The 72,089-nt window shown below is 41.0% G+C and overlaps 2 protein-coding genes across 3 annotated transcripts; both read left to right on the forward strand.

Moving 5' to 3' along the window:
- Positions 1 to 10,338: 10,338 nt before the first annotated feature.
- Positions 10,339 to 17,532, forward strand: LOC308125410 (phospholipid scramblase 1). Its single transcript, XM_080489117.1, has 7 exons — positions 10,339 to 10,403; positions 10,989 to 11,075; positions 14,430 to 14,472; positions 14,564 to 14,784; positions 14,971 to 15,132; positions 15,670 to 15,831; positions 16,332 to 17,532. The coding sequence occupies exons 2-7, from the start codon at positions 11,007 to 11,009 to the stop codon at positions 16,359 to 16,361; spliced, it is 687 nt and encodes a 228-aa protein (XP_080345243.1). The 5' UTR covers positions 10,339 to 10,403; positions 10,989 to 11,006; the 3' UTR covers positions 16,362 to 17,532.
- Positions 17,533 to 27,077: 9,545 nt separating this feature from the next.
- plod2 (procollagen-lysine, 2-oxoglutarate 5-dioxygenase 2) lies at positions 27,078 to 60,672 on the forward strand. 2 transcript variants are annotated; one of them, XM_080489488.1, is made up of 20 exons: positions 27,078 to 27,547; positions 38,947 to 39,038; positions 40,054 to 40,190; positions 43,230 to 43,393; positions 47,304 to 47,416; positions 47,498 to 47,561; positions 47,835 to 47,932; positions 48,951 to 49,052; positions 50,891 to 51,016; positions 51,117 to 51,238; positions 51,955 to 52,059; positions 52,991 to 53,116; positions 53,512 to 53,653; positions 54,420 to 54,482; positions 55,608 to 55,721; positions 56,039 to 56,104; positions 56,293 to 56,397; positions 57,983 to 58,129; positions 58,360 to 58,485; positions 59,463 to 60,672. In XM_080489488.1, the coding sequence occupies exons 1-20, from the start codon at positions 27,445 to 27,447 to the stop codon at positions 59,616 to 59,618; spliced, it is 2,271 nt and encodes a 756-aa protein (XP_080345614.1). In that variant the 5' UTR covers positions 27,078 to 27,444; the 3' UTR covers positions 59,619 to 60,672. The 2 variants fall into 2 exon arrangements, with proteins under 2 accessions (XP_080345614.1, XP_080345615.1); XM_080489489.1 differs by lacking the exon at positions 54,420 to 54,482.
- Positions 60,673 to 72,089: the final 11,417 nt, after the last annotated feature.

Raw genomic sequence — 72,089 nt, forward strand, 5'->3', positions numbered from 1 at the left:
ACTTCCATCATCATGCACCAACTACAACAAAAAAACGAGTGAAACAGCAGGATCTCAGCTTTTTGGCTTTGCAATTTTCCAAGAAGATGTCACATAGAAACTGCTTCTTCACCTGACACAAACGTGTTGTAAAAATATAAAGCCTCAAGCACACACACATACAGGATAAACTTTGTTCCAGTGAGCAAAGCTTGAACTCAGAAATGGAAAAGTATCGTGTGTTTCTGAAGAATTTCAGGCAAATCTTCACACACCAATTACCAACCTAACTAGTGTGTTGTTGTGCATTCAGAACATGTCTGGTTGGGGGCCTTTAATTAAGATAGAAGTCTATCAGCCCACACAGTTCTTGCCTCAGGTTATATGAACAAGAAAATCCCATGTCTGTGTCACAAAAAGCTCTGAGCCTCGTTCTCAATTGACAAAGTTGCTCAGAGGATCGTCTCATGTGAAGCAAAAGAAGGCAAAGCTGACACTGCCAATCAAACTGATGAACTAATGAACTGCTGAACCGCGTTTCTCATCTGTTTGTGCATACAAGTTCACCTCTACTGTTTGTCATTTGCCAAAATAGCAATTTCATTACTCTAAATCTGTTTACGGGAAGATTTGCTGATGTGCCTCGATATCAGCTAATTGCTCCCGAGCAGAGTGCGTGCAGTCAGGCAGTGGCCCCTCTGTTAAGATGCTCAAATCAAGATGTAATTGTCACCCAGCACTCATGCCAGACAGTACAACTCCATTTCCAAATCTGTCTTGGTGTAAGTAATACGCCTGCATACTGTCATGAGTGACACGGGCCTCTCCTCTGCAGCGCCGTGACCCGTTTTAAAGATCAACGCCAACCCGTGAGCATGCACCCAGCAGTTGTCCTCCCTCTGAATGTTATTACAGAGGGAAGCAAGGTCAGATTGCAGAGATGATGATACATGGGAAGCACTTTTGAAATAAGAAAGTCTTCTCTCTCTCTTTTTTTTTTTTTTCCCCGCTGCTGTGTCGCATATTGACCTTGGCATTTCTGACAATAGCATCCATCACACACGTGAAACCTTTCCAACAGACAACACTGGTCCGCTGAGCAGCCAAGTGAATCAGATTAAGGAATAACACCAGTAGATGGATGTCTGACGTCAAAGCAGCAGAGGGATCAACCTCCCTCTTCCTCATGCATTCCACTTCCTTTAAGAAGCCCTCCACCACCAGCAGCAAACCGCCTGGCTGGGTTATGTTTCTCCGATTTTGACACAAATGATTAACGGCTGCAGAATTTCTGTGTTTTTGATCAATACTGCAGCATCGCGCACATAATTAATTTAGAGGAGCATTGAGAGGTTGTCGATTGAATCATGCGCCGACTGGGGTCTGATCAGAGTGGAAAAAGTAAAAGTTTTGTGAGAGTAATATCTATCACTCTTATATAATTTAACTGCTCCCCTTCATACTTTTGTTTGTTTTCTGTTAGGCACTGTTTTTTGATTAAAAGATATCACAATTTATGATCGAGTGGAAGGCCTGCCTTGTAATAAAGCAAACTTGAGCACCTTTATGAGCTTTCCAACTCATCACTGCAGGACATCTCTTATTAAACTAATGAAATACCCATTCACCACACAAAGCTTGTTTTCAAATATCTATGTCTGGTTTCAATTTTCTTGCCTAATAGCTGCATTATTGTGAAATAAAAAAATTTAAAAAGCGTGTCAGAAAGAAATTATTCATTTTACAGGGAATTCAGAAGAATATTCCATGCTGAAGGCTGCTTTGCTTCGCACTTAAAAGCAGCCAGATCTAGATCTCTAGTTTTCCTCTTGAAACACTGGACAACCTTCAGCACCTGTTCTATGACAAAATTCTAAAATATAATTCAAATTCCCCAAAAATATTACAGGATCTCTTTCTAATTACAGACATTTTACCATCTTTCTGAGCAAAAAGAGAGAACTCTCAGCTGTAGAAACACTTTTGTGAAACTCTTTCTCCTGATTATATAATGAGAATAACATCCCGTTAATGATGGGAGTTTTGGAGAGAAATATAGGCAACAACACCGCTAAAGCTTTGCACGGCATGCCAGCATGGAAAAAGACATTAACACAGTGCATGTGTGAATGTGTGTGTGAGCGTATGGGCATGTGTGTGTTTCAGAGAAAGGCTGTACTGAAGTACTCTGTTGGGAGCATCCAGTCAGTGACCCCTGTCTCTCCAACTGTGTGGAGGGAACTCTTGAGCGTGCACGCTCCAGAGTGTGTGTGTGGGGGTGTGTGTGTGTGTGCGCGCGCGAGCAGGACAGAGGGAGTGAGACGCAGGGGCAGTGAGATAGAAGTACAGCACAAAGAACAGAGGAGCATTGTGCAGCGCTGAGCCTCCTCAGGTCCACCGCCGAGCACGGAGCCCACAGGCTGCAGCTCACGTCGCACAGCCTGAGGAGGAGTCCCGAACCTTTGCACTTTGCACTGACACCGACTCACACAGGGCGGCGAGGCCACCTCGCTGTATCTGTCTGACCTGGCCAGGTTCAACATGCTTCCTGTGCCGAGCAGAAGCAGCAACCACACTGGAGCTGTTTCTCAATCAGCTCTCAGCAGAAAAAAGTGCATGGAAAGGTTTTATTAGATTAACAAAATCATTTTCAATTATACGGAAACATGAAAAAATGTAAAAGATTTAAATAGTTTTGTTCTATTTTAAATTGAAAGAAACAAAGAAGGAAAGATTTAATTTTAATAGATTAAAATAGAGGTTTATTCTCATAAGCAAGCCTCAGAAGTGTATATACAAAAATGACTTCAATATTAAATAAAGCTTGTTCCCCCAACCAAAAAATAAAAATAAAACAATTTCTTTCCTTCACTGCTTTTATGAACAATATCTGATGATAAAAACATCTTTTATTTCTCTTTATATCACTCTCAGCATGATGGTGTTTTCCACAATCAAGTTTTACGGTGTGCCAGCAGGACACGGCGTCCGCGGGGACTCTGTGGGGAAAGAGGTGAATACCAGGTGCTGCGAACCCTCGCCTGCTATTACCACTACACTATCATGGCTTTCTGCCCCATTTTACCCTCCCCCAGCCCACAAGACAACGGGATGGCACCACAACAGCTGCATGTTCTGTAGCCCTGTCCATTCACAGCATATCTCTCACTCTTCACGGATGCTTTTCCCTTCGTAGTTCTGTGAAACAGAGACCGCTGTGTAGCACAAAACACACGAGGACTCATTTTCTATGCAGGCAACTAGGAAGTATGAAGAAGGCAGAAAACTAAAATGGAGAGGCCGATTTCTTTTTCTTTGGAGGAGGACTGGAAGACGCTAGTGTAGGGTTGCAAGTGCGCTGAACAACATGCCCTTCGAAACATGGACTTGGAGCACCCTCTACCAATCACAAGTCAAAATGCAGCCCCCCCCTTCTGCCCCTGAGTCCTCTCCCTCTCCTGCGCCTGTAATTGTCTGGAAGCCAGGCACCGGCCCAGCTCGCCACAATTTTAACAGAAACCATGAGAAGGGATGCTGCTTTAAAGGCTTCATCAACTGTGACCAACCGCCGTCAGCAGTAACCCATGTTATACAGGCCGCAGTTATGACACCCTCAAAGGGCTGCCCCTGAGGAGGCAGGCGACAGGGAGGGAGGGAGAGGGGGGGATACGAGGGGAACAGGGCCTCAGAAGTTTCCCACCTTCCCTTGAACCGCAGCCGCACACCCACCGCAGGAGGTGGACAGGGCCAGCTTTGAAAAATAACACCTTTGTGATCCCCAGTGTTTGGGGATGGATTGTGGTCTGCAGATGGCTCCGGATACTCTGTGTGCTCGGATGGGAGAGAGAGCAAGAGGGAGAGGGAGAGAGACCAGACTGGACTTTTTCTGTATCATTTTTGACCCTGAGGTTTTTAGGAGAGTCCAAAGATACACATAAAAAACGTCCTCTAAAGACTGACTTGGTGGGTAATTCAGTTAGTGGTTAAGAATTCCACATCTCTGCACCCCGACACTGGAACAATAATGTATGTTACACAGAAAGTTGCACATCACACAATTAATGCTCCATTCTTACGACATGCATATTAGATTCATTTGTACCATTTGCCTCTCCTGATACAGTTACAATGATGAATGTCATCCGCAATTAAGTTATACAAAAAACCTGCACTGTTCTCAAACCTCACACGAGTCCTGCATGCGGCTAACTAATGGATGTGAGTAGAAAACTAAGAAGCAGACGTAGGGAAAAGGGAGCCAGCAGAGTTTTGTACAGGGGGGAATAAATTATTACCGACTAAGCATTGGTGACAGCGTTTTCCCCTCAGTCAAGGGGAGGAAAACAGTGTGCTGAACTTCTAACCCTGGATTTTGAAATCATTTTTAGTCGCAGTTGACAGTCAGTAACCGGCACTTGACAGCAAGCTCACGAAGGCTGGTGACACTTTCCTGCGGCTCAGCGGGGCCCTCGGATGGTCCAGCCCTCTGTAAAGGTGATCGGCTGTTGTGCTGTTTTTCTTTCCCCTCGTCTCGGCCCTCTCTGTGGAATAGAACCGGCTTGATCCCTTTTCCACCTCATTGACATCGTTCCCTCTTTCTGCTCACATCTTAGTGGGATAGAATAATTCCAGGGGAAATGTCACGTTATGAATCTCCACTCTCGAGCACCCAATAAAAAGCAGACAAACTATGAGTCTCACTGAAGCAAAATGGGCGGGTTAATTTTAGGCAAGGTAAACTTTGAGTTTCACATCCACCGACTCTTGGATGGCGTTCCGATTCACAATCACATCCAACGTGACGAGTTTGTTACAGTATTCATATAACAACTCGGCTCACAGAGTCAGCATGAGTGCCAGTCTGGGAGCTCAGTGCCGAAGACAGTGCCTCACGGAGGCTTGTGTTGCCTCCAAACAGCTGTGGTGCCTCTTTTGTGTTATTTGGAGGGCCTGTTGCCCCTGCTCTATTCAGGGCTTTCACACCAGTCTCACTCACTTCTCACTCCCTGGGTTCCTCCTCACAGGTCATAAATTAAGCAGAGGGAGGGAAGGCTTGAGATCAGAGAAAAAAGATCAGTCAAGGCCTGATTTTGGTTCATTTCTAACATGTATTTTGTGATTTAACAGCATGAAGAGTCAAACTTTCATATGCCAAAGTATAGGGGGGGGATAAAAAGGAGTGAGGCAATTCTCCAACGCCAAGACAACGCTGCGGATTCGTGAGTGAAGACGGAGCATTTTGGGTTCATCCACTTGGGGCCTCACTGCTGTTGACACTATATGTTATTTTAATGAGTGTTGCAGCGTCGTGGTTAATGTGGCCACAGCTCGTGGCTCAGAGATGCAGTGAGGCTCGGTGTGTGTGTGTACTGTATGTGTGTGTGTGTGTGTGTGCGTGTGTGTAAAAGACTGATAGGTGGTGCGGGTGGGGGTGGGGGTCACAATATGGTTATAGTGACAAGCACTGGGATAACTTACGCCACCTCTCCTGTCAAAACAAAGACTGCTCGAAGTGAATGAGGCCAGCATCAACACACTTTGTGGTTACTGGACAAGGGTTTGTTGGAATAGACTTTTATTTTAACGTCATGGGCTCAGATGGCGTTAATTCTCATTTTAGCACTTCACTTCTTCTTTTTTTTTTCAAGGACATCTTGATGGACATATTGTATTCAGCAAGGTCGCCACACTCAACCCAGCAGTACATACTGTGACAATGACTTAATGACATGAATAGGGAAAAATATTGCACAGTTCAGTGGCTTGTTTTGCGTGCTATTATCCCTTTGTGATACAAAAAGATCAAAATTATGAAATATCATGCGACACATGTGGGATCTATTCAGCGGTGTCACAAAACTCCTATTGAAAAATGGTTAAATGGCTTTGCATGAGGCTGTGTACGGAACCATATGGACGCCTCCACATCTCCTCATTTCATACATGTTTCTTTTGACATCAATAATGCCTCGGTATCCAGTGGCGTTTGGAACACATCCAAAACAATTATAAAGTTGCCGTGGAAACTGAGGTCCTGTGCCAGGGTGAGGCATACTGTCTCCGCTCAGATAACCACATGGAAAGTCACAGCAAACAAAGCACTTGACAGGGGTGCAGAAATGGGAGAAATAAAGGGAGGGAGGGAGGTGAGGGATGGGCAGAGGTGAAGAGACAGAGACGGAATAACAAAAGCTGTGTTCCTGGATATGAAAACACACACAGGAAATCTGCATTTCTGTGTGTGTGTGTGTGTGTGTGTGTGTGTGTGTGTGTGTGTGTGTGTGTGTGTGTGTGTGTGTGTGTGTGTGTGTGTGTGTGTGTGTGTGTGTGTGTGTGTGTGTGTGAACTGCGGAAAACCATTGTGATGTGATCATTTATTAGAGTTACTTTCTGAATATCATTAGAAAAAGTCAGATGTGGGGACCGAGAATCAATGTTGCACTGAGGCTCTGTTAAGAGTTTAGTTTCGACAGGTAACAAAGTGTTTGGGTGTGACTGAATGAGTATTATCGCCGCAAACTAAAACACAGCCACTTCAGTGACACGTGCAATTTTGTGTGTGGAACATTGGGACCGGAGTAATGTATTGTAACCTTATGCTAACCTAATGAACAAGAGGATGAAAGCGGTATAATGGAGGCATTTTTACATTTATCTTTAGGCTCCTCATTATGCGGCGAATCTGACAACCTCGTTAGGAGTGCACAAAAGATTACCCGCACGGATAAAGAGCACCACCTTTGCACGGCAAACACAAACACATAGAAGAAGTGCAGAACAGGTAGGGATGTCAGGAACAAGCAGAGTACACAAACACACACCGGCGTGTCCCCTGGCGGGAGTAACTGGGCTCGGGGAGTCAAAAACACAATCTGCCTGGCTGCTTTCAAAGACCCTTGACTTTCCAGGTTTTTTTTGTTGTTGTTTTTTTTTTTTTTCAGATGAGAGTGGAGACAGTGATCAATTCAAAGTTAATGCATTATTCTGTTTTGATCACACTGATGAAAAAGACTAATGCTCTATTGGCTGTTGATGCTCCTAATATGTCTTCCTTAATCCACATCTAATGTACAATATTGCAATCTTGATCGAATAGATGACAAAAATGTTGACGCGGTATACTTTCCGGGATGCATGTATTGTGCATTATCTCAGATGTGCCCTTTATTTAAAACATTTCTTTGCAGAAAGCTGGTGGCTACACCTCATGTGATTTCCAGGCTTTACCAGGTCACTACAAGCAACTGTTGTAACATGAATCAATTAAAACCTGTTTTTAGGTGTTTGCGCCTGAAGTGTCAGCAGATCTGTGTGCGAGTCATCATTTGTTCTCATTAGCGTTTCTTGGAGAAATCAGTAGCGCTTGAGGAAATCAGGTAATTTGTATTCGCAAATAGGGATACTCGACCCAACAACGTCACATCATTTGTAATAGGGGTGCGTGTGTGTGTGTATGTGTGTGTGTGTGTGTTTGTGTGTGTTTCTATATTTTGTTTTACAATGAAGAGGCAATTTCTGCATTAGTCATAGTAATGGCAATGAGGCCGAGCATCATTAGCTCAACACTGCTCTCCAGTGGATGCAGACTATAATAGTTCCCACATAAGGTTCAAGTGTACGTTAGTTGAATGTTTTTTTTCTTTCTTTCTATGTTGTTGTGCAACTTTCTTTCTTTTTTCTTTTTTTAAAAAAATCACATATATTGTACAAAAGTGCAGCAGGAAGTTTCACATTTATTACACGCATGCAGTTTTATGAGGGTGGTGTGTTTCTTTAATCAAAGACTGATTAAGCTCACAGCTGAGTTATTGAAACTTTTTCTCTTTTTTAATGAAGGAAACGCTATTCAGGTACAGATGGTATAGATCTGCAGCAGTTAGTTCTGCCCTCTTATCGCAAAAACATCCCAGATACAAGCCCGCCGACCGAACAGGATTTGTGGATTGTGTATGTTCTTCCCGTGCCTGTGTGGATTTACTACTCACAACCTAAGAAAATACTGATTTGATTAAGTGGTGATTTAAAACATTTTGAGATGAGTGAATCTCTGTATTGGTCTCTTTGTCAGCCTCCTATTTGACTAGCGACCTGTCCAGGTTACACTCTTAATTCTTGCCAACAGTCTGCTGGAATGAGCTGCAGCTCACCGCGACCCTCATCCAGATAAAGCAGGTGCCGAAGATAGATGGAGGCTTTGAGAACCATCTGTTTGGGCAGTGGCAAAATAATCTGATATTGATGACAGGATATTAACTTTGTCGCGAATGAAATTAGCCAAGTTAATTACTTAAGGAAACTAACCTCACTTGGTAAGTGTTTTCCAGGCTTGTATTTTTCCAGGTTGAAGTGTGTCTACTGTAAAGTGAAGTCAGTGGAAAGTACTTTGTATCTTAAACTTGATTACTTTAGATTAGGCAACACCACAACATTAAGATCTATGAACTTCTTGTCGCTTGCTAATTGAACTGCTACACTATAAAGAACTGTTCCTGTGTAAAATGTAGACTAAGCAATGACAAGCAGGCATGGGCTAAATTGATCACGTCTACAATTCTCTCTAGCAGGTGGACACATTGTGACTCAGCACTATTAAGATAAGGACATATGTCAATATTAAAACTATAATGAAATAAAGAAACTTACTAGATGCCAACATATTGAGTTTATTAAATCAACGTACATGTATTTAATATGTTTCATTTGCAATGCAGTAAGTTGAAATGTGGTTACTGAGTAAGCTATGACTTGATATAAATGTGGTTAAAATCACATTCCGGCACCGATCACTGATGGATGGATATGATTGATATACAGTATACTATTATTGACATGCAACTGTAGCATATGATTGTTTCACTTTCCTATAGTCTGTCTTCTTTGCCCTCTTTTCATAAACAGTACTTCCCAATAGAATCTCATGCTGGAGGTTTGTGATCGGTGCACGCCACCGTTTCCAGTTCAGCAGCATGTAGATTATCTTTCTGTCTGATGTCAATTTGTTTGTTGCTCTGTGCGATACTTTTCTGTCTAACACCAACTCATGCAAGCAGAAAGTCTCCACCTCTATGTTTGGATCTGCTTCATACTATCGAAATTGAGTTTTTTCTTTCCATTGTCACCTATGGTTGTTGATGTAGTATTGTTTGTTTTCACCCTGGTATCCATCTGAATATAAAATTACTAATTGCTATTACCTGAACACAATGTGACATTCATTCACTAGACGTCATCAGCTGTTACCTTACTCTCCTTCCTCGGACACAGTGACTTGCCACTTCATCATGTACAATGTGATATACAATATGGTAGCTCTGCCATAAGTTCCACTTTTACAGAGTTTGTAGTTTATGAGGCTTTTTAAGGCATTTATTGTATTTTATGTTTACCTGAGAAGTTTGGATGTTTCATCTATTCAGACATGACTGGCAGAAATGTATCTTATGGACTCTTTTTTAACAACAGATAAATGCAGGAAATTTTTTTATTTTTTTTAACCTTGCTGACATGTTTCAGCTGCGTCTGCGGCCTTCCTCAGAGCGTCCTCTGACATGTCGGTCTTTATCAGGGGACCGGCCTGACAGATCTGTCCGATGCTCTAACAAATATGTGTGAACATATCAAACTAAAGAGCAACAGCACCTTCCAATTCAAGTGTGGATGTCCTTGTTCTCCCTGTGGACACATGAGTTTTCTTAAGTACTCCCCCCCACAGTCCAAACACATGCAAGTGAAGCTAACTGGTGACTTTAAATTGACCAATGATGTGTTGTTTTTAAATGTTACATCAGATTCAAATTTTTAGTATGAATAATGATGCGCATGGCCAGTGAGTGTTTTTCAACTCAGGGTCACAGGTTAGATAAAACTGATAGACTAACTCACTAATAACAGTGCAATGCTTTTTAAGTATATCTACACTAATTGATTTAATCAACATAAATCACAAGAATATAAAGCCATGACACAACCATGCCTTTAAATATCACAATATAATAAAGATGCTCAGGGAAGGTCTACGGTCTGTGTGGAGTCCACATGTTGTCCTAACGTCTGCATGAGTTTTCTCCCAGTCCAAAATAAAGGATTTGTAATTTATTAATAAAGGTGTGACTGTGTGTGTGGTTGTGTATCTCTGTGGTTGCCTTGTTATGGATCGGATAGGGTTCCCTACCTTCACCCTTTATTAGAGGGATGGATCAACTTCGCATGTATTATTAATGATCTAGTACACTTTAGTTTAAAATGACGATCTATTATACTTAGATCTATAGTCATTCACTTCCGTTGTGCTCTGTCCAACCGTGGTCTGATTGGCTCACGGAGGTGGTACGTGTAACACCGTCGGCCAATCAGCGCAAAGGTTTATTCCCTGGGTTTGGTTCCGGAGTGGCCTGTTATTATTTTAAGTGTCAGGTTGAAAATCGGTGAGTATTTCTGATTCCGCTGTATCGTCTGTGTGTCGCGCGGCTCGTAGATTAAATGGAGGGAGAAAGATTTCCGCGTCGCTCGTTGCTTTTTGTCTCCCACCCCCCTTTCCTCCCCCCTGGATGTAAAAGTAGGCAGATCAAACCTCGGCGTTCTGAGGAAACATCCACAGGCAGCAAACACACTGAGCGTGATCAGACCCAGATCTGACCTAGTTTCCGTGTCTCCAGTGTGCGGCTCCGGGCCTCGTTGTTTATGTGCAAACAAAGGTAGTAAGAGGATTTCTCCCCTCGTCGGAGGGTCGTCACTTCCAGAGACCACCAAGAGTAGCTCTGTCGCCCACCATGGAGATGTGCAGCTTGGCTGTGGAGTACTAACAACATGACTACTTCACACTTTATCAGCTGATCCAGTCTAACGAAGACACAATGGCGCCCCGGGCTCATCTATCATCTGTACAGCTTGACTAAATACAGCGACCGCTTTCCATCTGCTGCCGTCTGTAGCCATTTGTTTATGACAGTGCCATAAAGAACCAGCAGGTGGAGCCATTTCACCGTTTAACGCCCGTCTGTCATCAACAGGTCTCTGTCCATTCAGACATGAACATGTACGCTGTGCCCAACCCAGAAATACCAGGCTGTCCACCGGGATTAGAATACCTCACACAGGTAAACATCCTACATTGTAATACAGTAACTTTACCCCCTGTATAAAGTATGGATTTGTCAAATGTAAAAAAAAAAAAAGCTTTCTCTCTGATGAGCACAATAATTCAATCACTTATGACTGAAAAGAACATACATTGTGAATCTATTTTATATGTACTGTTATGTATCAAATATATTAATATCATCTACTTATTGCTTATTCCTTAGAAACACAATACATTGATATTTATTTGTAAAATGATTTGTGCATAATATTAATTCAAATACATAAATCACAATTGTAGTTTTTCCACATTAACGTTGCCTCGAATTAGATTTCTTTTTTCTACCCAATAAATATTTCAAATATCGTAACAATACGGGTCCCACAGTGGTGTAGTGGTGTACTGAGAGCCCGTCTGTGCAGACCTTTCCACCCTGTGGGTGCAGGAGGTCTCTCTCACCGTCCAAAACCATCCAGTGTTTGCTCTGTGATGAACTCTCCCACAATGCTCATAATGAGCTGCCAGTAGCTCCAGTCCATTTGATTTTAAGATCAATAAAGCGGTATAGAATATTGATGGATGGATCTGAGCAATCAGATGATGATGTTGGAGGTTTCATTTCATTCAAAATAATGCTGATGCTTTAGGCACATGTTGACACATATGCAATTTGCATCACAAGAATGTAAACTTTTCCAATGAGTTTATTCTCTGTGGGAATGTTTTTACTATGTTTCAGTAGTTTGAGTCATCCATAGATCTGTCTTATATAACTTCTCTATTCAGTGTCGGGTTATAGATAGTTGTGAGTAGATACCAGTTGAGTTTGGGTGAAGAAACATTTGGTACAGGTTTAAAGCTCATCACAGGACTGGAATTGAACTGGGTGTTTTCCCCATTTCCTACTGTGTGGCTATGCTGTGGATAGTTTGAACTCTACAGTTATGGAAATATGTTAGAGATACGTATATATGCCATAGATATTAACTACACAATGGGAAATTTGAGATGTCTGCGAAGTCAGCCGTGGGGCAATAGAGTCAGAGTGAGAGGTTTCTTTCAAGCTGTTTTGTGTCTCTACTGGCCGTGGTGGTCCCAATAGAGGAGAAAATGAGGTGAGATGGTGCCTGTGTGAAGGGGCGGGACTACAAACAGACATCTTGCTTGCTTTGGATGCTCGCTGTGTAAAATCACATACTGAGCAGCTGCAGTGGTAGTGGTAGTTGGTGTGTGTGTGTGTGTGTGTGTGTGTGTGTGTGTGTGTGTGTGTGTGTGTGTGTGTGTGTGTGTGTGTGTGTGTGTGTGTGTGTGTAAAACGCCAGCATAGAGAGGGGAATCTCCTTACAGTGCTGCTGCCGAGTCTCTGTGTGAAAGCTGCTTTGCTGCTTAAGCATTGAAGAGCAAAGGTGAAGTTACTGTTTACTCTGCGTGTATCACTGGGCTACTGAAATAGGCCTTCTTTTGTCTGTATTGTGTGTGTAAAATGTTACTGCTGACCTGCAAATCAAAATGGTCAAGTCCAATACATAACGCCATTCAACATTTGAATGGCGTTATGTATCTGGAAGATGACGGTGATCTTTCAAACCGTTCCAGGATAACCTGTTATGATTAAAAAGCAGCTTATTGATTTGAACGGACTGAATGCCTCGCCTTCTAGACCCTAGATTGGAAAAAGCAACATAGAGGATGGAAAGCTGAATATTCTAGAACAACATTTCCAAAACGTGTATTTACTTACTGGATCCAGGGTAGTTCTGATTATAATAAACATTTTTTTTGTTTATTTGTTTGTTTTGTGAGGGCTGGTCAAAACACTGACAAAACATTTGGTTTTGTCATAATTAACTCAATTTCTGTTTATCATCACCTTTTGCTGGTTCCAATGTCTTAATGGTCTTAATGCCATTAAGCAAGTGACGACAGAACAAGCTGTAAGAAATGTTAGCTCTACCAAGTCATTATGAAAATATACTGAACCAATTATGCCAACACTGCCTCTCAATTCCCAGAAGAAAATCTGCTATACAAATACAACTGCACCTTAATTAAAATTATGCCACAATGTATTTAACATCTCACGGGGCATGCACTGTAGTTCACAAGCAAGTTGGATGTGACAGGAACACATAAATAATGACCAATAAAATATTATCGTTGCTATAATTCAGTCGCTTTATTTTTTTGTTACTTTATGGCTGTGAAACATTCAAAATAGTGGAATGAGTGAGTGCTTCTCCTCCCTTTTTTCTCCCAAGAAAACTGTCAATATCTGGCAATGCCTCAATATTACACTGTGCATGTTACAAATGGTGACACTCTAATGAATCCTGACTGTGATTGACCGCTCACACTGACGAAGTCCTGGATCATTTGTGGGAAAAACTTTATTTTCTTGTAGTTTTAGAAATTTTCTTCAGATCATAAAAGGTCTAGGAACGGAGTGAGTTATTAATTCTTCCGAGAGAGCCACATGGAATCCAAGGAGTACTGTGATGAGCCAAGACAAAGATTTTACTCTCGCCAGTATGAATACACTCCTCATTATGTCACACGGTTTTGATGAGCTACTATTTTCACTCTTCAATAGTCACATTCCTGTATTTCTGTTTTGATTGATGAAGGAAAGTCAAACTATGACCTGCCAGTTCAGCGAAATGAACAATAACAATCATAAACAGAGCTGAATAAAGCTGTCCTTCACCCATTGTGTTGATCAATATATTCCTGGTGTCCGGTTGACACTTCGCAGGCTAATCAGGGACAGGCAAAGGACCTCATGTCTCACACGGACCAAACAATGCCCACGTCTGGTCCAGGAGTTTTAGTTTTTACTCTCAACTAAACACGGTAGATTCTATCTTTATCAGCTTTAATGCACTTTGTCAACTGTTATGTACGTGCTTGCTAAGGTAAAACATCCAATGCACTGATCTTAAAGCACGAGGTACTCTGACATGTCACTGTGGGAAAGGTGTAAAGAAGTGAATGATAGTTTCCTGGATTCCATTTGGTTCGCATTGTCACGGCTCATGCATTCGCTGTGAGAAGTCAAAATGTCTCCTGTGAATAAGACCTAGCGAGAACAAGGAACCCGCTGCTGCTGTCTCACGCTTTCATCACAGCTGCACCGCGCACACATTTAGTCTTTCCGCATGCCTTAATAACTGATACGGCTTAAAAAGTACCTGCAAATGCAAACAATATGTTGCGCTACTCACAAAGAAGTAATACTTCATGCTGAATTTCCCCTTTGGATCACCCCGAAGTGTGGTATTTACAAGCCGAGTGCAAAATGTGTGAATGCTTGCATCAAATATTTGCTGACAAAGCATAAATCTGACGTAAATCTCTTTGTGGTTTTTTCTAGGTGGATCAGCTGCTCATCAAACAGAAAGTAGAGCTGGTTGAAGGTATGCAAACTGGCTTCCTGGTGGTTTGTTCACTGCAAACAGAACAGCAGCATTTCAGTGTGTGCTTTCCCTTTTGTGCGTAATCGTGCAGCTCTTGTTGGATTTGAAAGTAACAACAAGTACGAAGTCCGTAACAGCGTGGGTCAGAACGTGTTCTACGCCGTGGAGGAGAACGACTGTCTAAGTCGACAGTGCTGCGGCCCTCTGCGCCCCTTCACCATCCACGTCCTCGACAATTTCGGACAAGAGGTCATCACAGTCACCAGACCGCTTAAATGCATGTCGTGCTTCTTCCCCTGTTGTTTACAAGAGGTGAGCTGAGGAGCTTTCAGACGCGCCGTCGCTGTGCGTATGAAATTACAGTGTTCTGGGTCCTTTTTTGTTCTGGCTTACACTTTGTGTCCTCCAGCTGTACATGTATTTAAAAAAAAAAAACAAAAAAAAAAAACGAGGTATGTCTCCAAGTCACACTCTGTTCTTCTGCAATGCTTGGCCCAGCTGGAGGTGCAGGCTCCCCCTGGGAACACAGTGGGATACGTGATGCAACAGTGGCACCCATTCTCCCCAAAATTTATTGTTGCAAACGAGCACAACGAGCCTGTGCTGAAGATCCACGGGCCCTTCTGCGGATGGAGCTGCCTTCCAGATGTTGACTTTGAGGTGAGTTTGTTTAAACATGGGAATCCACTAAAATTGTGAAAACACAACATTACACGGTCACATTCTCGCCCTCCGGACATGAAGCTTTCTTCTTCTTCTTTTTTTTTTTTTTCTCTTGCGAGGGGATCCTTCTCGCGCTCTGAAGTGAGAAACATGTTTCCAATCAGAGCGGGCTGCAGTTGGCCGAAGCCGCTGCACAGGCCACGCTCTTGTGTGGTACAGTGTGCCCATTGTTCCATGGCTCAGCTAGTTTTATTAGATTGAGCTGTGAAGGGGATTTGGGTCAGTGGTGCAGACCTTTCACCAGACACGTAGGAGGGGGAAGTGAAGCATGATATTACCATCCCTTGCTGCTTTGAACGGGATACAGAACTCAGATTACTGTCGCAACGGAGGAGAAAAAAAAAAACACCAACCCTGAAATCTTGAACTGTTCCATGAACTCCCTTCAGTAAATCCAGACACGTCTGGGAACTGATCTCTATTCCCATGCAGCATATGTCAGCAATTTGTCGTTCTCTGTGACTTCATCCACAGATTGTCACGATGGATGAAGTCAGTAAGATTGGCAAAATCAGCAAGCAATGGACGGGGCTTCTTCGGGAAGCTTTCACGGACTCGGACAACTTTGGTATCCAGTTTCCAATGGATTTGGATGTGAGAATGAAAGCCGTAATGATCGGTGCCTGTTTCCTCATTGTAAGTGTAACATCAACCATCTGTTTTATACTGATGAATGGTAATCAAAATGCCAAAATAAAATGTAATATGATAGACTTGAGGCTCAATATACTGCATAGGATGTAGTTGAGGGTTTTTCACATTGTAATTTAAAAGTAACTGTCAAGCACAATGTGGCCACTACAGACAGTGCAGCCTCATATGACCCGGCTTTCCGAAGGAACTGTATGTTTCTTGTCACTGCGAGTCGGAAATCTCATGTCCCCACTTCTTAATGTAGCACTTGGCTTACATTTTGTGGGGAAATGTGACCTTAAACCACCCCAATCATACCAAACCGCTTGTCAGAGGGACTTTCTAGATCGGCACAGTGCATTCGCAGAAATGTCAAGCTCAGGGCATATTCTCACTGTTCACTTTGACTTACTGATACATTTTCCTCCGAATTAGGCTTCACATCGATGCTCATTTGTGCTTTTTCTCCGACTAACACGCCTTTCTTGCCTTTTTCAATGCAGGACTTCATGTTCTTTGAGACGACAAACTAGGATCCAAACAGGATTTACATGTAACATTCCTGGAAGAACAAGGCCATGATGATCAGTCCCAATCACCCTCACATAGAACAGCCTTCACAAAGATAGTTTAATGAAAGTAAAACATTATAATTTTGCATGAACAATGTAAAATAGAGGGTATGTTTTAGTCTTAGCTACTCAGGTTGGCTGTAAAGTCGTGTTGCTGGGTTGTGAGTGCACGATGCAGTGTTTTTAGACAATATTTGTAAAGATTTATTTATTCATTTTTGTATTTGTGTTTACAATATGGTCACCGATCATATCTGGGCTCACAATCTGGACCTAAAACTATAAACTTTTATTTAAAATAATTAAAAAAAAAAAAGAACTGCTGTTATTCAGGTTTGCCTGAGAAGTGGGCTAACCTTTAGAATTTGTAATCGGGTCATACTATTAGTGGAGCTGTTAATTGACCTAATTTACTCTGCTTGCAGCTGTACTATGTGAGAACTTGAGGACTCATGCAATTGTTGTTCAAATATTTATTGAGTTGTATTTTGTTTTTTGTTTCAACACTTTGTCAACCTCGAACAACATGCGTGCGCCGTGCTTTGTGTGAGCGTTTGCTGCGTGTGTATGTGGTGGGTGGTCCACATATTACTGATGTTTGTGTGTGTGTGTGTGTTTTGACTGCAATGTAAATTATTATACAGTAGAATACAAAGTATTTTTATTTTCAGAGCTACAATAATTATGCATCGTTAACAAGGAGGAGGTTGTTCTTTGGGGATAAATGATGGGTCATAGCTTAATGTAATGTTGCGATCCGGCCCACACGAGGGCGCTAGACATCCATTGGAGCTCAACCCGGCACATAGTCCAAGAAGACATTCTCAATACCTGCTTATGCTATAGAATTTATTCAAACGTAAGTATCTGAAGACATTGTATGTTTTTTTGGAGAAACTCAGGTTGAAATGCATGCTACTGTATTATAGTGTTAGTGGCTGCGCCCTCTCAGAACTACAAACCTGCACCTCATACTATGAACATAAAGATTGTTTTGTACATTAAATCCCTCTCATGTTCATATTTTGCATACATCTGTTGTAATCACCTGCAACTTATATCATTTTTGCACGTCGCATAGGTGACATTTCAGTCAGACAGAAAACCTCAAAATAAAGCTGCACTTATAATGTTGATTGTTATAATATCGAGCTTACATCATCTGGGTGTTTATATCGCTGCACCATGTGTAGACATTTCTGGGAATATTGTGAGATATACATTATCATAGCAAATGTGTCTGTGTTTGAATCTCAACTTTAAGGCCAGAAAGGGGTTTTGTTTTTTCCAATCGCAACTTTGCAAGCTTGAAAAAGAAATGCCAGAAGCCATTCTTATTACATACAGTCTTTAAAGTCCAAAGGCTTTTTATTTTGGTAGTTCCTAATGTACACTGACAGCCAGAGTCAACTCAAATTCTCTCCGCTCAACTTTCTTTTCTTTCCGCCTTCAGTGTCTTGACACTTGTTACCATAAGTGAATTTACGCCATTATTCATGAGCAGCTTTGCATTAAAATCAAACTTTTAAAATTAGACAAGTTTCAGTACTTAAGATGCATGATGGTCATTATTTCCACTATTTTCCATTATTTCAGTTTTAATGGTAACTGCATACATCTTACTGAGAAATAATATATGTTGAATACTTTTATCTAATAATTTTCCAAGATTAGCCAGGTTAGTTGGCATTTTATTTTGTTGTGAATACAGTGATAGTATAAGATGCTGGTGCTTCATCCTGTGAAGGCTCTACGATTGTGTTCAAATGCCAAAAATTGTATTCAGAATGTGATACAAAGGGAATTTTGCTTCTCTCAAATAGTCACACAACGATAAACAGCTAATGTCCTTAATCTTCTACTTCTGCACTGATACTGTGAACTACCAAACTGCTTAGTCATGCAAAGAATTAAACTGAGCTCAGATTAATTTGTGCAAAAAGCCCATAAAAAACACTTCAATAAAAAAATAAATAAAAGGTTGATGTGTGTAGTTCTTGTTCAGATACTTTATTCATGGAAGAAAATCAATGAAGCAGCACAAAAATGTTTCATTGCATGCTATTAGGGACCTTTTTGGCTTGACTCTCCTCAAAACACCCTTGAACTAAAAGACTTACAATGATCAGACCTTGTAAGGGATTAAGTTCGACCACTGAGCTGTGCTTGGTAATTAGTCAAGTTCAGCAACCACCATGACAAGTACCTTCAACTTTTCCTCTCACATTTTTTTTTTTAATGTCTTTATGAAATCTGGGATGTCTGTTTAGCTTGCAAAAATAAACTTCTAGGCCAATCGATAGTAAAGATTATATCAACCATTCAAATATAGACGTGATGGATATCACAAGGAGGGAAGGGCGGAGGGAAGCATTTCATCGTGTACCTCTTCAAATACTGTGGGCAATTAACCAGAAACTGTTAACCTTCAGTTCTACCTTAACAAAGACGCTTCATTTAAAACATCCTTTTCATGTTTTTCTTTTCAAAAATCATGCATGAGTTAAAAGAGACAGCCTGGGATTAGAAGGTTATACTTCTACTGCTTTTGGTTGTGAGGAACAGGTCTAAGATCCAGATCGTGTCTCTGTTTGGGGAACCAAGGCATCTTTTCATTACGACATTTAACTGAGTGAAGATTCACTGACGTACAGAAAAAAAAAACAACTTATAATTTCACTGAGATTGTATGTTCACTGACGTTATTAACCATTCTCCCTATCCATCTTATACACCTTTTTTTAATCCACATTTTGGGATCAGTCTTTTCGTACACAGAGACCGTCCCTGACTTCGTCTGCGTGTCACTGCAAATATGACTCATGATTAACATCATGCGACAGTGATGATTTTAACATAATACTTGGAAAGGCTTCATGGAATATTGTGGTGGGTCTTTGAGTGCAATAGTTAATTAAACTGCTGCTGGAAAACCGTGGAAGTCGGAGGAAATGAGGGAGGATGGTATTTTAGCTGATTTGCTTGTGATCAAGAGAGGATTTTTTGCTTCATATACCATGCTAATGGCATGGCTCTGGGGATGGCTGTGCTGATGCTTGTAGTAATCAGGCTGATGGCTGCTCAGTCCACCGCTTTGATCCAGAATTAAAGAGGCCGATGGCAAATTGGCGGCGTTGCGCACATTTTAATACTCCACTACCTACAAACACTGCAGAGCTTCCATTTAGCCACTGTTGTTAAATTGAACGCCCTTTGTGCTTCCACGGAGTGCCGCTGCTATTCCGGTGCTCTGTCACAACCAAATGTTAAACGCTCACCTTCGAACTCTGCACGACCCCACATTTCAATTAGCTTCAATAACCCCCCCCCCGAAAACTGAAATGCGGGGCAGAAACAGCTGCGGGTAGATCACATTGTCTCATCCAAGTTCTCCTACGCTTCAGAGCCTTCTCAGAAAACAACCTTCTCCTGGGATGCACTGTAAGGCAGAGCGCATTTTCTGGATTTGCTGGAACTGCGCGGTAATATGATGTGTTAGCGAGAAGCGCTCCACATTTGGTAGGAATTAAATACCCAGACCACACAGAGGTGATGTCACAGACATTGGCACAGCAGCGATTTGCTGGCTGACATGCCCCAGACTGGGATAAACACTGATCACTTTTCCAGCTCTTACAGTATGTGGGATCGTGTCATTGTGCAATGCATCATTAAATAGACTTCCCTTCTAATTAAACACACATCAGATTTTTGCATCCAATAAAGTGTGTGATCTGCTTGTGATGTGTGCATTGGTAGCTGCAGCAGTAGCCACAGAGTCAGGCTGTACCAGGCCATTCATGCAGGCACATGGCAACACCGGTTATTGTAATTACTCTCACTGGCAAAAAACTAATTCTGGTTTAGGTCTGGGGAGAGGTAAACAGAAAACAATACAAACAATTTTAAAATACTTTTGCATAGCGACTGGATCTGCCAAGTACGATATTAAATTTCTCTGCAGACAGATTCACGAGCTGTGGACTGATGCGGTCCTCTTGGAAAATGAACTGCTTGAACTCAAGTATTGCACATATACTGGATGATGTTAAAAGATTCCAGAATGAATCCTGACAGAACTGGACTGAGTCCCTTTGTATAAACTGAAGTGAGGGAGGAAATATATACTTTTCCTTTTACATTTGGAGCTCAGGCTGCACCGAAACACAACAGGAATACAGCCTAATCTTTTGGGGTGATAACAGCTGGATCCCAACAGCATACAGTGACTGGAATTTCAGGTATTTGTGTTTCGAGCTCACTGTGATAAACAACTTGCTGAAGCAACATCTGTCCAAACGCTGCCTTGGAAAAACACTGTTTACACACACAGTGTGTGAGTGTGTGGAAGGGGGCGCGTATCTAATGTAAATCAGAAGGGGGTGTATTTATTTTTTCATTTGTATTCACAAAACAAAATCTCAGGCTTTTCTTGGTCAGAGAGAACTGCTTTAGTTATTGTTGCATATTTTGTTGGTACCACGACATTACATATTTGACGTATTTTCAGTCGACCCACTGTAAGGACAGCACATTTCATTTCAAGTATTTTGCTTATTTTCACTTCAATACGAGTTCTTTGCAAACTCAATCATGAATGATTGATGTTTTCACGGGTACGTTAAGTCCCTGGAGACAGTTTTTTTTTTCCCGATCACAATTAAGCTATAAACTGTTGAAAAGGTTGAAAAACTCATTTAACTCAGGCCCAATACTTTCCTTGATTTTGAATAATGATTTTTGTGAAGGTTTTCCACAACTTCTGCACAATTTGTGTGGAAAAAAAAGATAAAAATTTTTTTTTTCTTGTGACTCTTTGCCAGTCTTTACCACTATAAGACTGTTTCCTACCACTTTTGTTCCTGACCTGTTTGTCGATTAACCTACTTAGTGGTTAAATGCTCCCCCAGCTGTTTAATTGATAAAAATTGAGTTGCAAGTTGTTGTTTTTTTTTACAGTTTGGTAAACCGATGTGCACATTTACTTCTGAGTGACTCTGCCACTCTAAAATGTTCTTTTCATACCCGGTTATGTTACTGATCCATCCTTCTTTTCTACGGCTTTATTCAGCTTCGAGGCACAAAGGCAATGGAGCCGACCTCAGAGGATTATGGGCCCACCAATTCACCTCAAATACATGTCTTTGGACTTTGGGAGGAAAGCAGATTTCCCCACACACCCATAGATCACATACATTCTGATGAATACCCAAATACAATAAATCGTGATGAAACAACACGAGGATCTTTTTTTTTTTTTTTTTTTTTTTTGGGGGGGGGGGGGGGGGAGTCTTTAAGTTTATGGTCTCGACAACACATGTGGCATACGAGACACAAATCATAGTTCACACTGTCGAAGTTGTGAAATTTTTGCGTCTTGCCACACACTTAACGTCACGACCGCAGGGACGTATAAAGATGTCACATGTCAGATAAACTGGAATAATTGTTGTTTGCGAAATGAGCCTGGGCAACAATTAGGTTTTCTTAAAGCTGAATTTGGAAAGGCAAATTAGTGGTGTATTTTAAAGCTGTGAGGTGGCAGCAGGAGGACAGTTTTAACCGGAGGTTGCCTCGTCTTTTTCCTCAACCTACTTCTGGAAGGTTTTGTGAGGCTCTGTGGTTTTTCATGGCCACCTAATGATGAGATTGAAATGAAAGGTCGGCGAAAAAAAAATCATGTGTAATTTTGAAAGAATGTTGCTGAAAAGACCAATTTTCTATCTCGTAGAAATGCAAATTTACTAGAAGTCAGTCAGATTTGAAAATTCCTTACATTTTCCACTCGGCACTTAAATTAATTTGCTCCTGAGTCTTCAAACTTTTCTGAGACAACAGAGAAGAGAAAAAAAAGAAAAGAAAGACCGCCCGTGATCAAAGCAAATTAAGCCATATCTAACCTCTCTCCTCTTGTGTGGCCCACTTTGGAGGCGACATTAAAAATATACACGCTGTGCTTGTTAAAGTTCTTTTGGATTAAACGCAGTGTTAATGAAACGTCTTTGTGTGCCCTCGCCTGCGCCGAGCAACCCCCGGGCCACACCCCAAACCAATGGATGCCCCAACGTGGCCACAAGTAAACCAGGGCTGACGTAAAGGCCACGGCGGAAGATGCACTGACTCAAGAAGATGAATGTTCCTCTTCCCATTGATCTGGACTAGTAATTAAACTTTCAGTCAGTGATGAAAGCTTTCCGGATAAAAATAAAAACCATTCTTTTACAATCATGGTGCAATTGTGGGTTTTTTCAAGAAAGGTTCAAAGGGGTTTTTTTCTGGGTTTGTGATTCACCAGTGCAATTGCAAAACCCTCTGATCCTACCAGTTGGAAGACAGTCACTCCAAAATAGAATAGAAAGCAGAATTAAATTCAAGGTGTGTCTCCAAAACTGACACATGTATGGTTTTGGATTATGTATTGCCTGAAGGAGTGCACTGTTAATAGAAAAGAATCAAGAAGAACAGGTTTTTTGTTTGTTTTTTTAAGTCGGCAATTATGGACAGCAGCCACAGAAAAAGGCAAAACTCAGTAAATGGATGGAGGAAACATTTCAGCTTTACTTTTCCATGTGAGACTTTCCTCATTGACTTCTTTCCCCTCCTCTGAGGGTTATTATGTTCAATATTGAGCATCTCTTTAGAGTCTTCCTCCCTAATGAATCGTCTGGCTCTTCTTTGCAGCTTGATTAAATTTAAACGGCGCTTGTAAAACCCACCGTCTCCAAAACACTCCCCAAAAATAGAGGACGCTCGGCTGTCGTCAGGAAGCTGCAACACTGTTTAGTCTTCTGCTCCTGCAAGGACAGCGGAGGTTTGAGGTTTGCGTGTTATATTTAAAAGCGAGTCGGGCTAAAATGAAGAAAAAAAAGCAGACATCGGAACATGCCACCTGTGCATTCGGACGGTTTCCAACAGACTCCACTCCCTTTTAAGGTTGATAAACAGCTGTATACCTAAGTGTGCTGGCATCCGACGCCTGCCAGCCTACACTGATACCCAGGCAGATAAAGTGTGGGGATAATTGTGTGCAGGTGTGCCGCGTTGTCCCGATGAGCGCCTGGCTTTCTCCGCTGTCCTCACCCGACTCGCTGCAGCCGTCTCCCACCTTCTGTACTCCGTATCTGCCAATTTGTGTGTAATTGAATGCAATTTTCTAACCCACACCGCATGCGTCGCGAGTTCCAACTTGTCGCTGGTGCCTCAGTGATCACCGTCAGCTCTTTCGACGTAGTATTTCTGCGAGCACGCAAAGTCAAAAGTCATTCGATGGCCCCATGATTCTTACAAGAACTGCAGTCCCTCGTATCTTTCAGTACAGAACTCTGATGGGATATTAAACCGCTCGTAGAACGCGTAGACGTTTAGTTAGGGTGTAATCAAATCCAGGGAATATTTCACTGACTTGTCCAAATATTTTGCGGGTGTTCTGATTTGAGCCACTGAACTGAGACAGTACGCATTATCTGTGTAACACTACCAAGATACAACGCCAGGTTCTGTTCCACAAACACTCTTTATTTTCCAGCTGGACGGGCTCCCTCACAACCCCACAGAGCTAAAATCCCTGTTAGATATTTGTCACCGAGCTGTAAAATCTGTCATTATTTAAAGCTCCTTTTGAATGCAGATGAAACAGGATTTATGATGTAAATTCTACAACAGCAAAAAAAACACTTGAGCCAAAGGTCAGTAAGCTTTTAAAGGTGATCAGAGTTTGGGAGGATTACCTTTTTTGGCTGCAAGTCTTTCTAGATGAGAGACAGACAACAGCGCTCTCAGCGTGGTCATTTTCTCATGACTCACTAATTTCCATACAGTCGCCTGCCCAATGCTCACTTGAATGCTGAATTACAGTAAAAGACAAGGGCTGAAGTCCAACTTGAGAATTCTGTAATGAGATTTTTGGCAAGGCTATACATTTCTCAGTGGCGGTTTATCAGGGCCTTACTGGAGTAAATCATTTAATATATGTAAAAAAAGAAAAAAAAAAAGGTTGACTTCTCCAAACATCACATTGAATAGACTAAATGCAGTGATGTCATTAAGCAAAACAATCTGCTGGCAGTCGTCATAACTGCCGTGTAAAGTGTTTGCCAGGAAGCGTTTGGGCCGCGGGGCTCGTCTGCTACTCTCCATAAGGAATACGAGACACAAATGAAACAAAGCATCGGTTTCAAGGGCAGCAGAGACAGAGGAAGACGCTGATATATAGTGACGGTATAAAGGCTGAATTTAATGTTGTGGGACTCTGCTTTTCTCTTCAGTGCTTGTCATGTGTGCACACGGCTGTACAAATGAAGCAGCATGCGGCTCCAACATCTGTAACTTCAGAAAACCTGTCTTCCAGAGACTTCAGGAAGGTTTTCTGGCCATTTTAAGTGATCCATATTCCATGTTTCAGAGTGTTCTGAGAACTGATTCAGGTCATGTTTTCCCCTCGTAAATCTTCAAGGCAGAAGACTTCAACATGAGAAAGCAAACACAAGTTGTTGGATAACTTTGTGAGTCATTAAAAATGCAAGACTGTACAGGCGTGTTGACACTCTTCATTTATTAACTGACTGAAGCCGTTTTGGCAGCAATGTCAGCCTCAAGTCTGCTTGGAAATGATCCAACAAGCTTGGCACGTCTATCTTTTGGAGGCATCTTCCATTCTGCTGGCAGAACGGTTCAACGTCAGTCAGATTGGAAGGAGATGACTGATGCACAGCCACTTTCAGATTCCTGATGTCAGGTAAATCTCCTGACAGTGGCTGAGCCACACCACGACCGTCGTGTTCTCAAAACCAGCCTTGAGGTTTCCCGGGAGTTTCTACCTTTTTGAAATGCGATATCACAAACGTTTTCATGAGAGATCATTCAGAATTTTCCCAATCAAGCTCATTTTGTAGTTTTGTGGATATGCCAAGACCTACTGGAAAAAGCAAATCAACCTCTCTTTAAAGCTTGTCAGCAGATACGAGCACAAAGTACTTCAGTGTGTGTGATGGCTGTGTTGACTTTGGACTTAATAGAACACTAGTAGACGACACAGCGCCACAAATCATCACAGACTATGAACACTTCCCACATTACCTCACGCAACTTCACTTGTCGACCAGATATGGAACTTTGATTTCCAAATAAAATACAAACTTTTATTTTATAATGGGGGAAAAAAAAACAACTCTCAACCATCAAGCATTCAAACAATTGTGCTTTCATTAACATATTGAAGCTGCTTTTAATGTTGACTCAGGTTGACTGAAAAGCCCGCCAGGTCTTTGAGTTTATCGCTCTTGAATACTGACTCCAGCGTCAATACTCTCCTTCCTATATACATCCAAGTTTCTGCTTTGCTTGACAATCCTTCCATGGCTGTAATCGTACTTTTGCAGATGTTTCTACCTCAGTTTGCCCTGACAGTCAACATTCAACTAAATATGCATCGATAAAGCACTCGAAAAATCTTTCATTGATGTTCTTCTCTGGTAAAGCCCGTTCGTCGACATTATCTTCTGAACAAGTGTCAAATCAGCATTCCTCTTTGTGATTCCAGTAGTTTGTATTAAAATGATCAAGAGATTTATCCAACACATGTAACATCAATTGTCATTTACTCAAACTTGACCTGACATATTGTGTTATTTCAAGCTGGAGGCTGTAACTACTAATTGAAGTCAAGAAATTATTGAAACATGTTGGTGTACATGTAATGAGTCAAGAGCAGGGGTGTCAAACTCATTTTCATTGAGAAGGCACATACAGACTCACTTGATCTCAATTGGACAAGCCCTGTAAAATAACACCCACATAACCTACACATACCACATGTACTTTTGACTTTATTTTAAGTATTTTGCTGAGTAGATATATGTGCAATCTGCCTTTACCAGGCACGTTCTCACAAAGTCACCCTCATGGTATTACTATGATGCAAATACTTTTCCACTGGCATTGAGGTTTAAGTAGTTTGCTTTTACTGCTCCATTACTGAGCAATGTTGCAAATTGGTGTTCAGTTCTGGGTCTCAGTGTTGAATTCATACCTCTACTCTTAATGCAACAGTTTGATTTCCAACGGACAAAGTCGGTCTTTCAGTGTCAACACAGGGGCTGTATTCGACCCCTTTTATGGGCTGGTTTTGGCTCACAAGCCAGTTGTTTGACTATAGTCTCAATTTTACACAGGATTCACTTTCTGAAATCCCTCTCACTCTCTCTCTCTTGCACATACACACCACACAGAACAGAATTTTTCCACGGTATTCTCGTGAATAAATCTATAATAATTCGGTCGCCAAGTGCACACAAATATAAACAAACAACATACAGCATGAAAAGGGTCATTCTGCTCCCAGTTTCATTTGCACAAACGTGTTTATCATTTCAACGTGTTTCCAGAGAGTATTTCACTCTGTGGCAGGGAGACATTTTTCCACTTTATAATCCCATTTAGTGCAATTTTAACAGGAACAAGTGATAGGAAGTTTGTGTGGACTGTAAAGAGAAAAGGGAAAATACAGAATAAAATGAAACCTAAGGAGAGAAAAGTTTCCCAAACTGTACTTTTAGGTAAAAGTAGGGTGCATAGGAAAGGAGGGAGGCAGCCAGGCGCAGGGTGTCCAGGGGGAGGGGACGAGAGGAGGGCTTCACAAATGGTGGGTGGGTGGGGGTTCAAATACAGCTGTGCCTCCTCACACTGACGCAGGACGTCCCTGTGTCAGGGGTGAATAAATACCGTTATCCTCCCTCCTCCGCTGCCTCTCGCCACGGGATTAACGCATTAAACACTCCGGCTGCAATTAAGGAACCCCGCCTGCTGATCTCTAATTTCACCCAATCATCCTTACTTATACAGCTCCAATCTGAGGGAACGGGAGTTTTTCGGCACGACTTGACCATTGAACAGTGACGCTATTTCTCCCGGTTATCATTTTATTATCGCGAGAGCCCGCAGGCCCACATCTCCGGGGCTGATCTTGACCACCACCGCGGGGCTGGGAGTTATTAAACCCCGTTGGTCACTCAGATCATTAAACAGAGGAACACGTTGTATACCAGCGATGGAGTACTTCAAGTTTTGTTTGGTGTTTTCATGCTGGATCAAGTTTGCAAACTCCGTCTACTCTGCTGATGCCCCTCAAGCTCCTGCGCCCATACCCACAGGTAAGTAAGCCAAACTTTTTTCCCCCCACTCTCCTCTTATTGTCTTCGGACAAACACACACATCCACGCAAATATCACTATTATACAGCCCGGAGCCACGTCCCATTTCTTTTATTGCGTCTTCGTGTGTGATCGAGCTGCCGAGACGCGCAACCACAAGCTGTCAAGCCGGTTGCGCCAATGATAAATGACGCGTTTTTGGAGCAGTAATTTGCGCGTCGTGTTTACTGTACGCGAGGAGCGCAGGTTGCGCGCCCGCGGCTTCCTGCGTCAAGCGCGACAAATGTCGATGCGTGAAATAACAGCGTTGCTGACTGGCACTAGAATAACTGTCTGCGGTTTCTCACAATCCTGCTTGTTTTTTTTTTTTTTTTTCCTCTTTTCTTTTTTTTATTTGATGTTGTTTGGCTGCGCACAGCGCCAGCAGATGCCAGGCTGTAAAGTTCCAGTAGCGAGAAGTAGCTCACCATGTGGAGGCGACTCTTGTGAAGCTTTCACTTACTTTCCCTTGGTGTACAATGGCAATTTCGAGGTGGGTGGGGGGGATCAGGGTGGGGTGGCCCGCTCCATTGTGTATTTGTACGCTCCAAGGCTATTTGGAAGTGTCTTTCTGTGTGATCTAATCTTACCATATGATACTTCGTTGATGCCCTGGAAAAGTTTTTCCTCGGCATTCATCCCATTCTGTCCTTTGTTAATCAAAAGTAAACAGTACATACAGTGTTGGTCTGCAGTAGTTTAAAGGCCTTAAGCTGTTCTCTTACCACCTTTACACCCACAAACATTGTTGTTTATCGATGTAGAACTTTTGTTCTAGTCATGTTTTGCCAGAACTAAATAGTTAATATACAACAATAACAAATTAGAATAATCAGGACCCCAAATTATTACATTGTGGGCCATTGTAGAGGTTAGTAGTTTGAGCTTGCATCTGGCCCTCTTCATGTCTTTGTGTCTTTTGGGCAAGATTGTCCCCGACAGAGGTTAAGCCTCTATACTAGCCATCACCATTGGTGTGTAAGTGTAGGTAAAGAGTGGATGTGATTAACAGGAAAAAATACTTTAATTGCTGAAATATATGTGAAGTTTATGTACATTGAATAGACTTGACACGACATTGATAATCAAACCTTAAAAAGAGCAAAATAGATCCATTTGATTTAAAAGCACACAATTGTGTGATTGGGAGACACAGAGAAGCACTTGTAAAGTTGCCATAATTTAAGGTTCCCAAATTTCAGCTGAGCACACCCTGCTTAGCGGTTGAGACAACACATAACCCACTAAATGTACATAGGTTAACGCTCCCTAAAGCAAACCCTATGTGCTACAATTTTATAGACTTGTTTGAGAATGCTTCTCCTATTAACATGTTGCTGACGTTAAATTGCTCCAAATTACCCGAAAATCATCTCCGAACTCTTTCCACAGGCGCAGGGCACCTTGTAAAACGTACTGACAACAGGATAAGTAGCTACATGTGTTTAGTTAAATTTTTTTCTCAATGCTACTGCTGGTGTCATGAAAACCGAGCCTTTTCTTTTAAATACACCTCTACAGATCGTGTCGTTTTCTGAGGGCCGGCGGTACTGGGAGCGTTCATGGCAGCTGTCTTCACTCTCGAGAGACTTTGTTTTGTCATTTGGTCCAGACTCAGTGGATGCCTTCCACACAGTTGCCACATTTCGTTTTACAAGGTTTATAAGTGTTTGCTTGTGAAGACCTTTCAGCGCCTTGGAATTAACACCAGCTCACTAAGACACAACTTGCACTGACATTGTTTAAAATGTAACCCAGATAGAAATCGCCATAACTTTGTATTTTATTCAGGCTTTGTGATGACGTTACAGAATGAGTGTTTTGTTTATTCGAGCTGTCCTTATTTTACCTAAGAATTTAATGAGGTTTTATAGAGTGAAAGTGGGAACTGTGGGTATAGCTTAAAGAAAAGTAGTAAAATATTCAGGCAACTATAGTGGCGTTTAAGCTTCAAATGACTCTTTTGGTCTATGAAATGTCTCTATAAAGTCTTCCTCTAACTAAATATGTTTTGATTCAGTAAATAAGAAACCGGTAATTGTCTCTGCTGTACAACTCCATGAGGAGTCGACCATATTACACTTTACTACTTTTTTGAAGCACAGGCCAACTAGACAAACCCAAAATGTCACACTCATGCCACGAGGCAATTAAACATAACAGGCCAAAGTTTATTAGTGCACTGCAGAAGGTCCTCTGCTTTTATTGTAACTCTAATCGAGTTATACGCACTATTTATTTGCAGTAAACAAATATTAGAAATGAAACATTCCTATCCTGCAGCTCCGAGCCAATTCTGAGTCTGGCATTGTAATAGCAGACCTTCACAATCACACGTTTCATGAAAGTTGATAATAGTGATAGAAAGACGCTTGATGAGTGGGTTTCTTTGCAACGCCTTCTTAGTGACACAGTACTCATCATCATTTCCAGAGAAAGTAGGAAGGATACGTATTCAAGAGAACATAGAGATTGTTAGGACTGTCATGGGGGATTTGCTGGCTGGACAATATCCCAGATATGTTTCTTTGGAATGGGATCAAATATAATCATCCTGCAGGTCAAATGGAACAAAAAGAACAGGCTTTGAAGAAATATTCCTATGATCGGACATGGTCCAAATGTTTTTTGTTAAGAGTGCAACAGTATCAGATTGAGGAAAATGGAATAGTTTGAAAACTTTCAGATCATGAAGAGCATTTGTTACTATTGAAAGGTTTTGAGTACATTTCCTAAGAACAAGATAAACAGTCATCAACCTCTCGGTCAAAAAGAACAAAGTGTTAATGCTTTTAGAGTGTATACATGTGAAGTAGAGGAGCCAAATGATGGGCGGTAGGTTTTTCAGCGGCTCAGACTTCCTTTATATTCTGACACCTCTCCCCCAACTCTTCTCTGAAAGCACAATTGCACTGGTTGTAGCCGAGATGCGAGCAGCGTGATTTGGCCGTGAAAAGGGCCAGGGGCAGGAATGCAGTCCTCTCCCTGTTCCTCACCAGAGTGCACCTGGCTGGTCACTGTGAACAGGGAGGCTGTTGGCTTGTCAGGTTTGGAAAGTTACAAAAATTGGGCTGGGCAGACCCCCACTGTCCAGCCGTCTGAAAGGAGCCCTTTCACTTATTCCTGACCGGCTGTGTGAACTCCTCGCAGAGTTTGGGCTTTAACATGCAGGTCTTGTGTTGTGAGTCCAAGAGAGTGCATGCATCTCTTTATTTCATCCAACTCAAGGAGGAAGTGTTTGCTGAAGCGCATAAAAAGCTGCTTTTGGAGTTAATTTACATGATTATTTTCAGTTGGCAGTATGGTCCCATCTCCAAAAATCAGTCAGTGATTAAAGTCAGTCATGCATTTTATCGAAAACAGCCTTGCCCCCACAGTGTCCTTAGCCCAACTTCTGGGTGAGATATGATGCATTTCCATGAAGAAACCATTAGGAATGATAAAACTGTATGATTTAACATGGATCCACCTTTTCATTTTTATATGAGCAACATTTTACAGAGAGATACTGAAGGGATTTACGTCAAAATAACTTTAATTTACAGTTACACAAACATATTTTGTCTGTTAATGTTTGTGCCAGGCCATGATAAATGTCATCACTTAGGATCTGGAGGGTCGAATCACTGCCCCATGCACGGGTGTTTCCAGATTAGACTGTTCCCAGACATCACTGATGTGTCAACAAACAGAGTTTTATAGAGGAGAAAAGGAAACCCCACCTAAGGTTGCCCATGGCCATGCTTTATAATAGTGCTTTCCACTGCCTGTAATTCCAGTCTAACAAACTAACAAAGCCTCTTGGCAGGCTGAAGCTGCAATCATGCCTGAGAGCGTTGTCACTATATCGCCACAAGGAGCTTCTTTGCTTCTTCTCCAGCCATTATGTGTTGTGTTGTTTACATATCAACTATTTATTTTCCCTTCTCTCTTCACTGTTCCTGGGGTGTTTTTTTTCTTTTCTTTTCTAATTACGAAGCAGGGCATTGAGATCCCTACGATGCGATGGCCTCCTCTTGACGAGTACCAAAAGCAGACGACATTTCGGTAATGCTGTCAGGGCATTCTTTGTAGGGACATGTTTTCCATTATGTCACCTAATGAGTTTAAATGGTGTCTGTCTGAACAAGGGATTTGAGCAGCTGTTGATCCGTTCCACGATCTATTTTGGCGGGATGTTCTGTTGATACAGCTGAACAGATTGTACTTGTCAAAAAGCATGAAACTTACAAATCTGCCTTTAATCAGTAATTGGCATATATAAACATATTGATGATGTTACGGCTGGGAAAGAGAAACACCTAGAGGAAGTAAGATCATCACACTTAAAAGTTAACAACGGACAGTTTTTAACTTCGTAGCTGAACAAAAAAGCAATTAAGATAGCACAAATTCAGAAATACAGCTTTTGTTCTGTTTATAGCAGAGCAGAACATGCAGATGGGAGAAGCTCAAAGCTTCACGTTGCAGGTACAAGAACACGAATCGTTTCAAGTTTGAACAGCATGTGGTCTATTACTGAGATGCCAGGCTTTTGTCCCAGTTGTAGAAAGCATTACCAAAAATGTAATAGTTAATATTATAAAGTTGTGTTCTGCTACGTTCTTGCAGTAATTCAGTGTAAAAATAGATAGGAGAAGTTAGTTCACTTTATAGATATAAATGATTAACCTCTCTGTAAATTATGTGGAATTGAACTGTGTTTCTCTCAGCAATGAAAGATTTAAAGCACCAAAGTGAAACCAGACTGTGGGGAAATGACTGTCCTGATTGTAAGAGCTGCACGGCAAGAGCTAAATGAGAGATTATTGCTTTCTATAGTCGAGCTGCTCTCAGTAGGCTGAAGTAAATGAACTATATTCTTCATTCACAATGACGTGTGCCGAGAGTAAGGATTCGTTTCCTGTCGGGTGACATCACGCCACATCCTAAGGCTGGAGTGCCTGTGGTTTGACATGTGTAATTGAAAACACAGCCGTTCTGTGTGGGTGCCGTACATGGCAGTATTATGGTAGTGATGTGTTTTATCAATTAAGGGGACTCTGAAACATCGCAAGCTTATTTTAACTGCAGCGAGGGTCCGCGTCTGTGCGCAATCGAGTTTGATTAGTCCCTTGCGCAATCACCTCTTTAAATACAGTTTCTGAGGCTAAACACTAACAAATGGTTTTTTCACCTATGTAGCCCTAAAGGTATTTGGTACTTTAGGTTAGAAGGAACGTCTGTATGTCTCGGGGCTTCAGATTTTCAGATTTCACAGAAACTTGTGGTCACATTAACATTCAAATGCTTTCTAAAGCTGGGAAACCTTCGGAAAGTGACTGTAGGTTGGGTAGTGTGCTTCTACGTTTAGTTGAAAGCTGAGAGATGAAGGGATGGCAGCGATGCATAAACGGTAAAAGAGATACATTTTCTAAAAATAGAAAATGAATCACTTTGCATGCACATGTAGTCTCATGGTGTATAAAGTGAATAATATGCACAGTAAAACAATATGTTGATAAGATGTTTTGTCCCATTTTGGAGATGGAGATCTGTGTCTTTGTTGCCATAACGATCTCTGGAATATTTTACTCATCACACAGCATCTGCGACCCCTTCCCCCAACAACTTTCCAACAGAACATTTGGTGGAGCAACTGTTTGGAATCATTTCTTTAACCTTAGGAGACCAGCAATCCCCACTTCATTACCCAGCAGGCAAGAGATGAGAAAATAAGCTTGGACTGAGTTCTCATTTAATGTCCTCTTCTTGTTTCCACATATTAAACTCAGCCAAGTACATTGAGAGCTCCTTCCATGAGAGAATGTGTACCATGATCCCTATATTTTAATAATGTGAAAGGATTAAGAGACCACATGTTATTTCTGACGGTGAATTATTCATTTTCCTCTTCCCATTTTAAACCACATATCCTAACAGCTGTACTGATTGAATGTAATTCTTACCATTTATAGAGGAAACAATACATTCAAGTATTGAAGTATTAAAGTGTAAGTAGTGCCAGTTCTAGCAACTTCTTCAGCACAAAGGAGCAACTCGTCCTCCGAAAACATCGACCAGAATGACACCGAGGAATGTCATGCAGGTGGTGGGAGGCAGAGATAAGCTCCTGAGTGTCTTTTTGACTCTTCTCCCTCCCTTTGCTAAGTTGATAATTAGGCCATTGACTATTTTGCCTACCTGATTCTCTCTCCCTTATTTCTACCACATCTGTACCACATACCTTGCAGTGCCAGGCTATCGTTGTTGGGTTTGTATTTTTTCAGCGTGTCTTGTTAAGACCATGGACACTTGGCAGAAAACCTGCCTCAGCCACTCCTGCATTGCTCAGCAAAACAATGTGGGCTTTTCATTCAGATTTCTTTTGCTGTAATTTGGCCCTGCATCGTTCTGCATTATTACAGTTTAAAGGCAACTCCCAGAAAAATTTACTGTTTTTTTGTGTGTGAATTTTAGTAAACAAGGAAGAGTAGTGGCTGTTAAATTACTGTTTTGGCACCGTCATCTCATCCATGAAAAATAAAAGCCTGGTGTCTGTTAAACTCAATCTCTAACCTATATTTACCCCAAAACTGTTGTTTCCTTTCATTATTTCTGATGACAGGAAAGAACCCAAAACGTTTCAGCTTTTTTTTCGGATGGTTGGTGTGTCAATCATCTGACTCATAGGAATGCTGCATTTGCTTTTAGTTTGAAATAAAGGATTTTAATTTGAAGTTATCGCAGGAAGTTGCTGCATTGCATCATTTAGATACTCATCCAAGGTAATTACTGCTATTGTTACTGTTAAGCTTAAACGGCCAAAAGATTTGCCATTTATAGTCATTAAATGAATGTTAACATGAAAACTAATGAGGATAGAAGAAAGTCCTTTTCATCTTTCAGCTCTTTATTCTTTTCTGAAAGTGAAGTCAAGCTCAGGCAAAGTATTTTAGATTATTAACTCAATGACTGGCACTTTTCTCAACCTACAATTTTGGAGGGCCTGAAGGCAAAAAGTGGAAAAAGTCTTTATTTACTCGGATGACCAGAATAGAATCGGGGTTTTATGCACTGGCCTGGATTGTCTCATTGGAGAGTATTGTGTTATCCTTATGCTCAAGGCCGGGGCATTTTCCCATGATACTTCTTTCCTTTCTGCAAGAAATGCTTACTTAAGCTTTGCCCTTGCCTATGAGTCAGAACATTCGCTCACTAAAGTGTGAAAGTTTACCGAGACGGCCAAGCCCCATGTGGTACAGTGGAAGAGTGTGAAGGAAGACTACTTGGTGTCAATGCCTTTCTTGGAGGGGTTTCAGCGGCGCTGTACGGACCACATTCCTCTCCGCCTGTGGACTGTTCATACAGCAACGACAAGGGGAGCCGCTGTGTTTACCCTCACCAGACACTCATCCTCGAAAATCACAGCTGTATAAAACCTCTCTTTTCTGAGTGCTGCCATATTTCCCTCAGCTATGCTTCATCATCAATATGATAATGGTGTTCAGTAAAACCAGTTATCTGGCGCTTACTTTTAAAGTTTGTGGTAAACTATGTCCTTATAAAGTTTTGTGTTCCTTTTCTAATAATGAACAAAGGTCCTCTATTAGCACTTTACTTCACACGAGGGAGTTTACTTTCACCAAGACATTATAACTGCAGAATGCAAGGGCTGATTGTTGCACACACAAAAAATGCTGATGTTTGATTGATTGGCTGCAAGTAATCAGAAAGGAAGTGAGAATAGTCTCTTTAAGATTACACAAGTCACTGACTAATTCACCTAAGCTATAGAAATGGTTTCGTTTTCATGAGGAATGGTATTTTATTCATTTTGATTGAAGGTAAGCCGGTATGCCAAAGGCACTGTATCGTGAAAGAGGAGCCCACACTTCATTATGTATAACTTCACAGACAGAGACACATATGCTTGTGGGAAAAAGGGGAATATGCTGATGTGTGGAAGAAACACCAACATGCCAAGTTGTACCAAACCCTTGACATGATATCATTTTTAAATACACATTTGGCCACCCATTGATCTTCAACACTAACATTATCCAGCTATAAGTGATCAGGGAAGAGGCCAATGATGGCCTGGATACTTAATTACAGCGCTAAAACAGAGAGGTAGACATCACACACACCTATACACTCACTTCTACGGCCAATTTATGGTGCATTTAAGCAAGCTTTTTGATTGTAGCAGAGAGTACCTGGACAAGACTCACGGTGGGAGAATGTGCAAATTCATTCAGCGATTGCATTGTAGGTTTGAACCAGCAACCTCAGAGCTGTGAGCAAAGAAAGTAATCACTTCCAATCATTCTTCTTCCATCGTGTGGCCTGTCTCTACATGTTAGCCGTTCTTTACGTTGCTGTCCCTTGCAGGCGGCTTTCAACTTAAATTCAACTTGGGAGACTGTGCGGGACGCGGGTGTCAAACAAAAGAGGAAGACTCACATGACTGCCTTGCAATTATTATGTCTGACTCAGGACCAGAAAAATATGTAATATGCATGTCCTTTCGGGTAATATCTTGAAATCGCAGATGTAAAAAGTCTCAGACAAAAGTAATTGCAGGTTGTTCACTTCATATGGAATTCATATATCTTTCAATAATAAGTGGCTGCAGATTATCCCTCTATGCCGACAGTCATCCTTCTCCATATTCTGAAGTAATACAGCAAATTTAGCTGCATGAGCACTGTGGGTGAAAGTCGTTTCACAAACTGGTACTTTAAAATGGTATAAAGAGTAGATGAATAATTTTGGGCTTGGCACTGGAAGAGCAGATCATAATTCATCTCTTGGTACAGTGTGTTGTATTTGGAGGCGGCATCAGGATATCCAACCCAGGTTTCCACTCATAGTTCACATGAAGCAACTGTAAATCTAAAGGAATTTATTTTCCATCTGTGATTGTTTATGGAACAAAGAAACAAACAACAAAACTTCAGTGCTTCAGTATTACTTGTAATGTCAGAAATAACGTTGTTAAATGGCATCTATTTTAAATCAAATGTATTTTGCATCCCCAGGCTGCAACTTAACTGGGAGTGAGCTTGTTTGGATGCACTCATGTGGCATGCTGTTAATGACGAGCGTAAAGTGTTCGCTCCCATAAGGTCAGCGCAAAGGGTAAATGTTGTTGGTTGTCAGTGTATTTCTTCCTGACATAATGTTCAGAGCTCCCGATACGTGGCTCTCTGCGGGCTCTGTCAGTGTATTCACATTTTATGCCGACAAAGAAAAAAATTCACTACAATAGTGAATGATAAACACGTGTTTCGGCTACACTCTGAACATTGCGTGGGAAAACTCCACCTCCACCTTTCTTGCAGTAAAACTCTTTCTTACCAGTCATCGTTTTCTTTTGTTTCACGTGTATTCAGGTGTCAGACTTCATGACTGGGTTTAGAGGGACTTGCTATATGTGTGCAGCTATATCCCTTTAAACACTAGTTTGAGTTCACACATTTTCCCTGAAGCTTTTGGTCTGCATGCCCTCCATTTCAACTTTGCCTTTGTAATAATTCTGATGTAGGGTAATAGCAAACAAGTAAACCTCTCCTGTAACTATTAAAATCACCTGTTTTATAGAGCAGTAAGGAAAATGTGTTTGCCAGATGAGGAAAACATCATCCCCTGGCGGTAATGTGATCCAACATCTTCTGCCTGTAAGCCAAGAACAAGGCTGGCTGGGCACCTGTGGCCATGAAAAAATGTGTCCTTCCCTCCGTGAAGTTTTTAATGTGAGACTTTTATTCATCTAAATTTGCCTAGTTTTTCCCTGTGTCACTTTATAGTGTTCAAAGACAGACGGGGAACTATTTCCAAACTGTAGCAGAACTTTTGTGTCAGACGAGTGCTGGAAAGGCTATTAGAGCGATGACAGGGCCACAGGCTAGACAAAGATGAGAGAATGGGTAAGTCACACTGACAGGAAAGAGATGGAGGATCGTGACTGATACTGCTTTAGAGTAGTAACTAGGCTTTGGTATATCCGCAGGCTTTGTATAGTTCACTCAATCAGACTTGAAATAGGACTGAAATACATCGCAAGCTGGACAAATCATCGAGCTTATGTCCAGCCACAAACTTTCTGGTGTGCTGTTTGAATTTTTGATTCAAGTGCTTTACTTTTTCAGTCGAGCTGTTTTCCTCCCCCGGCAGCCATTATCGGTTTTATTTGGCTTACGGGCCTGGGGGAGGTTGTACCACATGGAAATGTAATGTATTCTTCTTTAAACTTTTTTTTTTATTTTTTCATAAATGGTTTGACTTTTTAATGTGGATTTTGAGGTTTTCTATGCGGTCAACAAAATAAAAAGATCAATAAAAGTCCAGCTGATTGCAAGTTCCTGATGCCCCAAATAATGCTATCCCTTTGAGTTTGTTATAGGCTGGGGCGCACTTTTGAATAGGGACTTCTCAAAGCCTTTATATAACTGTGATATGTCGTCTTCCAGACTCTCAATTCCTGCCAATGTCCAATAAATAATTTACAAGGTTTTAGTGAAACACAGTGTGATATATTAAACAGAGAGCAGATTGGCTCTGAAAACATCAAAAGCAGACTCGGTGTTAAAAGTAGTCCAATAAAACTACATTATACGTGTCAATAACTTTTTGTTTGCCTTTCTACGTGGTAGCACAGAGCAACATTTCGCAGTTTGAAGCAGCACCTCGGGATGAATCGGTGCTCGCCCTTCACGCAGTGTCTGATGGGATAAGAACTGGATAAGCAGCACACTTCCTTCCTGGACCCACAATAACAGATGGAACGGCTCTCATTAAAGCCACCAGCACAGGGTTTTAGAAAGACACAACAAAACAAGTGAAAACTAGCCGAGCGATTTTAAACTTCCTCTTTTTAGTTTTATACGAGACTATGGTGTAAATTTGTATTTGGTTAACCCTTCCTCAAACCTCAGATTTCGGCACTCATGGTCACCGGAAATGTCCTAGCGGTTTGTGGCCGTTCGTCTATACCACAAAGTAAGAAAAGATTGAATCGGTCTTTGAAATTTTGCATCTGCTTTTGCATCAAGTTAAACCTACAGCAGTCGTTCCTAATTTCAGATGACGCTTTAGCCTGCTCACCCAGACAGCTACCAGCATGTTTATATAGGTTTGAGGTTTACAACATGGTTCATCGAAAAGGAGAATCTCAATACTTATATTTAAGCTTAGAAAAACATTCACATTTCTGTGGCTGTCCTTTGAATGAAACCCAACATTTTTGCACCTTAAAGAGTCTCAGTATTCATGTGCGAGGGTATATCCCCACATCCCTATAATTAGGTGGGCAAAAAATACACAATGACCTAAGTCGCGGAAAAATTCAACCCTCCTTATTTTATTATTTCTTTCAGAGAAACTGCTCGTCTTAACTGTGGCAACCGAGAAAACAGATGGCTTCCTCCGCTTCATGCAGTCTGCAGACTATTTCAACTACACTGTGAAGGTGAGACCCTCCTCCACCGCAAATCTACAAATGTGCAGTTCATTTCAGCTGATGAGATTGCACGCACCAACACACACGGCAGTGAAATGCTTTAAACGCACACCTCCCAGGATTGATGAGGCCTGTTAAAGGAAACAATGAAGTGCAGCAAGCTGCAAAAACATCCATCTTCGAGGGATACTCCTCTGTGCGGGCCCAGAAATCCCCTCCGTGGTTCAACTTTCTTTTCCGAAGCTCAGTTTGTTCCCGGTATGTGTGTGTGTGTTTGTGTGTGTGTGTGTGTGTGCCCCTGTGCTTCTCTGTGTAATCTCGCAGCAGGAGTTTGTGTTTTGTATTCTCAACACAGACATTGGAAAACCACTTTCTTTTTTCGCCCCGTCCCCAAGAAGAGTCTTGTGTTTAACTCCTGCCAAGCATACTTATTGTTGTCAAAACGCCTGTTCCTCTGTTTGTGGATATTGTTACTCCATAGTCAATGCGCTTCCGTCGTCACACAGATATCTCTAAAAGTTGATTGTAGTGAACAAAGAAGAAAAAGGAATCTGCAGTTTGAATGCTACTGAAGCGTTACCGCGGAGCCGCAGGTAACTTAGTCCATGTGGATAATAACGTTCCTTCAGTTCTCGGGCTCACACGGTTGTTTACATCTTGCTTCACGGACCGGTCTTACTTTCATTCACAGTCACATTTCCAAATCGTGAGATGGTGTGAAAATTTTAAATTCGATGGCCAGTATTCTCACAAAGGAGATGATTTAAGAAAAAAAAAAAAAAAAGGGCACTGTATTTTAAAACTACTTCAACTATGATTTTGCTAACATCATTGGACTGAACCATCTCACTGAGTCTTCTTTAATGACATTCTGGCACATTTAAAGATAGATTATATTCACTCCTCTGGCAGGAGTCTGAAAGGTTTGCATGAGGAATGAATGAAAAACTTGTGAGGACGGATATTTTTGGAGAGGTCCTGCTTTGTGGGCTTTACAATCTCTCCAAAATGTGTTGTGCCTAAGGTGTTGGGGATGGGAGAGGCGTGGAAAGGTGGAGATGTGGGACGCTCTATTGGTGGAGGCCAAAAAGTCAAACTACTGAAGGAGGCCATGGAGGCGCTGGCTGACCAGGAGGATCTTGTTATTCTCACCGTGGATAGGTACGTGGACACCCACCACATCTATGTGTCATTTCCACCATACCAGCATACCATACTTTTTCTTTGTCTCAAAATATGTCTGAAATGCCAAATGAATGAATCCCTTCTATCGGTGCGAATTCCCAAGAGACATCGTGGTTCGAAATACAAACAAGTATGAAGAACAAAAGATCATATTTATAGTTTGCTATTTGATTGATCAGTCTTTTTTTCCTGTGGCGGATTCATGTTTGTTGCTTTTCTCGAAGACATTCTAATAGCTTCTACCTAAACATCGCTTTGATCCCATTCGGCTTCAATTTCCACACCGAGAGAGGGATGCAAAAACACCTTTAATTGCAGTGCAAAGCTATGAATTAGAAATTCTGACAAATTTTCCCAATCACACACTGTAATGATTGCTTTGAAAGCCGTATCTCCTGAGTGAGAGGTGTTTCTGCATATTTATGTAGAGCTAAAACACCCTCTGTTCATTCATGCAAAGGCATTATTACAGAGCATCGCCAAATATACGAGTGGAGTAATTCTAACATGCAGGTAGGTGAATTATGAGTTTTCAAGCCCAATGGAAACTTTCAAAGCGGTAATGTGAGTGGTTGAGAATAATAAGAGCTTTGAGAGCCATATTCCCCTAAATAGAACTGAAGATGATGATATGTACTGTACCATGTCATATGAATAATGTAGCCATAATTACTATGTAAAGTCGACACACCCCTGAAGCAGGTAATTGGAATGTAATTTTTTCTCCTTTCAGAGGAAATGATTGTGTGCAATACACTCCCTTGGCAATTCAGACGATTACAAGTCATCGAAATGTATTTTCACATTCATAAACCTGCAGGACCACCTTGAGTGTTTTGACTGCATCTGATACAGTCACAGCTATACATTTGGTCAAAACATGAGTTTAGACATTAAACTGAAAAATTCACAGTGTTGCTGCTTAAATCTGTCGACAATGGAAAAAGTGGATTTCTAAGAAATTCAAAAGCTTCAGAGACCCACAATGGCATTCAGAGCCAGAGCATTCGCAGCGAGTTCGCCATGCATCGGTGCATTTTTGGCAGACATTAGTCACATCTAGTTACCACGTTTGAGCTTCTCAATGGGAAATGCGACTTGTCAGACAGGTTTTCTCACTCCTAAACGCCACACCCTTGAAATGCGAGGATGAAATTAAAGAGAAGGTGGGATTGCACTTCTCTAAGAGACAGATGAATGACAGGTTTTCTCTCATTGCCTCGCATCACTTTGAAATGCGTTTGGTCCTGTTTAGTGGGTGTGACTTGGGTGAGAGCCATGCTGTTAGTCGTGGAATCTCTACAGTGCACTAATACGCAGTATAAAAATACATTACACTATGCATTACATTATGTATAATCATATGCCATACATACTTGCAACATACATTTGACTGGCTGCACTGATACTTGTGGTGGAAACTGTAATCTAAATCAAAGCAAAGAACAAAACTGCTTTGGCATTTACATCGCAGCAAATGTAAACAGCTATAACAACAATAGAGAGAGAAAAAAAAGTTTCCAGATGAACATGAAGGCTTCCAAAAACCTAACACGCTGTTTTATTTAACAGTAAAATGAACCTTCTTCATTTACTTATGAACAAAATGTATTGTATACGTATAATATATATAAACTTTTAGCAGCAGATCTGTACATTTCTGCAGAGAAGAGTCATTTTGGTAGAAGTAAATCAAAGTACAGAACGTGTTTTGTTTTTAACGCTTCCATTGATCCACAGGAAAGTCAGGATGAGGACCTTTTTTTAAAGTTCTTTTTTACTGTGTGTGGATATAACCACCCTTTCTGTTTTTATGAGCTTAAAATTATATATATGCTTCAAATGATTTATTGGGAAGAGGGGGCCTTCAATGGTTTCTCCATGCAACAGGGGTCTAGACCTTACAGCCGTCACACCCTGCCTCAAGTTGTTTTGGATTTCTTTGGTGTGTGCTTCGGGCATAACCAAGCAGTTGCAGTAGATCTCAATCAAACCGAGTGTGCCACAAACGCGAACACGCCCTCAATGTCTGAACATCCGGCTCAGTCATGGATATGGATCTCCTCAAGGTCGTTCAAATAAATGGGTTACAAGTACAGAGAAGTAGATTCACTGGGCATATATTTAGTATGCACATATGGTTTTGACATACACGTTCTATAGTCACGCTATAGATTTTAGGCTTATATCTTTCTGATTACAGCAACAGTCAAACATCTTTGATGAGAGGAGAGAGGTATACTTATGAACAAAATGTAAAACAGAGCAATTAGTCCTACTTTCATGCTGGCCTTAGATTTACTTTTACGTAACAAACCTTCTAAACATTGTCAAGAATGTTTTGGCCAGGCGGAGCATTTTATATGAGAGAAGTGACTATGATGAATGAGATAACCAAGTACTGAGACTACTTGTATGAACAAGTGTCTGCCAGATGTGGACTGAGCGTACAGGCTTCCTCACTAACCATACACCCTACTTCCTTTTCTGGTACACTACACAGACAGACCAACGAAATTAGGCCGCTCCTGTCCGAATGACTTCATGGAAATGGTGTCATCATAATGAGTCAGCTTTTTGGTGTCATAATATGTCTCATAAAAATACCAAAAAACACAAGTAATATTATAAATGACCACATCCTAAAATATATACCCTTTTACTAAAACCAGCATGGGGAAACAAATCATCATGATGTCTTCATAAAGCTGCTTAACGTTTGGCCCAAGTTCTGTTAGAAAGAAACCCACCCCGACCCGGTGTGTGTGCTTCGCCCGTTGATGTTTGTCAAAACAGAGCTCTTCAGAAAACACCTTCTCGCATCATCACACAAGGCTTGCACATGCAAACGATCACCCGTCAGGAATGTACCAATGTTTACGTTCAGATTTATATCTGTCTCAGGCAAGTAGAAGCAGAGGTTGCGAGTCAGCTGTAAGACATACCATGCATGATTAAAAAAAAAAAAAAAAAGAAGATAATCTGATGCATTTTATACTCATTCTGCCCTCTTAGCTTTGATCTCATCTTTGCTGGAGGACCAGAGGAGATTCTCAGGAAGTTTCAACAAGTCAATCACAAAGTGCTTTTCGCAGCAGAAGGACTGATATGGCCGGACAAGAGACTCGCCGACAAGTACCCTTCAGTGCGCAGCGGCAAGCGCTACCTCAACTCTGGAGGTGAGACCCAGAACTTCACAATATGCTTGCTGATATTCTCACGTCTAGATGTCTAGAGCAGAGGCTGTGCTGGATCATTGTCAATCACTCTTCATGAGAAAAGTTGTTTTTGTATGTTATAAATGCAAGAACAACATCCTAAAATTGGAAGGAGAAGTGTAATATTTTTATTGTAGGGAATAATACGAACTATTACTGTGACACAACAGAAAATTTGATCACACTGTAAAGTGAAAAGCTTCACAAGAGTAATCATCACATTATTACTTTGATGATAAATGACCACATTTTAATGGACAGAACAAAGTTTGAGTCTGGGTTTGGGGCTTTCCTGAGTGGAGTTTGCATGTTCCCCCCCTGTTAGCTCTTGCTACTGTGGTTCCCTCCCACAGCCCAAAAACATATGTTGTAACTATATTAGTAACATCATTAGTAACTATACATAGGTGTGATTGTAAGTATGTCTGTCTGTGTTTATCTTGTTTTTACCCGGTCTTTACTCTATATTCTCTGGACTACAAGTCACATTTAAAAACGTTTTGCCATGCCCAGACATAATTGCACCATTTCACTAGTCCCTCACAGGTTGCCCAGGCAATCACAAATCTTTCCGCCGCTATATTTTCATTTTCTGCTGCATATAGTCAAATTTGTATGTTATACTCTGCTGCGTTGACTTTTCTTTCTGATAACATTTAGCTTGTAGTCTCGTACTGTCAATTACAGTAGTAATGGAGTATTTCTCTGTTGTGCTGTAGCTGTATTTTGTTGTCATACAGTGTCACCTAGTGGTCCCAGATGGTATGTACCAGTATAGTTTGATATACAGGATAAATTACTTTATAATACGATTTTCAAGCCCAAAAAAAAAGTGACTTATAGCCTGGAAATAAATAAATATCATCGGCAATGAAGAATTACATAATGCTATAAAGCAATGAGGATCACATTGTACTGAAAAACACATTACAAATAAAAAATTAATTATCACATATAACATGAAATGTGATTACTTTATTTTAGTTGTGCGAAGTAGATTCGTCCAAATGTTGAAACGTGTTTGGGCAACGATGTTAACCCCAAGTTGTCTCCATGTAGATTGTATAGTTTTTTTGGTTATTGCCAAGAAATTTAATGCTCAGGTGGAGTAGTGCTTGAGTTGCAAATTCTTTGGAACCCACCCCACTCTGATGAGCACCCAGGAGGTCAAACATTCCACCGTCAACTGCTGACGGCTGAAGACTTGCAGGGTTTGTTTGAAATCAGCCGTCCGAGTTGCAGCAGGCTCCAGTCTTATTAACGTAAAGTGTGGCACAGAAGCTTCGCGGAAGGGCGGCAGACTGGTGTTAGTTTTAAAATCCAAAACCACTGGGTCTTCACTATTATCACTTGCTGTAAAATGGAAGTATATTTTCCCTGTAAACTTGCCCTGTGAGGTATTTCCTGTGCACAGGGTTCAGGAGGTGGAAGAAAAGAAATCCATTCTCATTTCCCTATATCCATGTTCCATTTGAATGTAACAACTTAAAGGTGTTGAACAAAAGGAAAAAGCTCTGAATGCCTGCATATATCTTGTAGGAAGAAAGTTGTTTGCTCCAGTACAGTACATAATTCAGATGACATGGCCAGCTGCATCCTGTCATTTCTGCAAGACATTGAATTACTGCTTTCTCTCTTTGTGGTCATCAGCCTGGTCTGACCTCCCATCTTGGAGCCAAGCTGTCTCAGACTGATCAGAGACTGTTTTTAGCCTTCATTGTCATCTACATGACATGTGGATTTGTCCCGGGGCCTGTGAATGTGCCACAGTTTGTATAAAATTGCAGGCTGTGTTTGTATTCCAAACGCTACCGCCCAAGCGACCAGTGGGAATTTTTCATAGCATCTGGACACTACCGAGTCACAGAGAGCTCACTGTCTTAACGATTAAATCAAGATAGCAGGGTGGGAGTTTGTGTGTGGCTGCATGTGTTTATATAAGCGGAGTAACAGGAAGGTCACTCGGTAACCAAACTAATAATGACGTCCGTGCGCACAAGTCATAAAAAAAAAAACCAGGCACAGTTGTTTCATTCTGGAAGCTGTGTTTATTGTAACCTTGAGAATATTGTGTTAGTCTCGGAGCTGACAGCAAAAACACTGACGTTTTTACAGAATGTTCTGTGCTTACCAGCAGTGTCACAGTTCCTGGAAACTTGAACTCTAAAAAAGTTGGGAGAATGTGTTAAAATGAAAACATACTGCAATGATTTAGAATGGATATAAAAGTATTTCTCGAACAATGAAAGATAGGCAACATATTAGATGTTGAAAATGATTCACACTCATTTCATATGGAATAATGGCTCAGACCGCGACATCTCAGACAATTGAGATGTGAACAAGGGAAGGGCCAGGTTTACCATGATGTGGCTTTCTTTACGCTTGATAATGTCTTGGGAATTTGTAAATCAACTGTCCTATTCTTGTCTGATGCTAAACTCTCATCAACACTACTCTGTATTTGTTTTCCCAAGTTTTTGTCCTTGGATAGGCCAAAGTGTTCTTTCCATTGGTGAACTGCCTGGACTTCAGGCAGCCCATTTTAGCTCTCAGTCTCTTCTGCTGTGCAGCCATCCTCTTGTGGTGGATGCAGTATGTGGACTTGAGAAAGAATGCCAGGCCCTCCCTAAAAGAGATCATATCTGGACGTGAGCAACTGTAAAACCTTTACATACATTTTCCCACTTCATGTTCACCGATGCAATCCTGTAGTATCGCAGGTGAGAGCTTGATAACATTCCATATGGTTTGTCTGCTCTTTAATTTGAAATAAGAATTGGATATTTTGATTTATCAGACCAGAGAGAAGTTTTGAAGTTAACCTCGGTCTATTTCAGACAAGCTTTGGCCCAAAGATGATGGTTACATTTCTGAATCCTCCTTGAATCCAACATAAACTAAAGAATGCATTGCGAGACAATGAATTCTGGAAATGTCCCTGAGCTCCCATTAGTGAATCATGCCTGTTCATAGGTTAAAGTCATTTGGGTCATATAACTTGAATATTGCTGAAAACTCCTTCGGTTGACTTTTGTTAGAACGACTTTTCCAGATTTTTGTTGCCTCTACTCTGCTTTACATAGCTGTGTCATGCTATCAAATTTCAAAATGAGCTAATATCATTCATTGGAGGATCGATGCCTCACTTCAAAAAGACTTTGTTGTCGATGTTGTATTGTGAATACAATTTGAGTTGATGAGCTTTGCAATCATCTCATTCAGTTTATGTTAACATTGCGTCAACACAATGTTCGGATTACGATATCGTCTGCATATAGCATCATGATTTGTTTTCAACTTCTTCTCATTACTGCCAGTTGAATTATGTCATGTTTATCCATTGACCTGTTTACAGTGTCTGAGGCTTTTTCCAAATGATGGGATATAAAATCTTGCACACCAGCAACACAGCCTAACCCTGCAATCTGGCCCTGCGGTCAGTGTTCTTCAGAAGCAAAAGGAGAAAGATGAGGCATGGGGGGTAAACTTGAGTGAAGACTGACATGAGAATGTACACTTAAGAGTGTGTGAGACACACAAGCAAACACAATACCAAAAGGCCTGCTTTCAGCGAGTTGTGAGATGGTCACAACATTTAGATTATAGCTTTTCCTCTAACCATTATTCTGCTCCTTTTTATATACATACTGTGGGAAGAAAAGATCCTTGGTCATTTCCCTTGTGTTTAGAATTGAGGCCTAACGTCACACTTTTTGCACAAAAGCGTGGTTGAATAAAGTCTTTAGACCATGGACACAGCACATATAGTGTCATTGTCGCAACAGTCTGTCACTTGTGAATAACCGTGTAGAAATCTTTGACCCTATACTTTGCAGCTGTGCGTTTCACACTGTTTGTTTACTTTCAGGTATAATAGGCTACGCTCCATACATCAACAGAATAGTTTCGCAGTGGAACCTCCACGACAATGACGATGACCAGCTCTTCTACACTAAAATATACCTGGATCCATTACAGAGAGTAAGTATTTTCTTGTCTCCATTTTCCCCTGAAGCTTATCTTGAGCAACTGAACAAATATCCATGCGTTTAACTTTTGCAGCAGTCTCTCAACATGACGTTGGACCACAGATGTCAGATTTTCCAAAATCTGAACGGAGCCGTTGGTGAGAAATCAAAGAAAATTTCCATAACTTAATTTCTAGTTATTCTTTATATCGGCACAAACTCAGTGACCTTGAGAAAAATGTTGAATTTTGCTTTAGGAAGCTTTATTTTTTTATTTTTTTATTCCCTGCCACATTCTGTGAGTTATTTTCAGGGAACTTGCAGGCCTGGCCATTCATATGTTTTAAACCACCACAGCTCTTACCCATGTGGCTGCACAGTTTTTATAACCTGACCTGAAATTTCTTGTATTACCCCCCTTTTTTTGGCAGATGAAGTGCTTCTCAAGTTTGGAACAGGCCGAGTAAGAGTCAGAAACACCATGTACGATTCTCTGCCAGTGGTTGTTCATGGCAACGGAAACACCAAAGTGAGTAATAAATTATGCAAAATATATGTACTCTACTTCTGCTATGGCACAGCACAGATACTTTAAAGGGAATTATCCTCACCTTGGGCTTCAGCTTGGGATTTAATTATTGAACTGCCCTTAAGTATTGCCAGGTGTTAGCACATGTCTTCGTTTTTTAATTTTTCATAAAGGAATACATTAAAATGCATTCATTCCCACATATTCTTGTCAGGGGATGCTTGCCAGTTACCCTAGCCATTAGTATCAGACCATTATTCAGGAACAGATCTGGCCAAAGCAAGGCTGTAATTATACTGTTCATGTGCTCCCTACTTGCAATTTATCCTTGTATGTTAGTGCCAATGACTCAGTAAGCTGAAAAGCAGGATGTCCCCATGATACTACTATCACTCCATAGAGTGGTTCTCTCTGTCTTTTCCTTCCCCTAATTTTGCACAAATTCCTTCTCACCGCCAGTTGCCTGTGCCTTGTCTTCCTTGGTATTGGACCAAGCCCACAAACTATTGAGTCATTTGTCCCACAGGCCTCAACAGCTGGCAGAGAAGCTATAAATTGTAGATCACAAAATCCATGTCTGAGCAGAGATTTCTACTCAGTAAAGTGGCCTCATTTGGCCATTAAGTCCATTACTATTTTCTAGATTTCATGCCAGGTTCTGTGTGGTGATAAGTACATGATCGCAGGGTTAACACATGTTTGACAAAAGCACCCAGGAAATTATTTGTTCCTGCAAAATGTGGAAGTCAAATGGAGACTCGATATAGAACAATGCAGGTTGAGAAAACAATGTCGACACTAAAAGAGGACTGGGTTAAAAGAAAGACTGATTGCCCTGAGTTGCCAAAGCCCAGTTGGGGAGACATTTATAACTCTTTTGGTCTTAACATTCATGCAGTTAATATGAACAGCAACTGTGGTATTTCCAGGGAAGGCTTTTCCAACTAAAATATATTTTTGAATGACCCCTGCTGAAACATAAAGTAATTCACTTGGCCCTGAATGCGTTCCTTTACAGATGTATCTGAATTACTTGGGCAACTATGTTCCCAATGCTTGGAACTACGAAAATGGCTGCAGCCACTGTGATGATGAAGTTGTGGACTTGTCTCTGCTCAAGGTAAGAGGCTCCAATGAAAACATTTTTTCCTCTGTTTGCTGTCTATTTTCAAATTGCTGCTGCGGAAAGTTTGTTTTAGCCTTCGTTCCTGTGGACTCAGGAAAGGATTTAAAAACAATAAATAACAGGCTGGTATTTCCAGCATGAACCATCCGCCTATCAGGGACTGTCGAGACAGAAGGAATCGACCTGATCTCGCCTCATTTCAACAGATAAGCAAGACCGTCGACACTCTCCTTCCAACAATAATAGATACCCGTTTGTCCTTTTGGACCTTTATGAAAGAGCCTCAATGTGAGGGGAGCCACTTGGGAAAGAGGAAACACTGGCACGGCTGTGGTGCAGGATATGGCTTCTGAGGTTTTCAGAAGGGCTCATTTAAAGGGGTGTCGCTGTCGGCCAGCTGCTCTTTTAGAGGGCTCCTCAGCATGGGTTTTATCCACAAGAGTAAGTTACAGTGGTTGCGCAGAAAACTTGTCAAGAGTTCAGCCAAGGCTGGCAACGCATAGGCATGAGAATGACAGGCACTACGAAATTGTTTTGACGGTGTGGTTGCGTCTGTCAAGAATGTCACTCTTTACTTTGAGGACAGAACTCTGAAGTTAACCCAAAATCTCAGTCACTATGTGTTTTTATCAACACCACAGCAGGTCAACCTGCAAACAAATGTGTCCTTCTATATTCAAGGTTTCACTGAACACAACACAATGTCACCAAATGGAATATTGAGACATATATCCCTGAAAACGTCCTATAATCCCTCAGGCTCCAAAGTATATGTGCTTCAATAGTTGAACTGGAGCCGATTCAGTCCAAACTTGGCTAAATGAAAGGCAGCACTGTGAAAGTTGCTCTCAATGACCCTCTATAATGAATGCAGAAAATACTGCGTCTCAATAATGGGCAATTTAGTGGAGACGTTACATTCTACTGTACCTCACTGTTTGTCTGAGTCGTCTGGAAGATCAGGTCATGTGGAAACCGGTCAGACCAACTCCAGACTTTTCTGGTGGAGTTGTTCACAGACAGTCCTGAGTGGTTACTTGTGTATTTGGGGAACTAATGCCCTTCCAAGACAGAGGGGGGAGTATCCTACCACTAATGCCTTCCCAGCAAGACCACATCATTACCTACTGTATTTTTGTGTCTCGTGCCTAATTCAGGTCGAGCTGCTGCTTCTCCTTAACGTAATTATCTTAACATTTTAGCTCCTCGTCTTTTTGCCACCTCTTTGCAGTCACAATTCAAGCTCATAGAGCCTTGATGCATTGGCTTCCCTTCCCGTTGTCAATGCAGAACTTGAAGATTTGATGGTTCTGCTCAGACCGCTTTTCATGCCTTGGCAAAACCTTTGCTGTGAACTGGTCAATAGGTTTAGGAGTCCAAATTGAGCTGTGTGGGCTGGAACACTGTGTCATAGGAAATAGGTTTTTTTTCTGATTGTCTTTTGCTCAGTTCCTCAGAATATCTTACTCATAATGATGCAAGCACCCTTTTGGTGCCTGGGCTATTATAGTGGTCACACAATTGGAATGTATTGGACCACTAACATCAGGTGGTTTTATCTGTTGAAACGTGAAACAGTATTCCCAGAACAAAATGAATCATAAAAGACGTTGTTTAACATATTGAGTACAGAATACTGCAAAGTGTACATCCAAATTTACAACTGTTGATTAAGAACAAATAAGTGACGTAGAAACAGCTTTCACAGCCACTTTCTGCTCATGGGATAGGTAAAAAGTCTAAACCATCCATAATCTATTATAAACAGTGCTACATCGCTGAGATGAACTGGAGGCAATAACACTAACTTGTCTTTACTGCAATCCAAACAGGAGTATCCGAATGTGTGGATCGGGGTATTCATTGAGCAGCCGACTCCATTTCTCCCCGAGTTTTTCCATCGCCTCTTGACCCTTGACTACCCCAAGGATAAACTCAAAGTTTTTGTTCATAACAACGTGAGTGTGTGCAGCTGCTCTGCCATTTCCTTCCAGATTGCTACAGCAGGCAACTCTTTCTATGTGGCCTCTAATCCATTAATATTGGCTCCCTGCTCAGGAGGTTTACCACGAGAAGCACATCCAGAGGTTCTGGGAAGACAACAAGAATGTGTTCAGCAGCTTCAAGGTTGTGGGTCCAGAGGAAAATCTGAGCCAAGGAGAGGCCAGAAACATGGGCATGTATGTGAGGATACACCATCTCTCAGAATGTCTGGTTTTGGACGGCAATGTTGACAAGAGTGGGTTTTTGTGCCATTGGCCCTGATTAGCTATAAATTACCCCTAAACCAGTGAATTGTAATTTCATGGCTTTGATTTAACAAAACAGTCATATCCGTGGCTGAATGAAACATAAATATTTAACAATGTTATTGCGTTGTTCCCAAGGCAACGTATCGTTCGCGGAGTTGGACCTTTCTGATATCCAGGAGTCCATTTATTCAGCATATTTATTTAAATATGTTTCAGTATTTTGTTGCATGTTTTCATGATGAATTCTCTCTTGCCAGAACTTTAGAAAAGTGTCTATATGATAAATTACAAGTCCCACAGGTGGGATCTTTCTCTTTTGTGTGAAACTTAGCTTTTGTTTATCTGTTTTGAACAACAGCCTGTTGTTACTAAGATACGAAGAACCTATCACATTAAGTAAATTCCTTGGTCAGGACCATAGGGTGTATGATCACGATAGCTCTATAATGAGGAAGTGAAAGGTTTATTAGCAGTCTGTAATCTTCCCAGAATCTCAGTCTCCAGTGAAGGTTAAAAGATACTCAGTGTGAGTCAGACTGCAATTCAAAATAACACCTTATACTTAAAAGCTGACTATTTTCTCTTGTGAGAGTGATTCCCTTTTAAGTATTTGATGGATTGTGCTCACTTTTCTGTTTCATTAGGGATCTGTGCCGTAAAGATACCACATGTGACTACTACTTCAGCATCGATTCAGACGTCATGCTCACCAACAGACAGACTGTGAAGCTTCTCATTGAGCAAAACAGGTAATCACACAGCGGCTGGAATAGAAACCCATTTGAAGCCCATCCAGTGAACTTCCTTGGTAGCTGTTGTCATCAGTGAACCAAATGAATTCATCCCTCAAGTGGTGGAACCACAAGAACATTATAGTCAAGGGAAATAAAGATAGGAATAAGCTCCTCCTGGCTTCCTGTTTTTTGACTGGCCACATGGAAACGGGGAAAGACTCGATTGCACTAAACCCTGAAATGCCAATTTGCATTATCCAAAAAACAAACAGGCAAACCCTTTTTTCTCTTCTGCAGCTCACGAGTGAGGAGAAAACTTCCCATAAACTAGATGTCAATGTGGCTGCGGCATTGTGTTGTGAGCTGTTGGACGCATGCAATGCCTTCTAGAGTATTTAAAGGCAGCGTGAGAATCCTACACTGGCACTGGAGCTGTGGGAGGGGCAGGCCAGTCTGTTCAAACCAAGAAGATTCATCACAAACACACTAGAGTTCATACATGTACATCCACAACAACCAAGGCTGAAATTATGCTTCAATTATTATAGTCTGCAGTCTTTATTATTAAAAAAAAAGGCTTCATTGTGGTTTGGGTTTGTAGGATAAAAAGAACAGCAGTGGAAAAAACTTGTATTTCAGGGAAATTCAAATGGATCAACCAAGTTCAAGCTTTAACAAAAACCTGCTGCAGCAAACCGTTATATTTACTTGAATACAGCTTGACGTGCAGCTCTGCTTTGCATTACACATTTCTTCTTCAATCTCTCCCTGACTTGGCAGTGATCATATCTTTCCAACTACAGTTGGAACTTTCGGATGAACCACACTGGTTTGAAATCCAGGAGTCCCAGTGTATTAGTTGGCTGGTTGTCTGTGAGATTTTTCTGAGTTTTATCTGCCATGACAGAATTACCATCTCTCCACTCTGTTTCCTGCTTCCCTACAGAAAAATAATTGGTCCCCTTGTCACTCGACACAGCAAGCTGTGGTCCAACTTCTGGGGAGCCTTGAGTCTGGATGGGTATTATGCTCGATCTGAGGATTACGTAGACATCGTACAGAGAAAACGTGTGTAAGTATCAAGAGCAATGCCATGGCTTTGGAATTTTGCAGATCACGTACCTGCATGAGAGTACTTAATCTTCATAGCTCGTCAATACCTGTGGCTCTGGAAAGGCTCTCATTCACGTTTAACCATAAAACACTGAGGTGTGAAAAATGTTTGTGTGAAGTTCAAAATTTCAATCTGACCATCTATAAAAATAAGTTCAAATGTCATCCAGATGGTGCAGCAAGAGACAAACACTCACACAAAAAATGGTCTCCTATGTAATTTTAACCAAACAGTTGAAAGTTCAACAATAGATGTTCAGGATGATAACATTTTAAAATAATCTGTATTTGCATTCCAGAAATGCATATTTCCTGCATCATAAGCACTTCTTTTCTGTGTCTTGTTGTTTCTAGGGGTGTGTGGAACATTCCTTACATGGCACATGTATACCTTGTCAAGGGAAGTGTTTTGAGGACTGAGCTGAAAGAAAGGAACTACTTTGTTCTGGAGAAACTGGACCCAGATATGGCTTTGTGTAGAAATGCCAGAGAAATGGTAAGAGGGCACGCCACTATTTTTAGGGATTGCCGTCTCAGGATTGCAAAAGTCTTTAGTACAATTGGGGTTTTTTGAGTTTGAATGTAAGACGCGGCTATTTCAAGGGATACCTCTAGTAGAAAACACAAATATTCAGCAATGCTAGTATAAAAATGCAATGAAACCGACTCCTGAAAAAAGGAATCAGCGGAAACTAAAGACAGGCAAGTATGAGTGTTTCGAAATGTCTTTGTCTGTCATTGAAGCATGACCCTCTTATGTTTACAGCTGCTCCACAATGCATTAAGGTTCTCTGCTCCACTTGTATCACTCGTATCCCATCATCCTTCACTTTCCTTTGCTCTCACTGTCATGATTACCGTCGGTGCAGACGGTTGCAATGCATGACTGGATAGGTGATGAAAGCTATCTCTGTCTTTTCCATGGTTCCCTATTTCATGCGTAAACTCTTCTCTCATCTGTGTGTCACTTAGCTGTCACCTGAGCCTGAACACTAAAAAAAAAAAAAAGCTAGCACGCCTGATCCAAAGTCCCCGTGCTTTTGGATTGCTTGGCCCCTCTCCCAGCATGCACGCCTCCCATGTTAACCCCAAAAAAACATCAGCTTCAGAGGGAATCTTGCTTCTTTTTCATGCAGGCACATTTCCTCGCCTCCTCAGTTCGTCTACATGTGACATACATATATTTACTGTCACCTTGTCTCTCATTCTGAAATAATATTTCATGTTATTTCAATTTACATGATGCTTCTCCTTTATTTTAGACCAGTCACAGAGAAAAAGACTCCCCTTCTCCGGAATCATTCCATATGCTCAGGCCCCCAAAGGTTTCCACTTGTTTTGATTATTCTGCTTGCTGAAACATCCATTTCCAATGGGTTAGCACTCAGAAGCTAATCTGAGCGGTGCTCCATTTTATACAAAGACTGATTTGACTCATAATTTCGAGTTTCTTTAAATTCCACATCCTCTTAACAATCCTTTTTTTTCCTGAATATATAATTTATCGCCTGAGATAGAGACTCTACATTCATATTTGCTGAGTTGCTGTCCACATCGCCTCCTATATCTTTGGATGAGAAAAAAGGACGACTGGCAGCTCTTTGGAAATCGATGTTGACTATTTGCTTGTGATGAGTTTAGTTTAACACTAGGTTCAGCTAGGAAGAGACAGTGCCCTGTTTTAATAATCGTTTCCACGAGGAGATCACAGCGGAGATAAAAAGGTTGGAGAGTCCGCCCAAATGCAAGTCCCCTGTCCTGATGCTTTACCCCAAACAGCCAAACACAGATAACCATCTGCTCCCTTTAAACACACCGACTGATTTCAGACTAGGCTCCAGAGTTATTCCTCTTTCACTCATGCAAAACATCTGTTTGTTGTCTCAATTTGAAGCTTTACGTTCACTATTTGGAAACCATCCTTGATTGATCATTTTTGGCATATTAAAGCCTAGTCTGATAGTGAGTCCAAGCCTTTCCTTATAGTATCCAGTGCCCTTCCCATGCTTCACTGTAGAAGGAATATCATTCCTTGACATGCTGCCCAGCACCCCTCTCTTCCTTTCTCCCACTCCTCTCTCCTCCTTGCCCTGTTCCCAGCCCACCAACACCCTTGCAGCCCCTACTCCCACCAACCATAAATAATCTGAGATTATTTATATGGCATCTTTGTGTGTTTTGGGTTAGTAAAACACAATTGACCTCACTTTGATCAAACGCACTCAAATCAAGCTTTATTCCAACTTTATTGTGCAACCGAAACTTTCCAGTAGTTTGTCACAGTTTGACAGTATTTAGGCCAACATTAGCTAGAGATGAGTTTTTATGTTCCTGTATTATGTGGACATAGAAATAGGTTTGTTAATAATCCTGATCATATTGCATTGAAGATTTTGCTCTCGCGCTCAAACTTTTTTTGGAACTGACTGAACTTTTTTCCTTTTCCACAGGGAGTCTTCATGTACATTACTAACCGTCATGAGTTTGGGAGGCTCATTTCCACAGCCAATTATAACATTTCTCATTACAACAATGACTTGTGGCAGATATTTGAAAACCCAGTGGTAAGTCATTAGAATCTCTCATTATTCCTCCACCACAAAAAAAGCCATTTGTCTGTATTGCGGAGATAAACAGCAGCCACCTGTAATAATTATTAGCCACAATAGAAGGATTACAGATGTGGGGAGATTTTGGAATAATGGCTGTGGCGTGATAAGGCTGCAGAGTGATAAGGCTTTGTGATTTACTACTGTGTCCTGGCATGCTGGGATCTTCCTTGCAGGGGAGAAGATTAGCTCTGTGTGGTATGCAGGTCAGCACAGAGTCCAAAAAAAAAAAAAAAAAAAGACCACTAATCTGAAATTCTTTCTACTCACAGGACTGGAAAGAAAAGTACATCCACCAAAACTACACTCGAATTTTCACAGAGAACTACATGGAGGAGGTTTGTACCAGTACCGGTCCGCCTGCATGTCTTCAAGATACAGACAGACTAATACAATGACGTAACGTCGCACAGAAATACCACCATCTGCTTTTTTCATATCGACGTATAACATTACAGTCGCTGCACGCTCCAGGTAAAAGTCTCACATAAACCTATTCTCAGTAGACTTGTTTTGTGTCTTGCAGCCGTGTCCAGATGTGTTCTGGTTTCCAGTCTTTGCGGAGAGAGCTTGTGACGAGCTAGTGGAGGAGATGGAGCACTACGGCTCGTGGTCTGGGGGGAGACATGAGGTCAGTGCTGTTAACCCAGAGTCCCTGAACGCAGAGGTGCAGTCAATACTCTGCAGGCATAGCAGTGCAGTGCATTTTTTTCTGTAGTTTTGTTTGAACATTTCTGTAATATTTCAGTATATTAGTGCGACACGTACGCATCATTTTTATCATCAGTATTTTACCCTTTTTCTCAGATTCTCTCTACTTATTGTAAACTTTTAGATTTTATTCTGGCATTTATTTATTTATTTATTTTGACATTTTCTGAATTTTATGTTTACATAGGACATTTTTTCAACTGCAATGTAATACAGTAAGTAAACAAAATCCGGCTTGATAACATGCCAGTGTCAACGTCCGTCATAGTGAACACTCTGCATGAGCATGGATTACACCATCGTGGGGCAGATGGTATGACATCTTCGATGAACAGACTCCTTGAGCATAAACTTTACATCCATAACCAATTTTAACACTGGGGCAGACTTAACATGCTTCACATGATCCGTCACATTCACTTAAACACCAGTGGTGATGGCCACCATGTAGGGTGCTCACACCATTTGGGGCAACTCGGGGTTCAGTGTTTATCTCGAGGACACTTCGATCCACGGACAGGGTGAGACGGAAAATCGAACTTCCAACCTTGGATTATAATCCAACACGAACAAATCCTGCACCACATACAGCCAGAGATGTATCATTTAAAGAATGTATGCAAGTAGAACATTTAAAGCTGTGCTTACAAAGTCGGCATATTTGAAAACGCCAAAGTTTGTGTTGTGATCATCAAAACAAGCTATTCACTGTAATTCATTCACTAAGTCTTTCACAATTTCGTACCATCCTGAATTGTTAGCCAATTATCACAGAATAGATGACACCTCGGATATCTAACTGCAGTAAGGTGTTTTTTTGCTTGTGTGTTGTAATTAATCAGACACCAAACCAAAGCAGCAGAAGTAAGGAAGTAGCACACCACGCTGCCTTGTAAATACTACTCAAGCTGCCATTTTCTTTGTTGTCTGAAGCAGTTGGGTCAACTGCTGCTGTTGCCTTGAAGCAAGCTGTCACACCGGTTTGGGATTAAATGTGAGCCAGATGTAGTGAGGAAGAAAGTTCTCTATTCTTGTTTAGCCACTTTTTGAATTTTCTGGACTGCATTTTCCATCACAGCACATACATTCTGCCACATGGACAGAAACTCAATGTACTGAGGACATGCATGATTTTTTTTTTACCTCATTTAAATTCAGCAAACTAAAGCTTTGTTATGTTGTGTTTCCATCTTATGGCGTCTCATCTGTGTGTCCGGTTTCAACCAGGTTTGAAATTGGTGACTTTGTGTGTCTCAAAGTTTGCCTGAGAGACTAAATATGTACATATACTCTGACTCACTTTGGAAGAAGGCTGCGCTGGCCGGGTCATTAAGCCTCATACTGGGAACAGTACAGCCTGTGGTTTCAAAGACACCCACATTCACACACATCATCATTACCAACCCTTTGAAAGCCGTGGTCAGGCACCTCGAGGATGGCAGTGGGTCATTTGTTCCATTGTTAATCACACTGCACTGTGCTTTCTTTTCCTCCCTTTTGCTCAGGACAAGCGGATCACTGGAGGCTATGAGACGGTGCCGACAGACGACATTCACATGAAGCAAATCGGGTTTGATAAAGAGTGGCTGCACTTCATTCGAGAGTTCATATCGCCTGTCACGTTGAAAGTCTTCGCTGGCTACTACACAAAGGTGAGAAAAATAAAGCAAAGACCAGCAGTGATCCTCGCCTCTGTTTGCCCAAGAAGCAAAGTCAGTAGAAAAATGCCGTTCTTTTGATCGGGCCTGTTTTTACTTGTATTTGACATTCCTTGGTGAGATGTGGCTGATAGATTTTTCCATTGCGCAATCTTTCAAAAGATACGCCAACTGTCAAATAATGTAAAGGCTTTCCATATCTTCGTTTTTTTTTTCCGTGACAGGGCTATGCTGTAATGAACTTTGTCGTGAAGTATACGCCTGGCAGACAATCGTACCTGAGGCCTCATCACGATTCTTCCACCTTCACCATCAACATCGCCCTCAATAACAAAGATTCTGACTTTCAGGTAAATAGTGGTCAGGTCTTTATTTATTCTGTTTATATCTCAAGGAAGGTGTGTTACGGACATTTAGTGACATAAAGCACCGTATTGCGCTAGAAGCTATTTTCTATCCGCACTCGCTTCATATAACAATACCATGACATGAAACACACAGGAAACAAGAGAGTAAACCATAACATTTACGAATGTATAGCTCACAGTACAATATACACATTACCATTAAAGTGACACGTCTAAGCCAAAATGAGTCATACTGATGTTATGAGAAGGATTTCATCTGGACTTCATCAAATCAACCTTTATCTTAACGTTTCCACTGACTAACTTTTCCGTTGTACTCCTCCACTTGACTTTAACCTCTTGATTTATTTCAAATTCATGACCATATTGGTCCAAATATGTGACAACGCCTTCCGTTTACAAGGCTCATATTTGAAATTAGCTGGTGCAGGCCAAATATTGTTTCTATAAAGACATTTATATAGCGCCTTAATGATAAAAAAAACAAAAAAAAACCAGCTGTTGTCTTACTTAAATACCAGTCACAGCATGCAGATGGAGGCACTGGCACTGGCACAGAGGCTTTGTCAGATATGTACTGGTTACCAACCGTTTCCTCACAGAGATATTCTTCCTGGTTCTTCCTTCATGGTTTTGCTCCAGCTATTATCACTCTCATGCTCCTTCTACAGTCATCCTCAGTCCCATCCAAAGCATTTTCAATGCATCATTTTAAAGCCAACAACAAAAACAACCAGCCCCTGTAGCTGGCACATCTTCCTCTGCTATGATCGCATAGTCACTGTTCATTCCCTGACTCTTGACCCGTAACATCTGGAGGTGAATATTACTCTGACCATAAGATGACCCTACTTTTTCAGTCTTGTTTCCTTGGAAAAAAGTCATATTCCCACTAATACACGTGCTACGACTGTCCTTTTTTTGTTCTCTTCAATTTGTTTTTTCTATCTCCCGTGTAGGGAGGAGGTTGCCGTTTTCACAGGTATAACTGCTCCATAGAATCACCAAGGAAAGGGTGGAGCTTCATGCACCCTGGACGGCTGACTCACCTCCACGAAGGTCTCCCCACCACCAACGGCACCCGCTACATCGCAGTGTCTTTCATTGACCCTTAACCATGCTGAACATGATGTAAAATAGTCTGTTGATGGTGCTTGGATTTTGGATTTTTTTTTGGTTTTGTCATTAAATGTTTTTTTATTTGCCCCTGATGTTTTAGCAATTTGCTCATGGCTGTTTTTTAAAGCTGTTGCTTTAAAACATTTTATAAATTTGTGGAAAGAATCTCTGTCAAACAGAGTGTAGAGTGGACAGAAAAGTGAAAAACGCATCAGATACACAGAAAATAAAAATAAAAATGAGAGCTCATGAATGATTGGAGAATTCCCCTATTTCTTTTAAGTGTTGTATGGCTATTTAATGAAATAAACTATAACAGGAGCAAAACTGAAAAAACCTAAGCCCCCCAGAAAATGTCTAGACAGTAAGAAAAACAAAGAAATTGAGGAAGAAGAAGGTGACGATGAGGCTGTGACACATTTCAGTGTGGAACAGATTCAGATTGGGCTTTAATTGGTCTTCACTGTACGTTGAACGAGGGTTTATTGCCAGAATCGGTTCATTTGGTAGTTTTTTTCAGGTGCTCTGTCACATTTGAAGAAGGTGAGTGAAGAGAAGAGACAGTCTGCAACTTCGTCAATAGAATCCCCCTTTTCTGAACCCATCCAACATCACTGAATGCATTGACGCAATGCCACAAAACTACTGGTGCTAATCAACTTTCCATGTTTCTGCATTCAAAATTGTTGTCATTTGCAGGGAATAAGGTGTGTTTTTCTATCCTGAATCCATTATTGTCTCATTTGTTTACAAATGAAAATAATGTCTGTGTGTACCCAGCGAATAACAAATCTATTTTTGTAATTTTGCACACCAAAAAAAAACAACAACTAAACAGCAGAGTTCAATATGAATTCTGTTTGAATGAAGTCTAATAGTCTGTTTTACTTGAAATTGTGTTCTTCTTTCTTCACTGGAAGTTTGCAACTTTCATTTGCTTCGGGGAAAATACTTTTTTTTTCTGAAAGATGTGTGACTGGATTTTGCAACTCCCAAATAAAGTTGTTTTTAACTTATTGTAAAAATGTAATAAAATTCTCTATGAAACATTGCAGTTTGCTATGGTTGATGTCCTTATAATCTCGCGTGTCTCACAAGTTAATAGCGCACAGGAGTAATGTCCCCCAGTTAACACGGTTATAACAGATACTATTGAACGTGAAGACATTAGGAGATCTATTTAGTTTCATCTGGCAGAAACTGAACAATGTCTGGATGTGATCAGCACTGGAGACAAACCTCCGTTGTCTTATCACTGTATCGCTTCATTTTTCCAAGTCCCATGTCGAATCAATCAGGCCTGTTCGGTACTGAAGCGATCCACACTGTAGTGTTTGGGATGATATATGTCAGTGCAAATGTAGTTCAGTTTACCTTCAGGGCTGAATGTAAACTTGTACTTGTAACCTTTTGAAAGTCAGACAGATGGAAGGCTGTAAGATTGATGATGAAAGAACCGAGTTGGAAAGTAGGGTGTAGCTCACAGAGAAAGAACAAAAAAAAAAGTCATCTTTTTGAAAGTGTTGCCAGTGCTTGGTTATTTGTATCTGTTTACCATTTTAATCAGCCAGTTGGATTCTGAAAACTGATGAAAAGGTGCTGCTGAATACAAAGGGGAGATAAGCACAAGAACCATGATTTATTTCTAAGCATTTAAAGTCCTCTAAATGTGTGCATTATCTGGGGAGACTAAACACAATATCCGTCTTATTTCCATAATGAAACATTATCTAAGATCTCATGTTTCTATCAAATCTCATTACTTTTTAGCACCTTCAGTCTCTGGAGACATACCTCCCCCACTGAGGTGCTATGTTTTTACCCTGCGGGGTTGACTCCCTGATCAGGCGCACGTTTCAGCTCCCTGTGAAGCCAGGATGAAGGCTGAATGTCTGAGTAGCTGCTATGAGGCAGAGACGACTGAAGGAGAGAGGGGGGGGGGGGGGGGGGGGCTGGGCATTTGGGTCAGACTGAGGGAAAGCTGGCTTGCTGAAAGAACCCTTTGTGGCCTTCGTTTCCCCTGAACTGCTCCGTGTCCAGACCCTCTGAAAGGTGACATTGATCCCGGCCAGGCATGCAAGAAAACCTCCATACCTACTAAATGAGCAGATCCTCACAGGAACGGCTTTATCAAAAGGCTGAAGCCGGCAAAAATGTTTCAGGTCCGATTTAGTTTGAAAGTCAAAAAGAGGACAAAAATCAACTTGGTATGTGAAATGCAAAGGCAGGTTGCTTTAGGTCACCTCCTCCTTCTGATTAATGAGACTCAGCTTTGCAGCGCATGGGTTCTCAGTCAAAATTGCACACTCCAGGTTTAACCCAGTGAACACCCATGATTAGGGGAAAAGGCTCTTGAGATGGGAAATGATATCTTATACCAAAGTAAATTCAAGTGGGCCACTAACTGCCGGGTGCCCACTGGCAGATAGTGATTTAGCCATTACCACAGCATACACACTCTGGTGCTGACTAAACAAAGGATTTAAATCAAGTGTTTACAATCATGTAAGAATTCAAGGACCTGAGGTCAGTCTATGTGTGGTCGTCTCTGGACCGTGGCTTTGGAGGAGATTGCTCTATGTGGCACTTATGAGCTGCTTTTTTCTTCCTGCATAAAGCTTTGTTTACACATTTACCTCATCGCCTATTTTTCACTCAGTGGAATGAATTAATGCGTTGATCCACATCTAGTAGCAGAATCAACTGACTTTTATGTAAATGTCTCATTTGATCTTGAAAATACTGTTCTTTGACTTGTTTATCACATTTTTTATTTATTTTTTTTGTCAAAAAAGAAAAGAAAACATGAGGTACTGACAAAATAAAATGATTCCTGGTATACGTTAGACTGGTATTTATTAGCCGAAGTGGTTGATAAAGTTTAATAAACTGCAGGCTCTGTGGCCTCCCCAGGCGCTCTTTCACATTTGTAAGGCATCAGTAAAGAGCATTGATCTTTTAATACATTTATTCTAAACATCATTCACACATTGGGAGCCTTACTAACTCTACCTTAAAAGTTTGGATGTGATCGATGCGTTTTGAGTCCAATGACTTCCTGCTGTTGAGATGATTGGAGCTTTCTCAAATGGTGTGTTATCCTGCTGGAAGGAGCCATCGGGCGTTTAAATCATGCTCATTGACACTACGAGACATTTTTGTCCAGACATCTGCCGTTCACTGGAAACGTTCTCTTTATATGGACTATTCTCTGTAAATGATGGTTGCGCACAAATAACCTGGTAGATCAGCAGTTTCTGAAGGACTCAGACCAGCCCGTCTGGCACCAACAACAATGCCACGTTTGAAGTCACTTAAATCTACGTTTTCCCTCGTTGTGTGCTCAGTTTGAACTTCAACAGTTCATTTCCACCACGTCGACGTGCCTGAATAAATTAAGCTGCTGGCTTGTGATTAGCTGATTAGCTATTTGCATTAATGAGAATTTGAATGGGACCACCTAATGAAAAACTGTGTGTTACATAAAAACAGTCTTTATAGAAATGGACCTAAAAATCTATATTTCCTCCGGAGAAACAAATCCATCTGTGAAAAATGTTGCACAACTGTTTCCATAAAATGCAAGCGTGTGTGTGTGTGTGTGTGTGTGTGTGTGTGCGTGCGTGCGTGCGTGCGTGCGTGCGAGCGTGCGTGTGTGTGTGTGTGTGCGCGATATGATATGTGCAACGTACCGCATGGTTAACTCACCATAAGTTTGTCAAATTATGTTTATAGAAGGGGGCGGAGGGATAAGGGGGTTCAGGCGCTGTGCCATTGTGAGCAAGACATTTGCGGAAAAGTACTGGGATGGAACGCAGATACAGCGAGGAAAGCTTCAGTGCAGCTGTGCACAGATACATTTCAGTCCATATATGCTCTGTGTCAGTGGGCGGATGAAGAAAATATGTTTTTTTCTGTGTGTGTGTGTGTGCATTCCGAGTGTGCGTTTCAAACGCTTCATGCAAAGACTTCAAGGAACAAAGAGTTCAAGGAAACCTTAGAAACGTCCAATAAATTAATGTTTTAAATAAGACTTGGAAGGAGTAATTTTTTAACTGGCAGCAGGACAGTTTCGCTACAGGGCCACATTTCTAACTTTGTTTCGAAAAGCTGCTGAAGAATGAGGCCTGCTATCATTTAGTTCATTGGGGTCGTCTGCATCAAACCAAACAATTAATTCATATATTTTTTTGTGCGATATATACAGTATATATATTTCCATTATCATGCAGCAAGATTAAGTGGTCTACCAGCTTAAGAGAAGAAGTATTCACTATTCTCATTGAAGCACGTTAAAAGACCACATCCTGGCAAAAGCAGCACATCTAACACACTGTAAAAATTTTACTAGGCTCTAGAAATGAGTAAGACCATGGGACTACACAGTATATGTGAATTCTTACAAGTTGATGTCTGGAATCTTTTCTATTGCGTTAGGATCAATGTTTTTTTATGTGGCACAAAAATGAACTCACAAATGCAACGTAAAACAACACTGGTGAAAGCGATCCATATCACAGATTTGAACCAAAATAGTACTTATTATTACAAACCTGTCATCAGGCCTATCTCGCAGGTAAGTAAACAACAACATTGGAAATTCACAATACCAATTATAGCTGATTGTATGCTTTGAGACTATCAGCACCCTCCCTTTTTACCAGGCAGAGTGTTTACCATCTGAAAGTAAACTGGGTGCAAGTGCCATTTAGCCAAATTACACAGCAATGTTCTGCAAAAACAATCAGTATCCCCACACTCCCAGAACGATATTGATTTCTGGGGAAGACAAAAGTGCAGTGGAAGATGGGTGGAGGATGGGGAGTTGTCAAAAGCCACACAGGCTCCGTTTATAGTAAGCAGTCAAAGAGAAAATGGCACAATGTGTCTGGAGCTATTTTGGAGTCTTCTGAATGATCTTGCAGTGTGTTTAGTCTGGTTTTGCTCCTGGAATCGGTACTTTGAGAGTTGAAGTGCACATGAAAGAATGGTAGTGTAGTTTATTCTGGTCTCAGGGTGTGTGTGCTCTACGTGGAGGCTACGTGTCATGGGTCAATAAGGGTATGGAGGCTGGTGCTCAGAGCCTCGGAGCCCCCCTGTGGGTGCAGGCAGTCTTTGCCATTTCTAATGTGGATGTCAAGCTTTTTGCCACTGTGAGGTGAAGAGGGGAGGCTGCATCGCACAGCGAAGAGGATTTTATTGCAACGTGACATCAAAAGAGTCTAAAATGTATCTCTTGAGCACAAACAGTAGCTCAGCAGAGAACATGAGCTTTGATGAGACTGTTAACTTCAATATACTGATGGGACATTTTTTTGTAATACTCATGATGGGGAATTCTGCAAACAAGCAATGTAAAGTTATGTAAGCACTTTCGCAATACTCCACTAGACAAATCTCCCAGTGTCCTGCGTGACATGGTCAAAGAGTATAAATTGACTTCATTTATGTGGCACACTTTCACTGTATTTCCAGCCATTCAACATATTGACCCATCCACACTTAGACTCACACACCGAAGGTGACGGTTGTATACAAAGTGCTCGACTTCCATTGGACTCAGTTTCAGGTTAAGTGTCTTGCCCAAGAATACTTAGAGCCATGGACAAGGCGGGGTGGGGGACCCAACCATCAATCCTGATTTTGTGCTACTGATTAATGAAAAACTCTGGGACTGGCTATTCGCATTACATTGAATTTTATGTGAGCCAGGTAGACAAAATCTGTGAGTCCCCCTGTTACATAATCTGTATATACTGCACAATTATGCTACCAACATGAGTTAAAATCATTATTGAAAATTCTATAATTTGTTTTCTCTTTGTTCCTGAAAAATATAACAAATCAGGAGAGAGGGTAAGGGACAAATATAATCAGACTTCCAGCCATAATTACCTTGGACTTTGGACATGCATGGCTTAGCCAAAGTCAGTTGTATAATTTAATTTTCTTCATTGAATACTCACAGTGCTGCTGCAGAAATTAAGTTTCAGCTTTGTCTTTGACTGGAACCACAACAATGTGAAGGTTTTCTCGAGATTTTCTTCGATCGTAAAGATCAACGGATGGCACCTCTGACATTACCCTGACTGATACGTCGAGGATCTCAGGAATTCGTTTTCCCCTCCTGCAAAGCAGTTTTACAAATCCCCCCTTCATAATGGTGAGATTCTCATGTTTGTATGAGGTGTCCTTTTTACACAATATGTGGTGCTGCACGTTTTGTCAGTTCCAGTAGCGTTGTACAGTGTCAAGGTTGGAGCACTGTTTTTGCTTTCTCTGTTCTGCGTTCTATTGACACCACGCTGGATTAATGTGCAGCATTTTGTAGACTCATGAATAGAGGCATTAACTTGTCTCAATGATTCCTTCAACATCTATCTTTTACTCTGGGTTTTACCTCACTGAGCATTTGGTCTTCCAACGCAGGCGTCATCTGGGCACCACAATCCTAAATGGTTCCCATTTGTGGACAATTTGTCTCAATGTGAACTAGTGATTATGTGCACTCTCTGAGATTTCTTTATAGCCTTCCCCAGTTTTATCTAGCTCTAACGAAGTTGTTTGTGCGAGCCAAGTTTCACTGTAGCAGATGCTTTTAGTGATTGGAGAACTCAACTTATGAATATTTCAAAATGTCAAAGTCATTTTGATTCAGCTCTGGTTTCACTGACTGGGAATCAGGTTTTCCAGCTCATGATTTCAGTAATCTCTCTTCGGAGCCAACAGTACGGGGTGTCTTCTTTTTATTTTCCCAGTAACAATTCAAACATTTAATGGCATTGAGTGAGGAGATGTAACATCATAATTGTTTGTGCTGTTGGTTAAGTACATTGTTTATCTGCTGGGGCAAATGATTATTGGAAGACGATTAAATCACATTTTATGAACAATTTGCACAAAAACCTGGAACATTTGACTGAATTTCTCAAATCGTTTTTTTCACTTTGATATGTGAAACTGTGTGCCTTAGTTGAAATTCATGATGAGAAAAGCAATTAAATGTCTGAATATTACTTTTAAATTGACAGTAGAAGAGCTGAAATACCAGATGATGCTACTTGCTGCAATGTTTGTTTAAACGGTAAACAAGATGTCTCAGTTTTGTTTAAATGACAGTTTCCTTGTTACTCTCATCAGAGTTTGTGATTGTTGGCTAACGGACTGGACCTCCCACACTCAACATGACCATAATTCCTATAATTCACTTAGAATAATATAGTTTCCCAGGGCTGCGAAGAATACGTTCTAAATATATCAGTTCTTGATATCAAGACAAAATGATGTGGAAAATCACAGTTGGGTTTTTCATTCAATTAAGCAATAAAAGAAAGATAATGCCACAAAAAAACATAATTTTGTTGAATTTGGGCTGTGAATAAAGTCTTCAAGGCAATCAGCTTTTATTAAAGTGTATGATTTCAGGTTGGTGAGGTGTTCAGCACTCTCCCATCATTTTCACAAGATCTTGTGTTTGTTTCTGTTCTATCTGTGCAAGGATGGATTTTATCCACATAATTTGCTTTCCTCCTACAACTCAAAGAGTTACATATTTTTTTCTGAATTCAACCCGTCCAATTCATTATTAGCATTAACCACACATACCAGGCGGAGAGGGCTGCCAAGCGAAGAGCAGCCAAGGTCGAAGGCCTTGATGAATAACCTATCACAAGTAAGAATCCAACCTGCAAACCATCAATCACAAGCTTCCTTCTCTAACCTGTACTGCAAAGTCCCCAAAAAAGTCTTTAAGCCTCGTTGAAATTAAAGTTGCTGAAAGGTTTTTGACATGATATTGACATGTTTTCATTTGACGCTGAGGAAGTAAACACCTGAGGTCAGTCACGTTCATGTTAGCCACACGAGAGAAAATAACACCCAACACATGTGCTTCCTGAAAAACATTAACTATAAAATATTGATCTGAGTTATAGATGGAGGCAAACATTTCACTAATATTAAAGTGTCCAAAGTCAATCTCATCCATTAACCACACTGACTTTCTGATGTTCAAGACTAGATCTATCACATCTCTTAGCCCTCATACCCCCGTTCTGTATTTATGGCGCGGTAAAGGTACATTCGTTAGTAAGACTTCTCTCACTGGCTGCCTATTTGTTGGTACGATAGGGTTGTACCGTATGTTGTCCTCTGCAGTTAGCCCTTCGCCTTCAAGTGCGTCCAATTGCTGTGGACAAAGAATCTCTCAGTGTGGGTGTGTTTGTTTTGAGCCATCCATGTGAACCTACTGCCCTCCAAGTCAGCCAGAAGCAATATAACATCAGACTGGCAATCTGGTGACCACAGCACATCAAGACAAAACCAGTGGTGATCCACCCTAATCCTGCAAACTGGCTCGTTGGCTGGGACTTAAAAGAGCAACCACAAGCGGAGGACTTTCTTTTTTTTTCTTCTCTGGATACCTCTGTCGCATGTACAAAGAAAGTCGTCCACACTGGACGTTGTGGTCTTCAGCTCTGTGCTGTGGAGTTATGCCTGTCTCTGGGCAACCCCGCCTTGACCATTATTTTGTTTCTGACTTTCACAAGTTCACATCGTCCCAGATCATTGATGATCCGGGACAAGATCAACGAGCCGTGCATTTCACAAGGTTGCAATTGTAGCATATTTTTGTTCACCTCACAATCCAGACCGATCGAGCTCCAAGAAAAACACATAAGACCTCAAGGCATCTGCTGTATTTTCCAGACTCTTAAGTCACATCTGACAAAAAATGTGTCAAAAGCCGCCACAAGTTGCACTGGTGTATTATTCAAATGTATTTAAAAATGTTCAATTACCAGACATAACTGCACCAATAATCCTCGGATAGCAGCTGCTGTTTTAGAACCAATCTGTTATTTTATTCTTACAGCTTTTAGTCTAAGATTAACCCTGTGGGTCTCTTTTTGAACACAGCAACAGTTTTTTGCTTTTTTAAACTTCTTGCCCGGTCCCTCACAACTACCTCTGTAAATCTGAACCCTCTTTTTGCTGCTCTGATTCCAATATTTGGTTAAAATTTTGTCGTGTGTGTGTTTTGTCTTTTTTTTGGCCATATTGTACTTGCTCTGTAAGTCAGATTTATTTGGCGGTACTGTAAGTAGCATTCTGTCTTCCCATAGTATCTTTATTTGAGTATCCAATGTCAAAATAACGTGATACATCTCATTCACTTACATTTGGAGTGTGGATCCTCTGAGAGACATATGGATAACGACACTTTGCTTCATCTGGTGCACGACACAACCCAGCAGAACAGCTCTGCCATGAATTATGCATTCACAGCAGTTATAATGTTTAGTTGGGGCTACGATTGTCAGAGTGGTTTTAATGTGTAATTTGCAGCAGCACTGAGCAGGATCCTTTAAATTAGAATATGTAACTATATTTATCCAACTTATTAACATAGCATAGCTGTTGTACTGAATCACATTAGATAAGAATTTTTCCAAAAAGAGTATGCAAATGGGGAATCACATATACCAAAACTGTTTGGGAAAGGTTTTTGTCTCGCAGAGACAGAGAGATTTGATTACAGTGCCGTCTGAGGTCAACTCATTTGTTTTTCTGCTGGTCTCTTTCCTATTCTTTTCTCTCTTATTATCTCCTAACCCCCTTCAGCACAAAGCCGCAACATCTGAGTTCTGCAGAGGTTTTGTCCAAGACTCTTTCCTCCCTACTATCACTCGCGCTTGTTCATGTGGAATTGTTGTTTTTCTTACATTTGGGGGATTATTGAATTTAACCAGACTGATGATCTGTCATTATGATGCAGTCAATAGTTATTGAGACATTTCCAAAAATACTTTGCAAGGATCCCTCGTTATATTGCATATATTCCATATGGGGGCAACACAGTACAGGACAAAAAAATGTTTACTTCAACATTTTATCTTTCGGGTTTTGGTAAACAAAACAAAAGGCAAGCCACTAAAGGCCTAAAGTGGTTTGACTGATCATAAAATGACCTCATACTGTTGGTAGGAAATAAACTGCATTACAGCTTTGTCTGCCATGTGTAGCGCCACGTAATTTTGGGGTTGCTTTTATAGAATTACAGAGTAACCCTGACCTTAGCAGCAGGTCTTCCGTGTCAGATGGCAGGGTAAATTTAGTCTTTGAAGGTCGGGGTCTGATTGAGAAAACAACTGCGGGGCAGCACAATGCCAAAGTCAAGTGACGGTCAAAATACAGCACATGTGGGAGCCTCAGCCCCACCCACATCCTCACCCACGCCCTCATCCTCGCTGTCACCAACACTCCCAGCCCTCCTTCCCCCGGCACACATAAACACAGAGGTTAGAAAACCATCGGGAGTTGAGGAAGCTAGAAATCACACAGCTCTCTTGAGCAACACAACCTCCCAGGAATGCAGCGCTTCAGACTCAGAGGGTCAAAAGTTCCCTGCCTCTCTCTCTGTATCTTACTTAGCCCTCATACCCCCGTTCAGCTGAGGGGCTATAAAAGCAATTGAGATTACTGCTTAAAACTAGCATGCTGTTTGATATTCTCTGCCATCTGACTCTTATTTAGGAGTCACCAGTGAGCATGTTTAGTTTGGCGAAACGCCACAATTTCTACAACGCTCTTCTTACATGAAAAAACTTAGACCAAAATGAGAAAATATGTTTCCAGTTTCAAATTTAGTCAACTTGGGTGATTCCAAACTTGTGTTTGCATAGACTGTAGCTCTCGACAAGCTTGATTACAGAGGATTTGTAACAATTATCTCAATGTACCCTGGAACAAGGCAGCAGTGAGCTAAACCTCATTGTTCTGATCCTCTTACAGATTGCAAATAGGCTAAAGGTCTATGAGGCATAAAAAGGGGTCCCTGGTATGGACTACCAATCATTCTGCACAAGCAAAGCCATCACGCAACCAATGTCACTAATACGCAAAATTGATGACAGTGACAATTTCTACAAAGGATCCTATGAATTTGAATTTGTGAACAAAAGAGCTAGTTTTTGGACTTGTTAACACGTTTATGAAATCCTAAATTTTTACGCCGAACATCTGTTAAACGTCTCCACCACTTATGTATGTCATTCAGAATCAAAAACATATGGAGACACTTGAGAATGCCTCGTGATTTACAGTTTGTCTGTGCGGCCATGTGTATGGATAAAAAACAATTGGAACGGTGTGCTTTGTATATGGGAATCTCTTCTCTTCTCAAAGAGTCGTGTTTGATCAGCCAGAGCCTGACTTATAGAGGAATTGCATACGTTCATCATCTGATGACTAATTTGAATTTATATAAGGGCCATCTTGCCCTCGATATGCAATGAAAAAACATTCCAATGAAATCATCTGGGAGTCAGCGCTGCTCTCTTTTTGTCAGACGATGAACATTTAATGGGGATATATAAGTACTGTGCATAAACAGTCTTTTCTTTTATACCCTTAAAGTTCCGGCACCCACAACAAAGTTATTTCTGGACCGCACATTTCATAAATCCCAAGAAAATGAAACGCAGAACTCCTGGAAGTAGGTGGAAAACAAAGCGCAAACACCTATCGCATTAACCACGTCCAAATTTTGGATCGTTCCCACAACAGTTCTCAGACATCTCGTGTGGGAGCGAGCGGAAAGAAAGAGCGAGATGGCATCATTCTTTTCTCAAAGTCCTGTTGGAGAGAAATCTCTCTGTTCATGCAGTATGTATTGACCTTTACTACAACTGGGTCATGGCTCTGCCTATTGACAATCAAGTCGGGTGTGTGAGGATTATCAGGATTGAAAACTTTCAAGGAGAGAAAAGATACAAGCACGAATACAAATGGAAGAAAACATAATCTCCAAATAAAAAAATAAAGTAAAATCTCCAAGAAAGCCAAATACCAAACTAGACAGATCCAAATAGAATATTCAACAGAGACAGTGGCTCCACCAGACAGATTACATTTGGTTTTTAACTGAACAGGCCTAAACAGGTAACCAAACCAGAGGAACAGAAAGACAACCGCGGACAAGAGGATAGACTAATATACTGTACATGAGCTGCAGTCGTTCTTTTTCTTGCAGATTGAAAGAAATCTTGAAAAATTAAAAGGTCTGAATGTCAGTATTAAAGACCATTGAGGCCAATGGTCAGAAATAAAAACTGAGTGAGTCAAGATATTGACAATGGGTTATTAATACAATGAACGGGATGGAGTCAAATGCTCGACTAAGAATAAGCCAAAGGTTGAAAATAAAGACAAACATTCAAATAAAGGGACGAATCCAAACAATCCAAATCAACCTGTGAATAACAAATGTGAAATGTGGAGAATTGTATTTAAATCAAAGACAAGTTTCACAAAATCAAGTTGAATGATGTCATTAAAACTAAAAGGTGAAAGAAATGTACTTTTTATATGTTATTCTAAATGTGAATGGCATATTTTGTGATTAAAAAGACAGGTGGCAGAGAGGTTTGCTGTTTTGTGCAAATGAAAAGATGCAATACTATTTC

Source organism: Lipophrys pholis (assembly GCF_963383615.2).
Source record: "Lipophrys pholis genome assembly, chromosome: 20".
Taxonomy (NCBI): Eukaryota; Metazoa; Chordata; class Actinopteri; order Blenniiformes; family Blenniidae; genus Lipophrys; species Lipophrys pholis.

Excerpts from the sequence above, each read along its gene's own strand:
- plod2 (XM_080489488.1), top strand. The coding sequence starts at position 27,445 with ATGGAGTACTTCAAGTTTTGTTTGGTGTTTTCATGCTGGATCAAGTTT. Across the intron at positions 51,017-51,116 it reads AAGTTTTTGTTCATAACAAC|GAGGTTTACCACGAGAAGCA; the intron begins GTGAGTGTGTGC and ends CTCCCTGCTCAG. Across the intron at positions 56,398-57,982 it reads GGTCTGGGGGGAGACATGAG|GACAAGCGGATCACTGGAGG; the intron begins GTCAGTGCTGTT and ends CCTTTTGCTCAG.
- LOC308125410 (XM_080489117.1), top strand. The coding sequence starts at position 11,007 with ATGAACATGTACGCTGTGCCCAACCCAGAAATACCAGGCTGTCCACCG. Across the intron at positions 14,473-14,563 it reads GAAAGTAGAGCTGGTTGAAG|CTCTTGTTGGATTTGAAAGT; the intron begins GTATGCAAACTG and ends GTAATCGTGCAG. Across the intron at positions 15,133-15,669 it reads TTCCAGATGTTGACTTTGAG|ATTGTCACGATGGATGAAGT; the intron begins GTGAGTTTGTTT and ends CTTCATCCACAG.